Source organism: Pseudophryne corroboree, chromosome 2 (assembly GCF_028390025.1).
Source record: "Pseudophryne corroboree isolate aPseCor3 chromosome 2, aPseCor3.hap2, whole genome shotgun sequence".
NCBI classification, from domain to species: Eukaryota; Metazoa; Chordata; class Amphibia; order Anura; family Myobatrachidae; genus Pseudophryne; species Pseudophryne corroboree.
The window spans coordinates 304,180,777-304,252,865 of record NC_086445.1 but is presented as its reverse complement, the minus strand read 5'-3'; positions in this window follow the sequence as shown (position 1 = coordinate 304,252,865).

Sequence of the window (72,089 nt, the reverse complement as noted above, 5' to 3'; positions counted from 1 at the left end):
TGACCCTCTTATTAAGCCACATTGGTTTGAATTTCCTACTCCTTTTTTTGTTGACTTTGGGAATATACAAATGAGTGTACTTATTGAGCATAGTTGTAAAAACATCCCACATTTCAGCAGTATTCTTACCATGCAATAGAATTTGCCAATTGCTTGTTTCAGCAATATGAAATTAGCTTTCTTAAAGTTAAACATTTTAATTAGACCCTTATATTGTTGTTTTTGGAAGCTGATATCGAATGTGATCATGTTGTGATTGTTATTTCCTATGGTCTCCCCTACTTTAGTATTTGATATTATTTCCTCATTATTAGTTAGTACTAGGTTCAGTATAGCCCTATGCCGAGTTGGTTCCCCGATTACCTGGGACAAGTAGTGATCTTTTAGCATGTTTTAGAACCTATTACCCCTAGTTATATTTACTGTTTTGGTGTTCCAGTTTATGTCTGGGTAAGTAAAGTCCCCAACAATAAGGACTTCCATCATACCTGCAGCTTTTTCAATTTGCTGCCAGAGTAGTAATTCATCAGACACACTAATATCTGCTGGTTTATAGCATGTCCTTATTAGATTTTTTTTTGTATCTTTACCCCCACTCAAAATCTCAACCCACAATGACTCCACGTTATCTCCGGTCCTCTCGTAAATAACTTCCTTTAAATATGGTTTAAGAAAGGTTTAACATATAGACAAACACCCCCTCCTTTTTTATTAGTCCTATCTCTCCTGAAGAGAGTGTACCTCTCCATGTTTGCAGCACAGTCGTGTGAATCGTCCAACCATGTCTCTGTAATCCCTATTATATCATATTAATCATTAAGTACAATTGTTTCTATTTCCCCCATTTTACTTGTTAGGCTTCTTGCATTTGTAATCATACACTTTAGTTTGATAATTCCCTGATCCAAAAGTTTTGTTGTGGATAATGTTTCCTTAGGAATCTGAGTTTCCCTTAAATTACCATTGCTGACTATTTTTCTCCTTCCCCCCTCTCCAACCTCATTATACTTTATACATTTCATTTTTCTTTGCTCTCTAGTTGTCCCATTAATTCTTTCTAATCCCTCCCCCCAGGCACCTAGTTTAAAATCTCCTCCAACCCTCTAACCATCCTTCCCCCCAGAACTGCTGCACCCCATCTCATTCAGGTGCAATCCATTGCGACAAAACTGATTGTGCCTGACTGAGAAGTCTGCCCAGTGTTCTAAGAACACAAACCCCTCTTTACTGCACCAGTCCCTGAGCCACACATTTACCTCCCTAATCTCCCTCTGCCTCCCTGGACTAGTGCGTGGCACAGGTAATATTTTAGAGAATATTACCTTAGATGTCCTTGCCTTTAATTTTTGGCCTAGGTCCCTATAATCTTTCTTAAGGACATCCCACCTACCAATAACTTTGTCGTTGGTGCCAAGGTGCACCAAGACTGCATACACACTGTGAGATTTTTATTATCTTTGATTTTGACTTTGCAATTTCCCCTGAACTCCCCCAGAGCCAAGAAGCTCCAATTTTGACTATATGTACCTTCAGTTTTTACTATATACGATTTTGACTAAGTGCAAATTTTGACTATATTTTGTACTAGATAGTACACTACATAATCAAGATTGACTTGCCTACACAGTCTATCTTTCCTCGCTATACAGACTCCTCTGGAGTGCGCATCAGTATCGCAAGCTGCCTAACAGTGCGACTTGCACTCACTTTCTTTGCAATTTTGACTATATAGTCAAAATTGCAAGGATAAATCTCACCATGTGTACACACCTTTAGGTTAACTAAATGCAATGTTTTTTAAAAGGCCTCAACATATCTCTTAGGTAGCTTGCTGATATTTTGCAGAAGCAATTTTCTGTGGCTAAAGTTCCATACTGGTAGCCTATGGTTTAGATACAGCTCCAGCTACTGGTATTTTCAGTGACACATACTGTCTCTGCATATCAACGTCCAGCTTTTCTGTAACTTGCGCTGTTTTTTTGAAATGACATCTCTTGACAATTTTTTTGTAGAGATGTGCACCGGACACTTTTTCGGGTTTTGTGTTTTGGTTTTGGATCTGGATCTCCGTTAATGTTTTGGATCTGGATTGGTTTTGCCAAAACTATCCTTTCTGGTTTTGGTTTTATAAATGGAATTTAAAAAACAAACAAACACAAAAACAGCTAAAATCACAGAATTAGTTTTTTTGGTATTCCTACAGTATTATTAACCTCAATAATATTGAGTTACAATCATTTCAAGTCTATTCTAAACACCTCACAATATTCTTTGTAGGACAAAAGGTTGCACCGCGGTAGCTGGATGACTAAGCTAAGCGACACAAGTGGACGGCACAAACACCTGGCCCATCTAGGAGTGACACTGCAGTGGCAGACAGGATGGCAGTTTTAAAAACTAGGCCCCAAAGAACAAAATAAATGCAAATAAAAAAATATGTGCAAGATGGAATTGTCCTTGGGCCCTCCCACCAGTGGTGTATCTATAATGGGTGCAGTGTGTGCAGTGCACACATGCCCCTGGGTCCAGAGGGGTCCCACACCTCATACACTGCACCCATTTCTACTATATATTTACCTTTCTGGTGTCTGGGTGTGGGTCCCCTCTTCTCCTGAGTGCCATAGCTGGCAGCCACAGCAGGGCTGTTAGCAATCTGTCTGAGCACTAGAGACTCTGGTGCAGTGCCAGAGTCTACAGCGCATGCACAGGTCTCAGAAAAAATGGCAGCAGCACCATTTGTTCGGAGACCTGTGCATGTGCTCTAGACTCTGGCATTGTGACAGAAACTCTAGTGCTCAGACAGAGTGCTAACAGCCCTGCTGCTGGCTATAGGATGGGAGAGGAGGGGGACCACACCCTGAGACTGCACACAGGTCCCCTCCTCTGTAGATACACCATTGCCTCCCACCCACCCTTATGTTGTTTAAACAAGACATGCACAGTTTAAAAAAAACATAATTTCAGTGACAGGTAGTCCCCCTGGAAAAAGCTCACCAAGTTCTTCGAATCATAGCTAGCTACAAACATAACACCTCTATATTTGATGACGTTTCACATTATGAGAAGAGGCAAGAGGAAGAAGACAGTGTCAAGAAGGTGATTAAAAATTAGAGAGGCACACACAATCAGGAACAACACACAGGCTTTCACCTCCACTCCTACCTTTAACCAAGAAAATATATAATTACCACATTACTGGACAAACTGAAAAACTAGGGGCCAAAGCCTCTGACTGTGTAACCCCCTTCTCCATTTTCAGGGATTAAGATAATCTTGGATTTAATGCTGGGATACAAATAAACTGGTGTATGCCACAGGATCAAGATTGGATATTTTCCCCTCCACGGAGTCTGGAGACTTATTTTGTGAAAACCATGTATGTTTCTTTTTTTTCCATTTTTAATTGCATTTTTATTTACATATTTTGTGGCCGATGCCTTATTTTCATTTTTCACAGCTCCCAGTTACATGCATGTGAGCATACCTGTGTTTCCCAGTTACACGCATGTGAGCATGCATGTGTCTTGTTTATTTTATTATTTTATTTTTAAATAAAGCAGCCCCTTAGATGTTTTAGCAGCCCCTCATGTGCCCCCACAGCAGCCCTGGATCGGGGGAACTTGAGTTCCGGTGGGTTCGGTACAGTAGTAAGCAGGACTGTACAGTGCATTTTTTTGTTACTGAGACCCTGCCCTAGTGGAGCTACCACTCTAGTCCAAACTCATTTCATATTACAAGTAGGACTGTGGGAGGAAGTAATGCTGACCTCTGTGCAACCAGCATGCCTTAGCTTGGCAAGCCAGACAGCTACCTGACTGTAAGCCACCATGAGACTCCATACTAAGTCCTCATTCAGTAACTGTTTGTGCCTCACAGAAGCTCTTTGCCCATCTAGTGCTGCAGTGCAATAGAAAGCTGATGCAATGCAAGATCACTAAAACTCTGATCTTTGAACACCGTAAGGTCTTGCAATAACCATATGCAGCCCTAGAGTGTACAATTATGAAGAAGAAAACATTTACAAAATAAAGGAAAATAACCCTGTACAACAAATGCGCTTCTTGTAAATAATCCCGAAATGTGGAACATTAATAAATCAAAATTAAGGTTGACTTATTGGAGCAATTCATTTGAGTCCCTAACATGAAAAAATTGAGAAGAACCTCCCTCTAATGCAGGGTACACAGTGCACATTAGAAGATATATCTACTAGAGATGAGCGGCTTTAGACAGGGCACTCTTGGAATAATACGGCAACACCTCTAGACTTACTGTATACAGCAGCTAGGCAGCATCTCTGGACTTATACAGCAGAATGGAAACACCTCTGGACATATAGAGCAAAGGCAGCACCCTTGGAGAATTACACAGCACAGCAGACAGGCAGCAGCACCCCTGGACTTAAACGGCAGTAGGGCAGCACGCCTGGACTGATAGGGCAGTGGGGCAACACCCCATGTAGAGCAGTACCATTGGAATGATGTGGCAAAGAAAAGACGTGCAAGATGGATTTGTCCTTGGGCCCTCCAACCCACCATGTTTTATAAAGAGGACATGTACACTTTAACAAACCTATAATTTCATCGACAGGTTCTGCCACACGACTGTGACTGAAATGATTGGTTTGTTTGGGCCCCCACAAAAAAGAAGCAATTAATCTCTCCTTGCACAAATTGGCTCTATAGAGGCAAGATGTCGTCCTCATCCACATCCTATGATTCTTCTCGCCCTTCAGAGTTTACATCCTTATCCTCATCCTCACAGAGAAATAATTCCACACCGAAGAGGTAGATATTTTGGTATTTTGTCCAAGCACAACAATGGGCTTTTTCATACTGCGGCCTACAACTGTCTCCACTGGTGCCTTATTCAAACAAATTACATCACCTTTAAAATCCTCATCATCAACTTCCTCTTCAGCACCAGCTACACAAATATCCTCCTCATCCTGGTGTACTTCTACAGTGACATCTTCAATTTCAATATCAGCAAATGGACTGGCGGTGCTCCTCACAGCACTTGCAGGGGGCATGCCAATGGTGGTAGGAGCCTCCACTTCCCATACAGTCTTGGGAGGGTCAGGCCTACACAACGCAACTGCAGACACACTAGGACTCTCCTTGGGGATTTGTGATATCCCTAAATGCATAGTTGTTTTTTCCTGTGCTTTAACAAGTATTTTTTTTTTTTTTGAGAGGGTGGAGGGTTCATGAGAAGATGAACCACCAGTCATGAACATAGGCTTTCCTTGACACATTGTGTCATGGATGGCATATTGCCAATTTTCAATTCTCAGATAATTTCTTTTTTGTTGGTTAATAATTTTTGCTTCTTGGATTTTACATGCTCTCTTGAATTTGAGCATTAGCCTTAGCAGACGACGTTGATGGAATTGCATTGTCAATGCCATGACTAGCAGCAGCAGCAGCAGCTTCAGCACTAGTACTAGGAACTGGAAGTGGTTGCTAATCTTTCACTATTTTTTCCTCCAAATTTTTGTTCTCTATTTCACAGGACAGCACCCCTAAATTATTACAGCACACAGAACAGTGACCTTTTATTTTCACAGCACCCACTATAATTTTTCTGCATACAACACAGGGCCAGTGTACCATTTTTAACAACAGCTCCCTTGTATTTTTACAGCATACAATACATGGCCAGTGTACATTTATTTTCAAAGCAACCCTGTATTTTTACAGCATACAAGAAAGGGCCATTGTATCTTTATTTTATCAACAGCTCCCCTGTATTTTTACAACATACAAGACAGGGCCAGTGTACATTTATTTTCACAGCACCCCTGTATTTTTACAGCATACAAGACAGTGCCCCTTTATATTTACAGCACCCCTGTATTTTTACAGCAAATAGAACAGGGCCAAAGTGCTCCTTTATTTTTACAGTGCCTGACAGAGCCACAGTGTTCCTTTATTTTTACAGCTCCCCTGTCTTTTTACAACACCCCTGTATTTTTACAGCATAAAGGACAAGGCCACAGCACCCCTGTATTTCTACAGCACCTGCCAGGGCCACAGCATTTCTTTATTTTTACAGTAACCCTGGATTTTCTATAGAGATAAGCAGGTTTGGTTTTACTTGGTTTTACTCAGATTTACTCGGTTCTCAAAACGGCATCTTATTGGCTCACAGATGTCATGTGTTTTGAATAGCCAATATAAAAAATCTGGATAAAACTGAACTGGCATTAATGCTGGTGTTAAATCTGAACCCGCTCATCACTAATTTTTTAAGCCAACCTGTTTTTTTTTACAGCATACAGGATAGGGCCACATCACCCCTGTATTTTTACAGCACCCCTGTATTTTTACAACACCCCTGTATTATTACAGCATACAGGAAAGGGCCAGAGCACCCCTGTATTTTTTTTCTATATTAATTTTTATTGTTTTTTTATGGGTGAACAAAAGCAAACGGGAATGGGGTACAGAAAGGAAAAAGGAAGGGGAAATGTTGGGGGAGGTACACAGACTGTTCAACAAAAACATAAACATAATTGCACAGAGATTATTAAGGAAGTCATCATACATGAAAGCCACGTGAGGCCAAATCCATCCAAGAGTTATTACATTTCAGATTGTCAAACTATAATTCTAGGTATCATGAGGGTGTACGGCATCTGATGGGTGGTCGAGCCAATAATTAGACCACGAATGACAGCGGAGGAGAGGGCAGGATGGAGTAGAGGCATAGGCCACTCCTGCTGTTTCAAATTCGCAATGTGACTGTACAGCCAGAGCTATCGCTGTTACATGGGGAACCACTGGGGAGCGCCATTGACGGGCAAAAAGCAGTTTGGCGGAGATAAGAATATGGCCCAGGATGTAACGATCGCCCTGCGACAAGTCACCATAATATAGGTGAAGGAGAGCCAATCATGGGTGAGGAGGTATATGACGGCCTAGCACCAGTCATATAAGGTGGAAGACAGAGTTCCACAGTGGGGTGAGCACTGGGCATTCCCAGAAGATATGTAATAGGGTTCCGACCTTACCACAGTTGCGCCAGCAGAGATTGGATGTGGAGGGTTGCATCGCATGTAAGCGGGATGGGGTGAAATACAAAGATGGAGGAGCTTATAAAATAATTCTATATGTGACAAACATTTTGAGACTTTATAGCAGGTTCGGAAAATCGTCTCCCAGTTCTCCTCCGAGATGGAGCACCTAAAGTCCGCCTCCCATTTCACTTGAAAGGGGGCTGCCTGCAATGGTTGGGGGTTGACAATAAAGTTATACCGTTTAGTGATGCCTCCCCTGCCCTCCCCAGTATCCAGGTAATTCCGAACAAGCTTAGGTAACGGGGATAGGGTGTGGGGTGAAGCGGAGGCCCTGTGGAGCCAATGTCTGAGTTGGAGATATTTATAAAATTCCCCGTGCAGCAACGGGAATCTTTCCTGTATTTGGGCAAAAGAAAGTAGTGTATTGTTTACCATTATGTCCTGTAGAGACTGTATTCCCCTCAATATCCAGGAATTGAGTCTCAGGTCAGGGATTAAGGAGGCTATGCCAGTCAGAGAGAGGGCAGGGGTGGGGAGAATTATATTGCTTTGTCTATGCACCACCTCCAACCAAGCCCTCCTAGTGGATTGGACAGTGAGAGATCGAGTGGTCAATAATTTACCCTCAGTCTTCGGGAGTGACAGAACATCAGTGAGGGGAAGCGGGGCAACCAGCCCTTGTTCAAGGCGTACCCACGATTTATGTGCGGGATGTGAATACCAGGCTCCTATTTGCGCAAGTCGGCATGCTATTTGATAGGAATGTAAATCTGGATATGCTAGGCTTCCTTCTCGTTTGGGCCGAATCATCGTTTTTCTGGCTAACCTCGGCTTCCTACCTTTCCATACATAAGAGTTGAATAAAGCATTGAATTTAGATAAAAGATAGTTAGGCAGGAGAACAGGGATGGTTCAAAATAGATACATGAGCCTGGGAAGGACTGCCATTTTCAGTGCAGCTATCCGCCCCAACCATGAGACATGATGCATCATCCAGTCAGAGAGCAGAGCCGTAAATTTACGCAATAGCAGGGGATAGTTAGCGGAGATCAAATCCTCCAGCTTTTGAGTGATATGAATCCCCAGATATATGAGGCTTCTATCCTGCCAGGTATATGAGTAAGTAGCTTTCACCGCGGATAAGAGTAAGTAGCTTTCACCGCGGATAAAAGTTAATAGGGAGTGCCTCCATCTTAGTGTTAATAAGTTTGTAATAGGATACTGCGGAATATTCCGTCAAGAGTGTGTGTAAAGCTCGCAGGGAAGTAGTAGGAGCGGTGAGTGTTAAGAGGACATCGTCCGAGAATAGACATATCTTATGTGATTGCCCCAGATATTCTACTCCTTAAATCAGGGACGAAGATCTAATTTTTTCAGCCAAAGGCTCTATTGCCAGAGCAAATACTAGTGGGGATAGGGGACATCCTTGGCGTGCGTGTGATCCAGAAAGAAGAGGAGAGGAGTCCATTCACACACACTCGTGCTGAGGGGTTAGAGTATAAAGCCAAATTGGAGGAGAGAACTCTGCCAGTAAGGCCAAACTTACATAGGACCACCCGCAAGTACCCCCAGTGAAGGCGATCGAACGCCTTCTCCGCATCCAATGAAAGCAATAATAAAGGGGAATCTGACGCAGAGTAGGCGTCCAGCACATTTATTACTCATGTAGTGTTGTCGGGGGACTGTCTGCCAGGGACAAATCCCACCTGATCACAATGGACGAGCGAGGGGAGTAATGGATTGAGTCTATTGGCCACGAGTTTCGCATAGATTTTTAAGTCAGTATTTAGTAGAGCTATGGGACGATAGTTAGGCAACATAGCAGGGTTCTTCCCTGGTTTAGGAAAGGCAACTACACGTGCCTCCAACATTTCTACCGGGAAATTCCCAACTGAGGAAGCATGATTATAGACTCCATCCAGTACAGGGGTAAGGGTATCTCTGAAGCATTTCTAAAATTTATCTATGGGCCTGGAGCTTTGTCCAACGGAAGTGAGTCAATAACTTGATTAATTTCTGTACGGGACCAGGGTTGATTTAAAGCCCGTAGAGTAGTGGGATCAAGGGACGGGAGATGAATAGCCTTCAAAAAGGCCGCTATATTAGTTGGCGTGGGTTGTGGGATAGATGTCTCATCTTTCAAGTTGTAGAGGGTGGAGTAGTATGTGGCAAAGGCGTCAGCAATATCAGACGGGTCTGTTATTTTGATATTATTTAAGTCGATAATGGATTTTACCTTCTCTTTAGCGTTCTTCCCCCTCAGCTTGCGGGCAAGCATTCTACCTGACCTGTCCCCCTGCGAATAAAACTTCTGTCGTAAACGGAAAAGATTTTTGTGAACCTCAGTGAGAGCCAATTTGTTTATCTCATCTCTGACCCGAGTCAGGTCCTGATATATTTTCTTATTAGATGGATTCATCTTAAATTGGGATTCTAATGTTTTAAGGCGGGCTTCGAGTACCAACAGGTGTTCCCGGGATGTCCTATGTATATAGGCAGCAGCCTGAATTGCCGCTCCTCTAACCACTGCTTTAAGGGCACACCAGTGCGTAAATACCGACGTGTAGGCTGGATTATTGGTTTCGATGTACATGGAAAGGGCCTGTGTAATGGATCGTTTAGCATCCGTGTTGGAGAGGAGATAGTCTCCAAGGCGCCATAGGGTAGGAGAAGTTTTCATGCGACGGAGGTTCCAATGGATAGACAGTGCAGAGTGATCGGACCATGACACTGGCAGGATAGAAGCCTTCGATACCTGTTGAAGGGTCCACTTATCAGATATTGCTAGATCGATCCTAGAGAAAGAGCCATGAACCGGGGAGAAGAACGAGTAATCCCTACAGGCTGGATGTTTAGCCCGCCAGACATCGTAGAGGTCATACTCATACAATATTTTTTTCAGAAGGCGTGGGAACTGTCCCGCAGTGAGCTCACACTGGAGGCAGAACGGGTCGAGGATCTATCTACCGTGGGGTCAGGGACCATGTTAAAGTCCCCCAGCAATAATAGGGCACCCGATAAGTGCTTCTGAAGTGTGTTAAAGAAGTTCCTATAGAAGGGTATTTGTTTAGTGTTAGGAGCATACAACGTGGCTATAGTGACTGGCTTGTCCTCCAGTTTACCTGTTAGTATAAGATTTCTACCCTCCTGGTCTGCAATTTGATGGTCTAAAGAGAAATCACATGCATAAGAAAATAAAATAGCAACCCCAGCTTTTTTCTTTGGGCCGTTGTAAATATAACAGGTGGGGAATTTGATATACTTAAGGGAGGGTGGTGACATAGACATGAAATGGGTCTCTTGTAAGGCCACTATTTGCTCCTTACATTTTGCAAAATGGCGTAGGGCTAGCCGCCGTTTATTGGGTGAATTCAGCCCTTTCACGTTTAAGGAGAGAACATTAACCATTAGGCATTACAGTGGACAATGAAAAAATCAATTGACACATATAAACTGTGCAATGAGACAAACAGGAGTACTTGTGTACCAAAACTTGGAGAGAGAGGAAAGACAGGAAGGGGGGAGAAAAAGTAAGAGAAGAAAACAGAATGAGCACCACAAGGATGCCAAACAGGGTTGCCAAAATAGTCAACACATGGGGTCGTGGCGTGGTGTGAGGAGACAACCCCCCTCACTCCTATAACAATCAGCATAGAACAGCAACATCAAGCAGACATAGAACAAATGCAATTTCCCGGACAATGCTTGGGGTCAGCTCAAATAAAGTTAAGAGAAGCAAGGAATTCAAATGGAGAGCAAGGTAGACACAGGGTTGAAAGGTCACGATAACGATAACACAATGTGAACATCCAAAACTAAACTTACACCTCACATGAATATGAGACCTCGCTTTGTGACTATCCGAAGCACTGACCGGGGGGACAAAGCAACGGCTTACATTAATGTAAAGATGAACAAGAAAATCAAGTCCAGCAATGACATACAACCTGGTTGAAGTAAATATTCTTAAAAGTTAGTTGCCGGCAGTTGACCACTCTTGAGCCAATTTGAGGGTTTTAGGGGTCTTTTCAGAGAAGTCCTCCAGTTTCCAGGAATCCAATAGTTTCAGTCCAGCCTCTGGCATGATAATCACATGCGTAACGCCGTTTCGTCTAACAGGTAATTTGGTCAGAAACCCCCAACGGTAAAGAATATCAGCTATCCGTAGCGCAGTAGTCACCGGATAGAAAGAGCGTCGCATAGCCAGAGTAATCGCTGAGAGGTCTCCGTAGACTTGTAGATCTCCCAAGACCGTGGCCGGCAGATCCGGTCGCATAGCAGCCCACAGGATTTATTCCTTGACGTGAAAGTAGAGCATCCTCATCAATGTGTCTCTCGGATCATCCTTCGGGGCGGTCCTAGCCTTCGGAAGATGATGGATACGATCAATGAGGAAATCATCAATGGAGTTGGTAGGAAGGAGATTCATGAAGAGGTCTGTCGCAAATTGTTTGAGTTCTGAATTGGAGACCGTTTCTGGGATGCCGCGGAGTTTTACGTTATTATGGTGTGATCTGTCCTCAAGGTCACAAGTTTTCCATCTTAGGTCCGCGACCTCTGCTTGCAGCTCCTCGAGCTGAGTAATCACCTCATTGTGGGACCTCACTACCTCCTCACACTTATTCTCGAGGTGATCAGTACGTTGGCCAATGGCATCGACCGTCTGCTGACAGCACTGGAGCGCCATCTTAACTTCCATCGTAATATCATCTCTGAAGGAAGTCAGGAGTCGCCGCATATAGCCGAGTGTGAGGGGTGCATCTTCATCCAATTGAGAGAGATATGTTTGGCTTACACAGGGAGTCAGAGACACGTCGTCACTTCCTGTGGAGTGTTTGGGAAGGGGATCTTGTATATTAGGGCTTTTCAGGCCCTGAGATGTTGAGGGCTGTTTGAAGAAAGCGATTGGATGTACCGGGGTCGGATCTTTCTGGCGCTTAGGCGGCATGACACCGGGATGAATGCCACACCGCAGTAGTCATTGACAAGAGAAACCGGATTAGGAGGATAATTAAACCTATGTCGGCTTGATATAAGCTAAGGGCAGAATCACAGCATCAGGAGTGAGGGGGAATTCCAGACATCACTTGGCCAGGTACATCACTACGGGTTGGAGAGAGGAGGATCTCCCTGAGGTCCCCCAGCAATTGAGTGCAGTGCAGTAAAAGGGGGACAATCAGGCAAAAATTAATGGATGAATAAGGAAGGCAAGCACCTTGGGTTTCAAATAGTGATGTCTGATGTCCTTTCTTGAAGGCAGTAGAGCAGTTACCCAGGGGTGGAGGGGTAAAGGGGATGCCTCATATGAAGAGAATAAACACCTGCAATGGAGGAGCTGGGCAGGGATGGGTGAACTGGGCTGTGGAGCAGGGCCAGATGACTCAGATAGGCAGCTGCACCTTATACTGGCCGTTTGCCAGAAACCAAGATGGCTTTCCCATTACCGCGGACCTATCAGGGGGGGCTGCAGCCAGCGACAGGGATGCTGCACCTGGCAGGCCGGCACCCAGCAGGCGAGGGGGCCACAGGGGGGATAAAAGCAAATAAGTTACTGCCGTCCAGGGAAGGTCCCGCCACATCACTTACGGTCCGGGCGGTGTTCAAACTCGAGTCCCCGGCTTCTTCCAGGCAGGTAGGCCGCAACCCACATGGGCACAGGGGGCAACCGCCGGCTCTGCAACCCACCTAGCCCAGTGCAGTGGGTTCCCTATGACCAGATGACTGTTGGCAAGAGCAGGATAAGAGGCAGGGAAAGCTATAAAGTCAGTCAGATAGAGGAGCCCAGCACATCTGCCTATTTCCACAGCTAGGCCACGCCCACAGCACCCCTGTATTTTTAAAGCATAAAGGACAGGGCCACAGTGTTCCTTTATTTTTACAGGACCACTGTATTTTTACAGCATACAAGACAGGGCCAGTGTACCTTTATTTTAACAACAGCACTCCCAGATTTTTACAGCATATAGGACAGGGCCACAGCACCCCTGTATTTTTACAGCATACAGGACAGGGCCACAGCTCCTCTGTATTTTTACAGCATACAGTACAGGGCCACAGCTAACTCTGTATTTTTACAGCACCCCTGTATTTTTACAGCATACAGTTCAGGGCAACAGCACCCCTGTAGTTTTATAGCATACAGGACAGGGCCACATCACCTCTGTATTTTTACAGCATTCAAGACAGGGCCACAGCTCCCCTGTATTTTTACAGCATTTTTAAAAGCATACAGAGCAGGGCATAAGCATCCCTGTATTTTTTACAGCATATAGGACAGGGCTGCCGCAGCTCTGTATTTTTATAGCACCGGACAGGGCCACAGTGCCCCTTTCTTTTTACAGCACACAGATCAGTGTCTCTGTACAGCACCCCAAACAGCACAGGGCACCCCAGTACAGCAACCCTGTACAGTACAGGACAGAAGCACCCCTAACAGTACATTACACCTACACAAGACACCACTTCAGTACAGCAGAGGACAGCAGCACCCCTAACAGCACAGTACACCAGCATAGGACACCACCACAGAACAGCACAGTAAACACCAGCACAGGACACCACCCCAGAACAGCATAGGACAGCAGCACTCCATGTACGCCACCACTCAAAGATAGACAGAGATCTGTCTCACTCACTCTCCAAGTCCGGAGGGAAAATGGCGGCAACACGCTCCTTATATAGAATCCAAAACCTGTGTGATCCGATGGTGGGAAGATTATATTTTGATTTGATCTGGGATCTGAGTCTGGTGGGAAGTCCCAAGCTGGACTCAGATCCTTAAGTATAGAGGGGTTCGAATCTTAGAGATCTGAACTTGCCTAGCCCTAGTTTTTTGGTTCTTGATTTCCATAATTTGTAGCATTGGTTTTCATGGCAATAGCCAAGCATTTTGCACTTTACTGATTTTTAATCCAGTTTGCATTTTCTTTCTTTTAGTACAGTATGTGTAGGTTGACTGGGGCTTCCAAAAAGTTCTGAGATGTTTTTGTTACACACACCAGTGCTAACAGGAGTATACCGGTGTATGAACAGAGAGGGAAGCGAAGCAAACGAACTCACAGACAGTATAACATAACATACACAGGAGGTGATGGAATAACTAATAAACACAAAGTGAACGGAGAAGCCCAAAGGCTCAGGAATTGGGTGTCTCCCTAGTGTCAGGAATGCTCAGATGGAATAGAGCGGACAATGAAGCGAGGTGTAGTGATTTAACATGTGGAGCACCTGAAATGATGTTGCTAAGGGCAACAGAAAAAACCCCAAAGGGTTACCAACGGGTGTGGGAATAAACTCCTTGGTCAGAGATAGAAATATAGACACAAGGAGAGTATCCACAATCCTAACCCCCACTTGCAGGGCACAGGTTCAGCTTACTGCCACTAAACTGACACCTGGACGCCCTGCACAGTGAGGGAGGATTAAGCAAGCAGGTCTGAGAGTACAGCCGCAAACCTGCTGGGTTCACAGAATAGCAAAAGAACCCCAGCAGGTCAAACAACTGACTCCAGTCTTACTGCTAGGTCCGGATTGGCAGAATGAAGTACCGAATCCCAAGGCCTATTCGCAGTAAGCAACAAGTAAATACAAAGTCACACAGTACTAGCTTACTCTCTGGAACTGACTAACAAAAAAAGATTCAGCAGCATTTGCCTAGCCTGAGAGGATGGTTTATATAGCAGGTGCTGTCCACGCCCCACTCAGACCTCATAGACTGTGAGCACAAAACCAGCGCCGGATTCCCTGCCGTGCACAGAGCCTGTAAGCACTACACAGTAAAAACCCGGACCGGAGTATCAGCTGCGCTCAGGTTACTTCGCTAACACTTGCCTCCCGGTTGCCATGGCGACGTGGCAGCACAGAGCAGGAGATCCTAACAGTTTTAAACTTGGTTTTCTCCTTGACCATGCATCAACTAGTGAAACACTTGGTTTTCTCCTTGACCATGCATCAACAAGTGAAACTATTGGAGAATGTTTTTTGAGATAAACTAGGCCAGTATTGTTTAGCATACAGTATATCTTTCTTTCTCCACCAATGTATTGTTTGCTCGTTCATTAACAGTGTTTTGCTCAAAAGTAAAGGCAATCATCAATTTATGCTGTATTACATATTTTCTATAAAAATAATTCCACCTTGCTGTTTAGATATTCTCTTCTATTTTTAGATCTCATAGTCTTGATTTTCTATAAGTCTTTTGTGTTCTGAAATATTCTTTGCTACTTCAGATTTCTCTCTAATGAAGTACAAATGTTTAAGTCTTGTGATGTCATCTGTGAATGACAAGAAGTACTGTATCTGTTTCCACTAACTGACTTTACTTGCATTGGACAACAGACATCTGTATGTACTGTCTCAAGTGGTGCCGAAACTCTGCTTGATGACTTAGAAACTGACTGACAACTTTTTCCACTATTATACAACTCTCACATATGGATTTTTCTGTGTTAAGGGGGGTACACATGGAGAGATCTGTGCTTAAATTCTAAGCAATCTGACTAGATTGTTAGAAGTCAAGCATGGATCTCTCTGTGTGTATGCCCTAGAGCGATAGCAATGCATGACGTTATATGTCACTATCGCTAGTGCTAGATTGGCCTGCATGCAGGCACAATCTAGCACATAACTCATTTCACCACTGGGTGCCCCACCCCCTTCCACCCCTCGCTCAGCACACATCATGCTGTGTGCTGAGGGGTGGAGAGATGTGTGCTGAGCGTCTTTGCTAGATCGCTCAGCACACATCTCTCCCTGTGTGTACGGGGCTTTAGTCACTGACATTCCTGTGACCATCCTGTTCTGTCGCTTTTGAACACTGTCGTATTCAAGGTAACCAAATATTTGCCAGAGTTCAAGAGACTTGATTTTCAATCCCTTTGATTGTGATAGGCTCATATTTGTTTTATGTGGTGAACAGCTCCTTATTGCAGCAGAATTGCATTGTTTGCGACTGAATCAATATAGAATACCAACAACCTTTTCTGCAGTTGTCTGTAAACCTGAGCTGATCAATCCTTCCCATTTCATTTTTTGCTTTGCAAAGGTTTAACTTTTTTTTTAACTTGCTCTCAAATACTTTATGACCTATCATGTGACACTTGAGGTACTTGAATTTTCTGAATTTTGCACTCTTTGGGGGGAACTCAAATGTTTGAAAAGTCAGTTGGGTGTCTGTTTTTTTCCAGTCTATTATATAGGAAAAAACAGATACCCAACTGATTTTTCAAACATTTGAATATCCCCTTTTGTATTTAATGCAGTACTTCAGCACTTGACTCTCATGGTACACATTATTGGAATGCAATAGAGAAATAGGAAAGTGTCTCAAGTGGCGCAATGCAGCTATGGTACCCGATGGTTCAAAATAAATGTCACCACATTTACAAACAAGAATAAATACAGAAAATGGTAAACCGTCTTAGTACACACAGCGCAAAAATGAAAAGAAGGAAAAGATTACGTTCCTGATTGATTGTGTCGACTCAGATGTCTCTGTCTGGCTTTCCGAGTGTGTAGAATCCAACTCGTGAGTATAAAACAGAAAAAAATAAGAGGACAACCAATGTGTAGTATTTCACAATAAAAGAAAATGTCTCTTAAATATATAGAATTTAGATATCCAGATCCAGCGTACCCCACTCACTCAGTGATAAGTGGATACAAGCATATAATGGTATCTTTATGCCAGCAAATGTTGTGTCAATTCACCCTTGGAGTGCGTTGAGAAGACCGATAGGGAAGGTAGAAAGTATCAATTCTATAGAGCGTACCCAGGAACTCACAGGGCAAAGAAGGATATGACACATATAAAGGTTTCTTTCAAAAATGCGTTATTTCAGTAACACACCGCGTACCCCAACTCACTCTTGAGGATGTAAGGCAATTCCCATAAAGGTATCTTTTATCTTGAAGGGTTTTTCTTCATATGTTAAACCATATATCCTCAAAGTTTCACCATAAAAAGATATAAAACAAGAGGAGGAAAACCCAATGTGTAGTATGTAGTGATTGATAACACAATCTAATGAAAAATCTCCTTTTTTTGGATGTTAATATAGGAGACACAATTCGTGCTAGACTTACACTATATAAGGCAGCAAATTAACAAATGTGTACAATCTGGTAGTGAAGTAGTGTGAAACAGGGTAGCGTACCCCAACACTCACGAAAACAACACTGGTAGCAAACACATCAAGGTATCTTTTTTTCAAAGGTATAGAAGATTTTCATAGATAGCGTACCGGCACTCACACGTAAAGATCATGCGTCGCTCCTATCAAGGTATCTTTATGTAGTTTGTCAGACAATTTCATTCCAAGTCGTGTTTTTTTTCCCAAAAAAGTAAAAATTTATTGGATCCCCAAACTCCACAGAGGAGTGTGCAAAATATGCAATAAATAAAACACAGAAAGGAAGTCCCAGAAAAATAAAAAAAAATAAAAATTTTTTAAAAATTAAACTGAAATGCAGAAAAAAACTGAAGTATAAAAAATCAAGTCCACATGGATTCAATTAAAAAATGGCTACTCACACTCCTTGTAGTATAATCAACGCGTTTCGGTCTAATAGACCTTTATCAAGATAAACTGGAGTGTCTAGGAGTGAGATATTTATGCTACAGGTAACCAATAGGAATCTACCGGAAGTGACATCATCATGTATACAATTATGTGAATCCGCACTTATTATAACAGCATTTCACCACTGGATAATTACATATATATTTAGCAAATAAACAAAACGTCTTGACAACGATTTTTTATAAAGTCCACAGATTTATACATGTAGAAAAAACGCCAAAATCCTGATTAAAACGGAAGTTCCGGTGCTCCGGGAGAGATGGGAAATGTAGTTTTTTCCTGTGAGTCGCGTCTATATTGTTTATTTCCGGCCGCCGAAACCGGAAGTGCGGTGACGTCAGCGTAGCTCGCGGTTCTCTGGGAAATGTAGTTTGGAGACGTGTGTGTAGTTCATCTCCTGCTCCCGAAGCCGGAAGTGCGGCTTAAACGACAAAGTGGATGTCGTGCTGAAGCATCGTGGGAAATGTAGTTTTGAAAGGGATTTTAATGGACAGAGCCATGATCCGTAATAACATACTGAGAATTATAAAAGATGTGATCAGTATTCATTACAAATAGATTCAGCCGTAAATAACAGTATATACTTAAAATGTTATAGTCTCCACTTTGACATTAAACAACCGCAATAATGACATATCGTTAAAAGGGATAAAGATATTATTAAATCATGGTGTTATTATTACAAAAACCATTTGAGTTCAAAGTCACAATTAAGACCATTTGGACTCAAGGTATTGTAACTATAAATACAGTTCATTTCAGATCTTGCCAAGGTACATACTGTGTCCTTATTTCTTAAAGACCCTTTTATGTGCTTTATACCAAAAAAACCTGTGATATCCGAAACCAAACAATTATGTGTATTTTTGAAGTGTAAAGATAATGAATGGGTGTCTAATCCCTTCTTTATATTCCTTATGTGCTCCCCTATTCGTACTTTGAAAGGACGGGATGTACGTCCAATATAGAATAAGTTACACTTGCATCTGACTGCGTAAACAATGTTTTTTGTGTCACATGTTATAAAATCAGTGATATCGATATCCATATTATTAATGGAGATTTTTGTGATTTTATTTTGACCTTCACTTTTAATACTTCTGCAGCCAATGCAACTGCCACATCTAAAAAAACCTTTTGATATAACTCTAGATCCAGATGGTACAGAAGGGAGGGCACTGGAAACCAATTTGTTTTTTAGGTTGGGTGCCCTGCGGTATATGTGTACTGGTTTTGCCGGTACCAGGGACCCAATGACTGGATCTCTTTTTATAAGGCCCCAATGTTTTTTAAAAATGTATTCAATAGACTTGTATTGGGTATTAAACTCAGTGATGAACGCCCATTCATATTTATCACTCTTTTTATTTTTATTATTACTTAGAAGTAGATCCTTCCGTTCTATTTCGTTAGTTTTTAATTTGGCTTCCTCAATTTTTTCTTTGTTGTAACCACATATTTCAAATTTCTGTATTAAACTTGATGCTTGGTTTTGAAAAGTGTTTTCCTCACTACAATTTCTTTTTAACCTTTTTAATTGGCTCACAGGGATTGAATTGAGCCAATTATTGTGGTGGCAGCTGGTAGCTGCAATGTAGGTACCACAATCGGTAGGTTTGGAGAAGGTCCTAGTGTTGATTTTCTTTTCCTTGATGTAAACTGTAATATCCAAGAAATTAATGGTTTGTTGGTTAATCTCAAAAGTGAGTTTGATATTTTTATCGTTTGAATTAAGGGAAGTGCAGAAATTTTTCAGGGAAGCCTCATCACCCCTCCACACAAAAAAAATATCATCTATATATCTTGCATAGGACACCAGGTTCACCCCGAGCTCTGGGCTGGACCAGATGGAATTGGTCTCCCACAACCCCATAAAGAGGTTGGCGTAACTGGGGGCAAACCTGGTGCCCATAGCAGTGCCAGTTTTCTGGATATAAAACTGATCTTTAAAAAGGAAAAAATTATTATGGAGGATAAACTGTATCCCCTCTAAAACGAGATTTTTCATATCCCCTGTTAGATTAGTTTGATCTAGAAAAAAGGAAACCGCCTCTATTCCATGTTTATGATTAATAATAGTGTAGAGCGAACACACGTCGGCGGTGACCAGCCAATCGCCATCTCTCCATTCGACAGTTTCTAATAGTGTCAGAAAATCTCTAGTGTCTTTTAAATGTGACTTATTGGTAAGCACCATGGGCTGCAATAAAAAATCAATGAACTGAGATAGGTTTGCTGTTATCGATCCAACTCCTGAAATTATGGGCCTCCCTGGGGGATCCACAAGGCTCTTGTGGACCTTTGGAAGGACATAAATCACAGGGGTTGTGGGATTTTCTGGCAGAATAAATTTGGCCTCTTTTTCACTAATGGTGCCATTGCATTCATATTTATCAATTAAATCTTTCAATTTGGATAAGGTTATTTCTGATGGATCTTTCCTCACCTTCCTGTACGTGGAGGGGTCGTTCAGGTGGCGCATAACTTCATCCTCATATTTACTGAGGTCCATCACAACTACTCCCCCCCCCCTTATCTGCCGGCTTAATGACAATATTGTTATTCTTTTTTAAATCTCCTAAGGCTTTTCTTTCTTTAAAGGTCATATTAAATTTTTTCTTAGGTTTAGACTGTAGCACTTTTAGGTCATCCAAGACTAGGGCAATGAATGATTCAATAAAAGGGCCCTGTACATACTTAGGAAAAAAAATTGATTTGGGTTTAAAAGGTGTGACTGGATTTTGTATAGACTGGTCGGTATCTGGCTTATTGGCAAAAAACTTCTTGATGGTCAATTTTCTAGTGAATCTTTGTAAATCTAAATATAATTGAAAAGGATTAACATAACTGGTGGGAGCGTATTTAAGACCCTTTTGAAGTACTGAGATTTCATTAGGGGATAGGTCATATGAGCTTAAATTAAAAATCTTGACCTTTCCCTCTAAATTTTGACCCACTATATCCTGGTTACTTGGACCATTAACCATTTCCTCTCCATTTTGATTCAATGAAGGATCATTAATCGGTCCCTCTATAATTTGATTTGATGCGGGGTCCCTAGTGTTTATGTTCTTTTTCTTTCTCCTTGACTTCGCTGATTGTTTAAATTTTCTAATTCTTTTTTTGGGTACTCCACCTCTTTTCCCTCTCTTTGTTTTATGATAGATTATCTGCGGTTCACTTGATGGGGGCGTTCGTATAAAAAACGTGGAGATCTATCTGCATTCTGTAAAGGGGAATAGCGATTTGATGTCTCTGGATAATTTCGCTCCTTATATGATTTGATTGGTCTATAATCCCTTACTGGTGCATTTCTCCATTCTGGCATATTTCCTCTACGATTATCCTTTGAGTAATAGTGCCTTTCTGGGGTTCTATTCCTATATTTAGGGGCAAAAGGTGTAACTGATCTCCGTGAAGTGCCAGCGTGACTATTATTTACATACATTGGTCTCTGTTGTCTAGATATATTAGTCTGGGAATATTCTTGAGGCTTCTTTTTATTAAACCTCGATTTGTTGCCATTCCTCATTCTTGGATTTTCTCTATCCTCCATTTCTGGTGCATTATTTTGATCTAGTTTATCTCTATTGAATTTTTTTAATTTTTTTTCCATTAGTTGTCTTTGTGTTCGTTTTACTCTGACTTCAATATCTCGCTCTAAATCTTTATATTCCTCTGAATTGGCATATGGAGTTACTAATGATTTATATACAGCAATCTCCTCTTCTAATTTTGTTAACTCTCTTTTCCTTTCCTTCACGATTAATCTCATCAATGAAAAAGAACAGCCATTTACTATATCTTCCCATTCTTTTTTGAAATCCTCCCTTGAGGCCTCAAAAGTAGAAGTTTTTAAAATTTTAAGACCTCGGGGGATCATCTCATTAGTCAAATAGCGTTCTAATGTGGTGGTCTCCCACCATAATCTACTTTCTTTGGTAATGGAGGCCTCTAATTTTTCCATAATTCCATGTAGGTCTCCATCAAGTAGATCAACCTGATCATTATCCCCTCCAAAATTTCGTTCAAACATTGACTGTCTTTGTTCCTTATAGGTGAACATGTTGATATTTGCTGCCGTATTGATTCACTTTCCAAAATGGTGATTAAGATATATGGAATGCAATAGAGAAATAGGAAAGTGTCTCAAGTGGCGCAATGCAGCTATGGTACCCGATGGTTCAAAATAAATGTCACCACATTTACAAACAAGAATAAATACAGAAAATGGTAAACCGTCTTAGTACACACAGCGCAAAAATGAAAAGAAGGAAAAGATTACGTTCCTGATTGATTGTGTCGACTCAGATGTCTCTGTCTGGCTTTCCGAGTGTGTAGAATCCAACTCGTGAGTATAAAACAGAAAAAAATAAGAGGACAACCAATGTGTAGTATTTCACAATAAAAGAAAATGTCCACTCACTCAGTGATAAGTGGATACAAGCATATAATGGTATCTTTATGCCAGCAAATGTTGTGTCAATTCACCCTTGGAGTGCGTTGAGAAGACCGATAGGGAAGGTAGAAAGTATCAATTCTATAGAGCGTACCCAGGAACTCACAGGGCAAAGAAGGATATGACACATATAAAGGTTTCTTTCAAAAATGCGTTATTTCAGTAACACACTGCGTACCCCAACTCACTCTTGAGGATGTAAGGCAATTCCCATAAAGGTATCTTTTATCTTGAAGGGTTTTTCTTCATATGTTAAACCATATATCCTCAAAGTTTCACCATAAAAAGATATAAAACAAGAGGAGGAAAACCCAATGTGTAGTATGTAGTGATTGATAACACAATCTAATGAAAAATCTCCTTTTTTTGGATGTTAATATAGGAGACACAATTCGTGCTAGACTTACACTATATAAGGCAGCAAATTAACAAATGTGTACAATCTGGTAGTGAAGTAGTGTGAAACAGGGTAGCGTACCCCAACACTCACGAAAACAACACTGGTAGCAAACACATCAAGGTATCTTTTTTTCAAAGGTATAGAAGATTTTCATAGATAGCGTACCGGCACTCACACGTAAAGATCATGCGTCGCTCCTATCAAGGTATCTTTATGTAGTTTGTCAGACAATTTCATTCCAAGTCGTGTTTTTTTTCCCAAAAAAGTAAAAATTTATTGGATCCCCAAACTCCACAGAGGAGTGTGCAAAATATGCAATAAATAAAACACAGAAAGGAAGTCCCAGAAAAATAAAAAAAAATAAAAATTTTTTAAAAATTAAACTGAAATGCAGAAAAAAACTGAAGTATAAAAAATCAAGTCCACATGGATTCAATTAAAAAATGGCTACTCACACTCCTTGTAGTATAATCAACGCGTTTCAGTCTAATAGACCTTTATCAAGATAAACTGGAGTGTCTAGGAGTGAGATATTTATGCTACAGGTAACCAATAGGAATCTACCGGAAGTGACATCATCATGTATACAATTATGTGAATCCGCACTTATTATAACAACATTTCACCACTGGATAATTACATATATATTTAGCAAATAAACAAAACGTCTTGACAACGATTTTTTATAAAGTCCACAGATTTATACATGTAGAAAAAACGCCAAAATCCTGATTAAAACGGAAGTTCCGGTGCTCCGGGAGAGATGGGAAATGTAGTTTTTTCCTGTGAGTCGCGTCTATATTGTTTATTTCCGGCCGCCGAAACCGGAAGTGCGGTGACGTCAGCGTAGCTCGCGGTTCTCTGGGAAATGTAGTTTGGAGACGTGTGTGTAGTTCATCTCCTGCTCCCGAACCCGGAAGTGCGGCTTAAACGACAAAGTGGATGTCGTGCTGAAGCATCGTGGGAAATGTAGTTTTGAAAGGGATTTTAATGGACAGAGCCATGATCCGTAATAACATACTGAGAATTATAAAAGATGTGATCAGTATTCATTACAAATAGATTCAGCCGTAAATAACAGTATATACTTAAAATGTTATAGTCTCCACTTTGACATTAAACAACCGCAATAATGACATATCGTTAAAAGGGATAAAGATATTATTAAATCATGGTGTTATTATTACAAAAACCATTTGAGTTCAAAGTCACAATTAAGACCATTTGGACTCAAGGTATTGTAACTACAAATACAGTTCATTTCAGATCTTGCCAAGGTACATACTGTGTCCTTATTTCTTAAAGACCCTTTTATGTGCTTTATACCAAAAAAAACCTGTGATATCCGAAACCAAACAATTATGTGTATTTTTGAAGTGTAAAGATAATGAATGGGTGTCTAATCCCTTCTTTATATTCCTTATGTGCTCCCCTATTCGTACTTTGAAAGGACGGGATGTACGTCCAATATAGAATAAGTTACACTTGCATCTGACTGCGTAAACAATGTTTTTTGTGTCACATGTTATAAAATCAGTGATATCGATATCCATATTATTAATGGAGATTTTTGTGATTTTATTTTGACCTTCACTTTTAATACTTCTGCAGCCAATGCAACTGCCACATCTAAAAAAACCTTTTGATATAACTCTAGGTCCAGATGGTACAGAAGGGAGGGCACTGGAAACCAATTTGTTTTTTAGGTTGGGTGCCCTGCGGTATATGTGTACTGGTTTTGCCGGTACCAGGGACCCAATGACTGGATCTCTTTTTATAAGGCCCCAATGTTTTTTAAAAATGTATTCAATAGACTTGTATTGGGTATTAAACTCAGTGATGAACGCCCATTCATATTTATCACTCTTTTTATTTTTATTATTACTTAGAAGTAGATCCTTCCGTTCTATTTCGTTAGTTTTTAATTTGGCTTCCTCAATTTTTTCTTTGTTGTAACCACATATTTCAAATTTCTGTATTAAACTTGATGCTTGGTTTTGAAAAGTGTTTTCCTCACTACAATTTCTTTTTAACCTTTTTAATTGGCTCACAGGGATTGAATTGAGCCAATTATTGTGGTGGCAGCTGGTAGCTGCAATGTAGGTACCACAATCGGTAGGTTTGGAGAAGGTCCTAGTGTTGATTTTCTTTTCCTTGATGTAAACTGTAATATCCAAGAAATTAATGGTTTGTTGGTTAATCTCAAAAGTGAGTTTGATATTTTTATCGTTTGAATTAAGGGAAGTGCAGAAATTTTTCAGGGAAGCCTCATCACCCCTCCACACAAAAAAAATATCATCTATATATCTTGCATAGGACACCAGGTTCACCCCGAGCTCTGGGCTGGACCAGATGGAATTGGTCTCCCACAACCCCATAAAGAGGTTGGCGTAACTGGGGGCAAACCTGGTGCCCATAGCAGTGCCAGTTTTCTGGATATAAAACTGATCTTTAAAAAGGAAAAAATTATTATGGAGGATAAACTGTATCCCCTCTAAAACGAGATTTTTCATATCCCCTGTTAGATTAGTTTGATCTAGAAAAAAGGAAACCGCCTCTATTCCATGTTTATGATTAATAATAGTGTAGAGCGAACACACGTCGGCGGTGACCAGCCAATCGCCATCTCTCCATTCGACAGTTTCTAATAGTGTCAGAAAATCTCTAGTGTCTTTTAAATGTGACTTATTGGTAAGCACCATGGGCTGCAATAAAAAATCAATGAACTGAGATAGGTTTGCTGTTATCGATCCAACTCCTGAAATTATGGGCCTCCCTGGGGGATCCACAAGGCTCTTGTGGACCTTTGGAAGGACATAAATCACAGGGGTTGTGGGATTTTCTGGCAGAATAAATTTGGCCTCTTTTTAACTAATGGTGCCATTGCATTCATATTTATCAATTAAATCTTTCAATTTGGATAAGGTTATTTCTGATGGATCTTTCCTCACCTTCCTGTACGTGGAGGGGTCGTTCAGATGGCGCATAACTTCATCCTCATATTTACTGAGGTCCATCACAACTACTCCCCCCCCCTTATCTGCCGGCTTAATGACAATATTGTTATTCTTTTTTAAATCTCCTAAGGCTTTTCTTTCTTTAAAGGTCATATTAAATTTTTTCTTAGGTTTAGACTGTAGCACTTTTAGGTCATCCAAGACTAGGGCAATGAATGATTCAATAAAAGGGCCCTGTACATACTTAGGAAAAAAAATTGATTTGGGTTTAAAAGGTGTGACTGGATTTTGTATAGACTGGTCGGTATCCGGCTTATTGGCAAAAAACTTCTTGATGGTCAATTTTCTAGTGAATCTTTGTAAATCTAAATATAATTGAAAAGGATTAACATAATTGGTGGGAGCGTATTTAAGACCCTTTTGAAGTACTGAGATTTCATTAGGGGATAGGTCATATGAGCTTAAATTAAAAATCTTGACCTTTCCCTCTAAATTTTGACCCACTATATCCTGGTTACTTGGACCATTAACCATTTCCTCTCCATTTTGATTCAATGAAGGATCATTATTGGAACTGTAGTAACTTTTCTCTGACTGTGTCATTGGTTACCTCTCATGTACTTGTCTCTAACATCACAACTAGGAAGTCAAACTACAGCATCACATTCTGTAGCATTGCTGTAGGGATCTCTTCATCATATACCTGCACACCAGCAGATGTAAGTTGCTGAGAAAAATACATCATTTTTCAATGTAATCATTCATACTGCTGCACTCAGATAGTGCAGTTAGATATAGTCAATTTGCAGTCTTTGAAATGGAAAATAACTTTTGGGGGATTGCTCCAAGGGTTGACTTGACCTTCTGTCCTGGATTGGACATTTCCTGTAGGCCTACCTATCTAGTAGGCTTGTACAAACTTGGTTGTGGTAGGATAACATCCTGGAATTATCCATCTTTTATTAACGGAATTTTCCATTTGATCCTCTCCCAGGTGTGTGAGTCCATGGCTGACTTAACACATAAGTGGATATAAGCTTCTGGGTAAGTATAACTACTCTTCTAATTTTCATAAGCCAGTGTCTTCTTCTTGTCTGGCTCTTCTTCTTTGCAATGCTGCTTTTCTTTCAGGACTTGCTTGTTCCTGAAATTTCTTCCAATCCTGTAGACCAGGCATTTGAGGATTTGCCTTTTTCTGTTTCTTCTGTCTGTGTGGTGTAGACTGCTACCTTCCCTGGTTGTTTGGTTGCTTTCTCTTTCCACAGGCTACTTTCTCACTCTCTCCTGCTTGGTTCTGAAGTTCAATCAGCATAGCATAATCAGGCATCTGGTCTGGCACTGGAATGGTTACTGGATTGCTGGGGGCATCTTGCTACCCTCTTGGCTTCTGCATCTTGCCAGATTGTGGCCTCTTGTTTCAGGAGTGTCATTTCTTGCATGTGCCTGGATCTTCATTACTGCAACTTTTCCTGTGGCCCTTGCAGAGCTCTGATCTGGTGTCTGATCAGTGAATCATGTTGTATGTCTTTGCCACATGCCTTCTTGAAGCCTCTGCTTTTCCATATATGGTCCACACTCTTGTACTGGGATGGTAAGGATCCTGAATCCACAACTTCATGTGTAGTGGTTACTACATATCATGTATAAGGAATTCCATCCTCATGGTACCTTGATCCATCCACATATAGCTCATGCTGAGCATAAGGTAGTTCTTGTTCCAGTAAAGCCACACAATTATGGGTAAAAGAAAAATGTTGCCCTTAGTAGAATTATCATCTTGCTCTGGATTTTGCTTAGTAGAAGTATCATCTTGCTCTGGACCATCCATCTGCATCCATGATGATCTGTCTGTATCATCCTTCACTGGACCACTTTCCTGGTCCTCATCATTATCTTCCTTCTTGCTGATCCATCAGTAGATAATGAGGATAATCTGTTTCTCCCTCCTTTTGAATCTTGAGATTCAACACTTTCATTTATTAATGCTGGAAAAAAGGGTTGCTGGGTTGAGGGTAGTACATCTTCTGATGGTTACGTTGTTGGGCTTAGCAGTGCTACTTCATACATGGTCAGCCTTGCAGCTGACAGGTGTTTGGTTCTTGCTTGCTGAAGCTTTTCTGTACCTCCATGTGGTACCTGGATGATAAGTTCATGATTCAGCACTATGCCTGTGCTCTTGTCCTCTTCTAGGACTACATATTCAGGACTGTGTCTGTGCTCTTGTCCTCATCTAGGACTGTTGCTGCTGCTACTACTCTGATACCGGTAGGTGCTCCCTGAGTACTGCTGTCAAGCTTGCTTGAGTGGTAGACCACTGGTCTTCACCTCAGTCCATAATTTTGCGTAAGGACTTCTATGTATGGCCTCCTTCTTCAATAGTCAGGTAGTTCTAGGGCTTGAGATGAGGCAACTGCTGGTTTCAATTGTTTAATTGCTTCATCCATCTGTTGCTGTGTGTAGGATGCGGACCCTCTGCCCTTTAAGTGTTGTCATACAATGCTTGTATGTAGACTGATGCTAGAGGTATCCGTGTACTGTAGTGTCCTACTAGGCCCAGGAATGATCATCTGACTTGCATGACACTAGTTTGCATCTTAGCTTGCAGTAATTTTTTTCCCTCACTTTTGTTATATGTCGGGTACCTTGAGTGTCCTAGGAAGATTACCTCTTGCTTGGCTAGCTGCAATTTCTCCTTCTAAGGCTCTGCAGTCTTGTCCTTCCAGAAACTTCAATAAGGACACTGTCTCTTCTTGGTACTTCTTTTAGTGGTGGTGCAGTCCATTCACATCCTGTATTTAGCTGTGTGTCTTCTGGATAAATCACTTGGTGATGTAGCCCCTCTCTGGGGTACACTGGTCTTATAGTATTGCTTACTTTCTTCCATAACTGGTACTGTGGAAATGAGCCAATACTGAACTTCTGTTCTAACTTGCTTCTCAATGGTTCTGTTCTTTACTTTGATAAGTTGCTGGAAAGTTCAACTTCTGCTGGCTTGTACTGTATTCTCACTTGGATAAGCTTCAGTACATTGTGCTCCAGCAAAGTCCCTTGACATGTACTCCGAGGTCAAGAACTGGACTGGTATTAGTGGCTGTATTTCTTGCATATCCTGTCCCTTTAAGAATTTCTGATGTCATCAGTTCTTGTGATACCTTCCTCTGCTGTCTTCTGCGTCTGCTGGCTCCAGTATGCATTAGACACAACACAATTATGTACATCCTTCTCCAGTGGACAAGGTAACTGTAACTATACCTTCCATTGTTTCTTCTGGAGACATTATGTTCACTGGGGAGTACCTGAAGAAACTTGTACTTCATATTGGCAGAGGAAGCATCATTCATTTGCCTTCATACTTTATCCTTTCTTCACTTGCATATTTATTTCTTCTGCTGCTGGCATGTCATCTTCTTAGTCCAGGTCCACTCATGCTGGTGTTCAAAATATTGATGTCCATGTTGGGAGTTGTTGTTCCTCTTTGTCTTACTTTTCCTGTGAGTAGTAGACTTGTATAGCAGATTGTATTTCAGGTTACATCCTTGCTGGAATGTTGTAGTTACATCTTACTTTCTTGCAGGGGTAGGGCTTAACCTCCCAATCCAGTTGTTGTGATCGCCTGATCTTTAAGTAAACATGGAGGAATATGGTTGTACATAAAAAACAGTTTTAAAACCTGCTCTAAATTTACTTAACAGGGTCTATATATATATATATATATATATATATATCTATCTATCATACATCTTACACATATTTACTCAAAGAATGCAGCAGGATTCTATTCCCTCATACCTGGTAACTTGTTTACAATTCCCAACACATTTGACTGACACCATGTTATGTAATATATAATGTTCTCAATCAATATGTTTGGAGGTGCAATGTCCAACTCATTTTCCCCTGCATCAAAACTGCATCACAAAACTTTAGTATTTTAAATAATAATAATAAAGCACTGTAATAATGAGCACTATGCTGCTATTTTTCAGCTACCTGATAGCTGAGAATTTTTATCTAACCCAAAACTAAAATACACATAGCATATATGAAAAATGACTTTATGGAAGTATATAAATCTGCATAATTATGCGTAGTCACCCATTAATATACTTTGGAGTAGTATGTTCTATAAAACTTACTGCTTTCTAATTATCTTTGAAACATTCTAAGGCATTCAGGAATAAAATGACAATTATTTTTCTAATGCAATTCTTACTGTTATATTATATATATTATATTATATTATCCATATTCCGTAGTCATAAACATTTGTACATCCACATGTCATTAGTCACATAGAAAAGGCGCATTGTTACCTTATTTCCCTTACCCAACCTGCATATTTGCAGAGTACATAGAATAACAGATTATACTTGATAATGTTACTATTATAATAAACCTTGATATATCTGTTATCTATTATTCAGATTTTGTAATATTTTTGATTTACACACTAGTACTTCGGCCATATGGAATCAGCTTCTTTGGTTTCCCTGAGGGATTTACAACATAGACTGGCTGTAGCTGTATGATTACTTTGCCTGTGGGTTCCTTCCTCTTTGCTTATCACATTTACATTTCCAGGTACCTTGATTATAGGGAGTAACCCTTAGCTTTTTCTTATTACCGCTTCTAGCAGTACTTGCTGTAGGCAGTACCCCAGACTTATCAGTTCTGCATTTTTCAGTACTAGGAACATTACAATTTAGGCAATAATTATTTGTACATTTCCATCCTGATACTTTTGTATAAACTAGGGAACAATTTGGATCCACTGTTCTTGTGGATGACGTAATAAAACTATTCTGGAGGTTGGGTACAACCAAACCATTAAGTATTTTAACAATCAAGTATATTAAACTTAGGTAACATTTAACACTTAGGTACTTTTCCAAGTATCAATATCCAGGATTCAAAGTATCAAAGGATATGCAGCTACTGTATGTGCTCAATTTCCTGAACTAGCAAGGAAACTCAGCCACTCTCTACCAATGTCACTTGGTTTTGGAATAAAATGACACCCCATCAATATATAAACACTTTCTACTGAGTCCGTAGTGTTTCTCCACACTCCTGGTTCGCACAAAATGAAATAGCTCTCAATATAAAAGGGCCCTGCCCTTTCTTTTCTATAAATGTCACACACAAACACTCTGAGTATACATCTTCTGTCAACATGTGTATACGCTTTTAACTACTTAATCATACAGGTGATGTATAAAACAATATGCCTCTGAAACAGTTTGCAAATTCTTAACATTGTCAGTAAAACCTTGTTTATCAATCCAGTGTTTGTTGTTTGCTTCAAATATCGCTCATTAGTCAACACTTCCCTTCCTCTGTGAAGTTTTGCCCCTTACACAAATTGCACCAATAAGTGCCTTTTTTCCCTTTCCTAGTACTGACAATTTACTGTGCTGTCCATTCACGTGATTAATCAATTCACTTTGTGAAATCCTTCAGGGCTTCAACTTTATTTGTACTGCGCAGTATCAAAAACAAAAGTCAGTATATACCTCAGCTTAAAAGATTTACTCTTTAAAGCATCACACTTAAAGTAATGTGTTTTCTAGTGAACTCTCAGTCTAAAAGACTTAGGGGGTAATTCCAAGTTGATCGCAGCAGGAAATTTTTTTAGCAGTTGGGCAAAACCATGTGTACTGCAGGAGGGGCAGATATAACATTTGCAGAGAGAGTTAGATTTGGGTGGGTTATTTTGTTTCTGTGCAGGGTAAATACTGGCTGCTTTATTTTTACACTGCAATTTAGATTGCAGATTGAACTCACCACACCCAAATCTCTCTCTCTCTGCACATGTTATATCTGCCCCCCCCTGCAGTGCACATGGTTTTGCCCAATTGCTTACAAACTTGCTGCTACGATCATCTCAGAATTACCCCCTTAGTCTTGTAAACATCACAGTAGTATTAAGTGTTTTCTTAGGGAAATACCTCAGTTTAAAAGATATATCTTCTTAAACGTCACACTTATATTATTTAAGTGTATTCTGTAATCCTGAACAATGGGGGACCAAATGAAGGAAACCACTTGGATCTTAATCCTCTGACACAACAAACCAAAATTATGTCATTATTGACTTTACTTTATCTAATTTACAAAGACTTCTTAAATCACTAAGTCATAGTTTTTTTTTATATATGAATAAGTTACCTTTGTCATTAACGGCTTTAATGTCTACTTCTAATAATGTTAAACCAGGAATACATTTTAAGTGACAAAAAGACTTAGTATGCTTTATTATGAAAAAACTGAGACCGCTATTACCAAACCTTGTATGCTAAATCTTGGCTGCAGATTCTGGATTTAAAAAGGCTGAGTATGTGAGTGTTCTGTACCTTAACCATACTGGTTAAATGTTTACAATCAGTAGAATTTCCTTCACTAACTATAACTGTTAACAGGTAATTTATCAAGACAATACGGAAATTTATCACCAATAAATTTTCTATCACCACCTTATCAACATGCCATCCCACAAATGTTGAAAAACCTATTTTAGGTTCCCTATAAAACTGAAATCACTATATTGCAATATACCTTTAAATTCACAATAGTCAGGCTCAATAGCAGGAATATACCACAAAAATTCTGACACATCATTTAAAATAAAAACAAATTTTTTTCTTGAAAAAGTGAAACTGAAACTTATAACTTTAAAATAAAACCACATTTTTCCCATGCAATAGTGAAGCTAAAACTTATAACATTATCAGCATACACAGAAAAATAATAAATGCTTTTCACACAGACAATTGGGTCCAAATAATTGATTATTGCTTACCTAAGCATATGATCAGACCAGAGGAGTGTATACAAGTACTGACAGAGTAATCAGGTTTATATATAAGTATCAATCTTCAGATTACTTACCCAGGTATGTCAGTAGTTACACACATCCAGCAGTCATGTTGTAATCTGATATTGATAAGCTCATCGATTTCGGAACAAGAGCCCCCATGTAATGGTTGGAGATAAGCCTCCTCTAGCAAGTCCCTTCAATCATCTGTATGATACCGGTTGATTACCAATGCATTGGGAATCCCAGGAAGCAGACAACACATGCAGTTATGTCCACCAATGAGACTGCCTCCACTTTATTGAACATGACATTATATAGAGAAAAAAGGTACTTGCATGAACACTTAATACACATCACATTTCAAAACAATAATGCATCTCTTCCCATAACTCCGTTCAGGCTGACACCCTCCTATGTATCCTTCACAAGAAGTCTAAACACAAGAGACTGTCTAATAACATATTATTAAGACAATAGCTATGACCCTGCATCGCACAGAACGTACAAACTGTGAAATGTCAGCATTATTATGATTTATCCAGCAAAGCATACTTCTACTTCACTACATCATGGCTGCTACTTAACAAAATGGCTGATACTGCTTAAGCTAAATACATTTATTTTCCTCAGCACCTTGTCTTCAGTCTCACCAGTTTCAAATAGGAGACAAATAAAAGTGGTGCCCAACAGACAGACCTGTGCTATGCAGTACAGATCTGTACATTCCTGCTCTGTAAAGGACATCCCCAGTGCAAGCACACTCAGCTTAAAGAAAACTGCAGGTCCTCTGGTTTGCCCAATCAGATCCTGATTTTTATCCATCCTTTGTAATGCCAGATCTATAAGAAACAAGACTGCTACAAGTGCTGACTTTATCGAATCTTCAGCTCTAGCCTTAATTACAGATACTTTGCTGGATGAAAATGCAGAACCTATCTTGAAAACTGCAATTCCAAGAAACTACTCTGTCATTCACAACCCCAGACTGGACCGCAGCTGAGGCGGGGTAGCTATCTGCTTTAAAAAAGCACTTAAAGGCTGCTTAATGAAAATTACTCTCTCATTTGAGTACATCGCTGCCTCGAGTTCTACAGAATTAGGTTTCACAGTACTTCTCATTTACTGCCCCCCTGGAGATGGAAAGGTATTTCTTCAAAAGTTTGCAGATATTGTTGCTGGACTAGTTCTGTAGCACCAAAGATAGCTCATTCTCTTGGATTTCAATGCATGGGTTGATGATGAGCTCTCATGCCTTGGCCAAGATCTCATGTGCACAATAACTGTTCTGAGTCTCACACAAGTCATTCCCTCTGCTACAAATAAAAGTGGTCACACTTCTGATCTTGTCTCCAAATTAGATTAAAAGTCTCTGACCTAAAAGTAAACCCAGTCACATGGTCAGTCCACCACTCGATATGGTACTTATTCGCAACCCCTCAAAATAGATCTTTCCCCATGTAATTGACCAGGTATTGTCCAAGGAGGGGTATGACTCATGAGGCTCTTACAGCTAACTTGGATCTCTCTGCTGTAATGGGGGCCTGTGAAGATCCTTGTTCCCTAGTCCCATTTTATAACAGGGATGTGACAGCTGCAATGGATACTATCGCCCCTGTGCATATACGACCCTGCAAACCACACCGTCAATCACCTCTGTTTGACAACAGTATTCGTGACCTTTAAAGGAGTCATAGACTTGAAATATAATGGAGGAAGACAAACCTGTTAGAGGATAAATTAAATTTAATCAAACACATTGGAAAATATCAATCAAAAGCACCCATAAGAAAACAGATTTCCTTTCAAATGAGATCATGGCAGCAAAAAATAGGCAAGCTCAGCTTTTTCATATAGTGGGGATGCTTTGAAAACCAGCATGCCTGCAACCTCTCCCAGTCAAGATGCAATGAGTTTGCAATATTCTTTGCAGGTATAGAATCCACCATTCAGGCTGGAATCACCATAGTGACACCAAAGGAGTTCCAATCTAGCAAACCTGCCAATGTAAGCCAGCTGTCTTTATGGAACTACAAAACACTGAACACATGCAGAATCTTCCACAGGGGAGAAGGAACCCCTACAATAAAGGGGTCCCTCCCATAAGGGCACCCATGGGCCAGGGATGAAGCTCGGGGCTATGGCCACCACCCCTATGAAATCACTACCCACAGCCCAGGGGTGGCAGCCATAGCCTTGGGCATTATCCCTGGCCCATGGGTGTCCGGAGGGTGGGAACCCTATATAGTAGTGGGTCCCCTCTCCCCCGGGGAACCCTGGCCAGGTGTGACTAGTTGGGGTTTTTTGATGCTTTGTCCGCAGTGACCTATTTAAAAGTATCGCATTGTCCGCAGTGACCTATATAAAAGTGTCCCCCCGGCTGTGGCATCACATCACTGGATAGTAACATAGAAACATAGAAACATAGAATTTGACGGCAGATAAGAACCACTTGGCCCTTCTAGTCTGCACCTTTTTTATCCTTTAGGTAATCTCAACCCTTTTTGAACCTTAATTCTTTGTAAGGATATTCATATGCCTACCCCAAGCATGTTTAAATTGCTCTACAGTCTTAGCCTCTACCACCTCTGATGGGAGGCTATTCCACTTATCAACTACCCTTTCTGTGAAGTAAGTTTTCCTTACATTTCCCCTGAACCTGCCTCCCTCCAGTTTCAGTGTATGTCCTCGAGTTCTAATACTCCTCTTCCTTTGAAGAATGTTTCCCTCCTAAACTTTGTTAAAACCCTTGGTATATTTGAAAGTTTCTATCATGTCCCCCCTTTCCCTTCTCCCCTCCAAACTATACATGTTAAGATCTTTTAGCCTTTCCAGGTAAGTTTTGTGATGTAGGCCATGCACCATTTTAGTTGCCCTTCTTTGTACACTCTCTAATGTATTTATATCCTTCTGGAGATATGGTCTCCAGAACTGGACACAGTATTCAAGATGCGGCCGTACCAATGACCTATACAGTGGCATTATCACTTCTTTTTTCCTGCTACTGATTCCTCTCCCTATGCAACCAAGCATCTGACTTGCCTTTCTCATTGCTTTGATGCATTGCTTTCCTGCCTTTAAGTCACTTGAAATAGTGACTCCTAAATCCCTTTCCTCCTCAGTAGTTTCTATTATAGTACCCTTGATACTATATTTAGCCTTTGGGTTTTTGAGACCCAAGTGCATGATTTTGCATTTTTTAGCATTAAACTGTAGTTGCCACGTTCTTCACCATTTCTCAAGCCTAGCTAGGTCATCAATCATTTGTTTTACCCCTCCCGGTGTGTCTACCCTGTTGCAAATCTTCGTATCAGCTGCAAAAAGGCATACTTTCCCTTTAATACAATTTGCAATGTCACCAACAAAGATATTAAAGAGAACTGGTCTGAGTACAGATCCCTGGGGTACTCCACTGGTAACATTTCCTTCCAAAGATTGCACTCCATTTACTACAACTGTCTGTTTCCTATACTGCAACCAGGTTCTTATCCATTTAACTGTTTTGTAATCCACCCCCACGCTTTCAAGTTTATTTAGCAGTCTGCGATGTGGGACAGTGTCAAATGCCTTGCTAAAGTCTAGATATGCTACATCTACAACTCCCCCTTGATCTATTATTTTCATCACAGAGTCAAAAAAGTCAATAAGATTTGTTTGGCATGATCTCCCACCAGTAAATCCATGCTGTTTTGGATCCTGTAAGTTGTTTGATTTAAGATATTCCACTGCTCTTTCTTTTAATAGTTTTTCCATTACTTTCCCTACTACTGATGTAAGGCTTACTGGTCTGTAGTTACTTGCTTGTTCCTTGCTTCCACTTTTGTACAGTGGAACTACATTTGCTCTTTTCCAGTCCTCTGGAATGGCACCTGTATTTAGTGACTGGTTAGATATTTATGTTAATGGTGCCACCAGCACATCTTTTAGCTCTTTTAGTATCCTTGGGTGTATCCCATCCGTCCCCATTGATTTTTCCACTTTTAGTTTTGAAAGTTCTGTTAAGACCTTCTCTTCTGTAAATGTAGTTTCATCTACCTTATTTTTATGAATGTCCTTGCAGCTTAACTGTGGCCCCTTCCCTTCTCCTGCAATAAATACGGAGCAAAAATAATGATTAAGGTGATCTGCTATTGCCTTGTCTCCCTCCACCAAATTCTCACTTTCTGTCTTAAGTCTTATTTTTCCTCCATTTGATTTACAGTATTCCTTTCATTTATATTCTTAAAAAAGTTTTGCCCCCTTTATCTACTGACTGGGCCATTTTCTCCTCAGCTTCTGCCTTTGCATGTCTGATCACTTTCTTAGCATCCTGCCATCTGTCAAGATACACCTCTTTGTCATTATTATTTTGAGTCTGTTTGTATTTCCTAAAAGCCAGCTTTTTTGCTTTCACACTAGTTGATACTTCTTTTGTGAACCACACTGGCTTCCTTTTCCTGGTGCTTTTCCTAACCCTTTTGACACAAAGGTCTGTTGCCCTTAGTACTGCCCTTTTCAGGTTTTCCCACCTCTCCTGCACTCGTTCCAAGTCCCTCCAGCCCACCAATGAATCAGTTAAACAGCTCCCCATTTTTGCAGAGTCAGCATTCCTAAAATCAAACACCTTTGTTTTTGTGTGACAGGAGTTGGATCCTGTCTTTATACTAAACCATACTGCTTGATGATCACTGGATCCCAGGTGCTCACCCACATATGTGTCTGATATCCTGTCACCATTTGTGAGAATTAAATCTAATATAGAGTCTTTGCGAGTGGGCTCCCTCACCAATTGCTTGAGAGATGCTCCCTGTAAGGAATTTAGAAATTTGCCACTTATAGCTGAACTAGCAAAAGACCCCTCCCAAGTTACATCAGGTAAATTAAAGTCTCCCATGATTATAACTTCTCCCTTTAAAGCCATTTTAGTGATGTCCAACAATAGGTTCCTGTCCAAATCCTGTCCCTGGCCTGGTGGTCTATAGATCACCCCAATGCAAATAATATCCTTCTCCCTGGTTTCTATGGTGACCCAAAGGGCCTTTGTTTTGTCTTCAATATTTTGTATTAGAGTAGCATTTATGTTTTTTTTCACATACATTGCTACCCCTCCTCCGATTCTTCCCATTCTATCCTTCCTAAATAAATTGTATACTGGTATAGCAATGTCACAATCATGATTCTCATTGCACCATGACTCTGTAATTGCCACAATATCCAGTTTATCCCTTGTTATTATTGCAATTAGCTCTGGAATTTTGTCTCCTAAGCTCCTAGCATTTGCACACATAGCTTTAAAAATTTGGCCTGTGCATCTGTTACTAGTAGCCATGTCAAGAAAGTACAAAATAAATAACAAGTTTAAAGTTGAAATTACTGTTTGGTGATGTTGCTCAGTGTTTGTTATTTGTTTTCCTTTACTAATCAATAATCATACTCTGTGCTTTACACCACGACTACAAATCACTAAATATAAAGATATAGCACACCTGACCACAATGGACAAATATTCAAGGTGATAAACACCAGTCAGCATGCAATAATCAGCTGTAGATCCTGTTGCTGGTTTCAAAAATATGGGGGACCACTACTCCTTTTGTTCCCCATATTTTTGGAACTAGGACTGGGCCAAGAGCCCGCTGCTGGTTGTTTGAATTCAGGGAACCCCTTGTCAATCCCCCCCCCCCCGTCTTTTTGCAACCAGGACCGGCACAAATAGCCCAGGGCTAGTTATGCTTTTAGGGGGGACCTGCATGTCAATTTTTTTTACTTGTAACTATTAAAACACCTTTAACGGCAGAAGCATGCACAGAGATCACTGATCTGTGCATGCTTAACCAAAAATTGCCAGTGTAAACCTGGTCTATTACTCTGGTGATTTTTGGTAAGGTTTTCTGTCTAGGTGTCAAAATTGCATCTTATTACATTTGCGATTTTCAGTGTTTTCAATGGGAAAACACCTGGATGCAATTTTGATACTTGCGATTTTTGGTATAAGTAAAAAGATGTGAGTTTGTGCAAAACCTCATCCTAATACATTTGTGATTTTCGGAAAATGTGCTAATTTGCGGTTAAAACTCCACATTTTTACAAATCGCACCTTATTACACTTAGCTTCAGGTGTCAGCAACAATCAAACCCTCATTCTTTCATCTGAGGACCATAACCAGAATCAAGCACTTAGTTCCCTTAGAAGACCAGCCTAATGTCATACATTCATTTGTTCCATCACGACTAGACTACTACAATGCCCTCTACCTTGGTCTTCCAGCAAAAGAATTGCACCACTTGCAGATGGTGCAAAATGCAGCTGCCAGACTATTAACCAACCAGCCCCGTTCCAGCCTCATAACACCCATTCTCAACTCCCTTCACTGGCTACTGTACCTATAAATTGGCGAATAATTTTCAAGATTGATTTACTCACTTTCAAAGCCCTACATGACCAGGGCCCTAGGTACTTGAAACAGCTTCTGAATCCGTACTGTCCCACTCGATTACTAAGATCTGTAGATGAAAGACTACTAACAGTACCTAGAATCTCCAAGGATTCAACTGGGGGTTGAGCTTTCATGTTTGTGGCTCTGACTCTATGGAACTCGCTTCCCCGCAGTGTGAGAAGTTGCCACTCTAGAATCCTTCAAAAATAGACTAAAGATTTACCTATTTACTCAAGCATTTCACTAATATCAACTGTTAAGTTTGTTTTATATGTTGAACTGTAAAGACAATTATAAAGCACTTTGAGTCCTATTAGGAGAAAAGTGCTATATACGTAAATATAATTATTATCATTATTAAAGAACCTGCACAAAAATGTACCCAGCAGAATAGGACTTATAGGATAGACAATTGCATTTCTAGATGCACTGTAAGCAATATAATAAAAAAGCTTAACATACAGTATACAAAAGTGACTTCTGTTATACAGAGGTGCAGAGGGAGGCATGTACATTGGGGGTAATTCCAAGTTGATCGCAGCAGGAAATTTTTTAGCAGTTGGGCAAAACCATGTGCACTGCAGGGGAGGCAGATATAACATGTGCAGAGAGAGATAGATTTGGGTGGGTTATTTTGTTTCTGTGCAGGGTAAATACTGGCTGCTTTATTTTTACACTGCAATTTAGATTGCAGATTGAACACACCACACCCAAATCTAACTCTCTCTGCACATGTTATATCTGCCTCCCCTGCAGTGCACATGGTTTTGCCCAACTGCTATCCAAATTCCTGCTGCGATCAATTTGGAATTACCCCCATTGTTATGCTATGGGCTAAAAAATAAGTACATCACTTTAATTTCAATGTGTTTTTTTAAGGTGTGCCTTGGCTGTGCTTCATAAATTAGGTACTTGACATTCTGTTTTGTGTCTGCTGATGATTTTAAAACTTTCCTTCATTCATTTATAGAATTAAATAACACACTAGACTTTATAATATGTTGTCTGATTGATTTTATATATACTGTACATTATAATGCAAAAAAAGAAGGGATGAAAAGGATTGGTTGGAAATGTAGGAGATTAAGGGGGACATTTACTAAGCAGTGATAAGAGCATAAAAGTGAGCCAGTGGAGAAATGCCTATAGCAACCAATCAGCACTGAAGTAACATCTATAATTTGCATACTATAACATTATACAGAGCTGCTCATTAATTGATGGGGCAGCTACTCCACTGGCTCACTTCTACACTCTTTTCACTGCTTAGTAAATGTCCCCCTAAGAATATTGGCCCTCATTCCGAGTTGATCGCTCACTGGCTACTTTTAGCAGCCATGCAAACGCATTGTCACCATCCACTTGGGAGTGTATTTTCGGTTTGCAGAAGTGCGAACACTTGTGCAGCCTGACGGCTTTTGACATCACACACCCTCCCAGCGAACGCCCAGCCACGCCTTCTTTTTTTCTGCCACGCCTGTGTTTTTATAAGTACCCACTGAAAACGGTTAGTTGACACCCAGAAACGCCCACTTCATGTCAATCTTCCTGCGTTCGGCAATACAACTGGAATGTTCATTAGACTCTGTGCAATCCCATAATGCTCATTGTACCCGTACGGTGCGCCTGCGCATTGCGGTGCATACACATGCGCAGAAATGTAGATTTTTAGCCTGATCGCTGTGCTGATAACAACCGCAGCTAGTGATCAACTCGGAATGACCCCCTTTGAGAGGATAGTGTCATAGAGGCCAATGGAATGGGTGGTTTGAAATAGAAGGGTTGGTAACCAATGGTCGCCAGGAATTACAGTATGTATTATGTAGTTTAAGTATCAGCATTAAAATGAGTAGTAGTAAAACAAAGTTCACTGATGCCTTAGTACTGTATCTACCACTTGCATTTATGTTTTGATACCATATGTGAAAAATGTATTAACTTTACTCTTTACTAAATCCTCTTATTGAAGTACAGAAGACAGATAAAAATCGCCTTGATTTTGTACTACCAAACTAAGATCTATGTTAGAAAATTAATAAGTAAATACCGTCATTTTATCATTGTGGCATTTGGGAGTTTTAAACACTGTAGTCCATTAGTCAGTTTTGTTAATGACTGTGCTTACCACTTTAATCATGTACAGCACATTGACTGAACAGCATTCACTTCAAAGTGCCTTTCAGAGACCTGAACAGAATGAAATTGGAATAAAGATTAACCTGTAGTGTAATTTTCCAAAATATGCTTCAAAGTTTTATATGCTGTGAATATCAGAAATTTGTATTACCCAGCATTACATGTTTCTTGAATATGCAAATAATACAAGGAAGAAAGTAATACTGGCATTATTAAATCCTGCAAGACTTATTATTGGAAGGCTTAGATAGGTTGCGTGGGCGAGTAATGACTTCATCCTAAACTCTTTTCTGTCCTGCTGCAGCAGAATTCTCATCAATTTCAGTTTCAATTATGCTTTTAGATTCCAAGACATTTTTAGCCCAGTGATACACTTACAGAAGCTCACCTAGCCTTCCATTTAGCACCTATTTTTTCTTTCAGAAATTCAATTAGCACATATTGCAGCACATGTAATCACATATTAAAAAGTATAATCTCAAATATTTCAGTTTTTTATTTAAATTCAAGATCAGTTATTTTTACTATACAGGTTGAGTATCCCATATCCAAATATTCCGAAATACGGACTTTTTTTTAGTGAGAGTGAGATAGTGAAACCTTTGTTTTTTGATGGCTCAATGTACACAAACTTTGTTTAATACACAAATTTATTAAAAATATTGTATTAAATGACCTTCAGGCTGTGTGTATAAGGTGTATATGAAACATAAATGAATTGTGTGAATGTATACACACTTTGTTTAATGCACAAAGTTATAAAAAATATTGGCTAAAATGACCTTCAGGCTGTGTGTATAAGGTGTATATGGAACATACATGCATTCAGTGCTTAGATTTAGGTCCCAATACTATGATCTCATTATGGTATGCAATTATTCCAAAATACGGAAAAATCCGATATCCAAAATATCTCTGGTCCCAAGCATTTTGGATAAGGGATACTCAACCTGTATATAATATTTTTGAACTTTAATTTACTGCAATGTTTCAATATATTTTATTAACTCTAAGTATAATATGCTATTTATAAGAATGTTTCTCATGTTAGGGTCTGAAAAGAAAACAGTGAGTACATCAACTTGAATTAATTCTAGAACAGTTATCAGTGAAGACAAACGTTTATATGTACAGGCAAATGAGCAGGGGCAGAGACAATGGAAATGCCAAACTCTGGGCTTCAAGCCCTGAAGGGGCACCTGCATGTACAGCAGCACCTGTGTGGTTTTACAGCAGGATCCAAGTGTGACCGCTGCTCTTCCAACACACCTCTGCAGCGCACCCACTGTTGCAGAGTAAATCATCTGTTTCCCAGGAGCCCTGCTAACACATGCAATAGGGGACAGGACAGCTCGCATCTGCTACTGCTTACCCTGCAAGTAATGGTGCAGCCATCACTGCCGCTGGATAGTGCATGCTGCAGACTGCTGAATTTCAAAAGTATGACCCTGACCCACTAGTCGTTATTGTGTGTGTGTGTGTGTGTGTGTGAGTGTGTGTGTGTGTGTATATATATATAATTATTAGTGATGAGCGGGTTCGGATCCTCGGAATCCGACCCGCCCGAACTTCACCTTTTTTTTACACGGGTCCGAGCGACTCGGATCCTCCCGCCTTGCTCGGTTAACCCGAGCGCGCCCGAACATCATCATCCCGCTGTCGGATTCTCGCAAGACTCGGATTCTATATAAGGAGCCGCGCGTCGCCGCCATTTTCACACGTGCATTGAGATTGATAGGGAGAGGACGTGGCTGGCGTCCTCTCCGAGTCCATTATATTATATTAGAACTTAGTTAGTTATAATTGTGGGGAGGATTGGGGACCGGGAGCAGCTGTTAGGGAGTACAGTGCAGGGTTTTGAGTTTAATCCATTGTTTCTCTGCCTGAAAAAAAATGCTCCACCATATCTGTGCTCACTCAGTGTGCTGCACTGCTGCATGATATTTCTGAGCTGAGTGCACTGCTCACACTGCCTAATTGTGGGGACTGGGGAGCAGTTATAGCAGGAGTACAGTGCACAGTTTTGCTGACAGTGACCACCAGTCCAGTATACGTTTGTCTGCCTGAAAAACACTGTGGTGTTTTTTTTTTCTTTCTTCATGCTAGTTTGTTTAGCAGTCTGCTGACACTGCAGTGTCCACCAGGTCCGTTATACAGTATATTATATATATAATTAAGCACTAAGCAGCAGTACGGTAGGCCACGGCTGTACCTACCTCTGTGTCGACTCGTCACTCATCGTCCATAAGTATAAGTAATACTATCCATCCATCTACATTGTATACCTGTGGTGTTTTTTTTTTCTTTCTTCATACTAATTTAGCAGTCTGCTGCTGACACTGTCCACCAGGTCCGTTATACAGTATATTATATTTATATATAAGCACTAAGCAGCAGTACGGTAGGCCACGGCTGTACCTACCTCTGTGTCGTCACTCGTCGTCCATAAGTATAAGTAATACTATACTATCCATCCATCTACATTGTATACCTGTGGTGGCTTTTAGTTGTGCGCAAAATATGGAGAACAAAAATGTGGAGGTTAAAAAAATAGGGAAAGATCAAGATCCACTTCCACCTCGTGCTGAAGCTGCTGCCACTAGTCATGGCCGAGACGATGAAATGCCATCAACGTCGTCTGCCAAGGCTGATGCCCAATATCATAGTACAGAGCATGTAAAATCCAAAACACAAAAGATCAGTAAAAAAATGACCCAAAAATCAAAATTAAAAGCGTCTGAGGAGAAGCGTAAACTTGCCAATATGCCATTTACGACACGGAGTGGCAAGGAACGGCTGAGGCCCTGGCCTATGTTCATGGCTAGTGGTTCAGCTTCACATGAGGATGGAAGCACTCATCCTCTTGCTAGAAAAAAGAAAAGACTTGCAGAAAAAGCACAGCAAAGAACTGTGCGTTCATCGAAATCCCAAATCCCAAAGGAGAGTCCAATTGTGTCGGTTGCGATGCCTGACCTTCCCAACACTGGACGGGAAGAGCTTGCGCCTTCTACCATTTGCACGCCCCCTGCAAGTGTTGAAAGGAGCACCCGCAGTCCAGTTCCTGATAGTGAAATTGAAGATGTCAGTGTTGAAGTACACCAGGATGAGGATATGGGTGTTTCTGGCGCTGGGGTGGAAATTGACAAGGAGGATTCTGATGGTGAGGTGGTTTGTTTAAGTCAGGCACCCGGGGAGACACCTGTTGTCCGTGGGAGGAATATGGCCATTGACATGCCTGGTGAAAATACCAAAAAAATCAGCTCTTCAGTGTGGAAGTATTTTAACAGAAATGCGGACAACAGGTGTCAAGCCGTGTGTTGCCTTTGTCAAGCTGTAATAAGTAGGGGTAAGGACGTTAACCACCTCGGAACATCCTCCCTTATACGTCACCTGCAGCGCATTCATAATAAGTCAGTGACAAGTTCAAAAACTTTGGGCGACAGCGGAAGCAGTTCACTGACCAGTAAATCCCTTCCTCTTGTAAACAAGCTCGCGCAAACCACACCACCAACTCCCTCAGTGTCAATTTCCTCCTTACCCAGGAAAGCCAATAGTCCTGCAGGCCATGTCACTGGCAAGTCTGACGAGTCCTCTCCTGCCTGGGATTCCTCCGATGCATCCTTGAGTGTAACACCTACTGCTGCTGGCGCTGCTGTTGTTGCTGCTGGGAGTCGATCGTCATCCCAGAGGGGAAGTCGGAAGACCACTTGTACTACTTCCAGTAAGCAATTGACTGTCCAACAGTCCTTTGCGAGGAAGATGAAATATCACAGCAGTCATCCTGCTGCAAAGCAGGTAACTGAGGCCTTGACAACTATGTTGGTGTTAGACGTGCGTCCGGTATCCGCCGTTAGTTCACAGGGAACTAGACAATTTATTGAGGCAGTGTGTCCCCGTTACCAAATACCATCTAGGTTCCACTTCTCTAGGCAGGCGATACCGAGAATGTACACGGACGTCAGAAAAAGACTCAATAGTGTCCTAAAAAATGCAGTTGTACCCAATGTCCAATTAACCACGGACATGTGGACAAGTGGAGCAGGGCAGACTCAGGACTACATGACTGTGACAGCCCACTGGGTAGATGTATTGCCTCCCGCTGCAAGAACAGCAGCGGCGGCACCAGTAGCAGCATCTCGCAAACGCCATCTCGTTCCTAGGCAGGCTACGCTTTGTATCACCGCTTTCCAGAATACGCACACAGCTGAAAACCTCTTACGGCAACTGAGGAAGATCATCGCAGAATGGCTTACCCCAATTGGACTCTCCTGGGGATTTGTGGCATCGGACAATGCCAGCAATATTGTGCGTGCATTAAATCTGGGCAAATTCCAGCACGTCCCATGTTTTGCACATACCTTGAATTTGGTGGTGCAGAATTATTTAAAAAACGAAAGGGGCGTGCAATAGATGCTGTCGGTGGCCCGAAGAATTGCGGGACACTTTCGGCGTGCAGGCACCGCGTACAGAAGACTGGAGCACCACCAAAAAAACCTGAACCTGCCCTGCCATCATCTGAAGCAAGAGGTGGTAACGAGGTGGAATTCAACCCTCTATATGCTTCAGAGGATGGAGGAGCAGCAAAAGGCCATTCAAGCCTATACATCTGCCCACGATATAGGCAAAGGAGGGGGAATGCACCTGACTCAAGCGCAGTGGAGAATGATTTCAACGTTGTGCAAGGTTCTGCTGCCCTTTGAACTTGCCACACGTGAAGTCAGTTCAGACACTGCCAGCCTGAGTCAGGTCATTCCCTTCATCAGGCTTTTGCAGAAGAAGCTGGAGGCATTGAAGGAGGAGCTAAAACAGAGCGATTACGCTAGGCATGTGGGACTTGTGGATGGAGCCCTTCATTCGCTTAACCAGGATTCACGTGTGGTCAATCTGTTGAAATCAGAGCACTACATTTTGGCCACCGTGCTCGATCCTAGATTTAAAACCTATGTTGGATCTCTCTTTCCGGCAGACACAAGTCTGCAGGGGTTCAAAGAACTGCTGGTGAGAAAATTGTCAAGTCAAGCGGAACACGACCTGTCAACATCTCCTCCTTCACATTCTCCCGCAACTGGGGGTGCGAGGAAAAGGCTACGAATTCCGAGCCCACCCGCTGGCGGTGATGCAGGGCAGTCTGGAGCGACTGCTGATGCTGACATCTGGTCCGGACTGAAAGACCTGCCAACGATTACTGACATGTCGTCTACTGTCACTGCATATGATTCTCTCACCATTGAAAGAATGGTGGAGGATTATATGAGTGACCGCATCCAAGTAGGCACGTCAGACAGTCCGTACGTATACTGGCAGGGAAAAGAGGCAATTTGGAGGCCCTTGCACAAACTGGCTTTATTCTACCTAAGTTGCCCTCCCTCCAGTGTGTACTCCGAAAGAGTGTTTAGTGCCGCCGCTCACCTTGTCAGCAATCGGCGTACGAGGTTACTTCCAGAAAATGTGGAGAAGATGATGTTCATTAAAATGAATTATAATCAATTACTCCATGGAGACATTCACCAGCAGCAATTGCCTCCAGAAAGTACACGGGGACCTGAGATGGTGGATTCCAGTGGGGACGAATTAATAATCTGTGAGGAGGGGGATGTACACAGTGAAAGGGGTGATGAATCGGACGATGATGATGAGGTGGACATCTTGCCTCTGTAGAGCCAGTTTGTGCAAGGAGAGATTGCTTCTTTTTTGGTGGGGGCCCAAACCAACCAGTCATTTCAGTCACAGTTGTGTGGCAGACCCTGTCGCTGAAATGATGGGTTGGTTAAAGTGTGCATGTCCTGTTTATACAACATAAGGGTGGGTGGGAGGGCCCAAGGACAATTCCATCTTGCACCTCTTTTTTCTTTTTTTCTTCTTTGCGTCATGTGCTGTTTGGGGAGTATTTTTTGGAAGAGCCATCCTGCCTGACACTGCAGTGCCACTCCTAGATGGGCCAGGTGTTTGTGTCGGCCACTAGGGTCGCTTAGCTTACTCACACAGCTACCTCATTGCGCCTCTTTTTTCCTTTGCGTCATGTGCTGTTTGGGTAGTATTTTTTGGAAGGGCCATCCTGCCTGACACTGCAGTGCCACTCCTAGATGGGCCAGGTGTTTGTGTCGGCCACTAGGGTCGCTTAGCTTACTCACACAGCTACCTCATTGCGCCTCTTTTTTTCTTTGTGTCATGTGCTGTTTGGGGAGTATTTTTTGGAAGGGCCATCCTGCCTGACACTGCAGTGCCACTCCTAGATGGGCCAGGTGTTTGTGTCGGCCACTAGGGTCGCTTAGCTTACTCACACAGCTACCTCATTGCGCCTCTTTTTTTCTTTGCGACATGTGCTGTTTGGGGAGTATTTTTTGGAAGGGCCATCCTGCCTGACACTGCAGTGCCACTCCTAGATGGGCCAGGTGTTTGTGTCGGCCACTAGGGTCGCTTAGCTTACTCACACAGCTACCTCATTGCGCCTCTTTTTTTCTTTGCGTCATGTGCTGTTTGGGGAGTATTTTTTGGAAGGGCCATCCTGCCTGACACTGCAGTGCCACTCCTAGATGGGCCAGGTGTTTGTGTCGGCCACTTGGGTCGCTTAGCTTAGCCATACAGCGACCTCGATGCAAATTTTAGGACTAAAAATAATATTGTGAGGTGTGAGGTGTTCAGAATAGACTGAAAATGAGTGGAAATTATGGTTATTGAGGTTAATAATACTATGGGATCAAAATGACCCCCAAATTCTATGATTTAAGGTGTTTTTTAGGGTTTTTTGAAAAAAACACCCGAATCCAAAACACACCCGAATCCGACAAAAAAAATTCGGTGAGGTTTTGCCAAAACGCGTTCGAACCCAAAACACGGCCACGGAACCGAACCCAAAACCAAAACACAAAACCCGAAAAATTTCAAGTGCACATCCCTAATAATTATAAATATATATATATATATATATATATACTTGGACTCCAGGCTGCACAGAGGTGACTGAGTACTATTGGTGCAGTTTTATGCTCATAGGGCTATTTTGAGATTCAAAAACTACTAGAAATCACTGTTCTCAGGGTCCTGGTGATATGAAATCAGGTTACTTAGATTCATTCAATCTGAAGAATTTATTTCATAATCTTTTAGCACAGTTATTTACATTTGCCATATGTGCAGCCAATTAATTTCTTATCGTCTGATCATGAGAATCATTCCTATCATCAGATCATGAAAATGTTTGAAAATCAACACCCCTAAATAAGTCGCTACAGACTAAATGCATTGGGTGAAAGTTTTGTTGCATAAACAAATGTTAACTGGCAAAAAAGCCATTTCTGGTTGTATGTCGACACCCATTGGTGTATTTTAATGTCTGTGAAAAATAATTATATTCTTAATCCTAGTGAAGTGTTTTAATCAAGTTTTATTACATTTTTACAATATATGTCAAAGTTTATTGGGTATACTTATGTAAATAGGCAAAAAGATATTATTAGTTCATCCTTATCACTCAAGATATATTTGCTATTAAATGTGACTAGTGGGAACACTTTTATATAATATAATCAGAGCACTCCCCAAAAATAACCTTTTTATTATATATATATATATATATATATATAGACAAATCCACAAAAGCAGCCGCTTCTCACTTATCATTAGAAAACGCTGGTGCACGGTTGGTGTAATCATATAGAAAAAATCCAAGAATAACCACACAGGTGATTGTACCCAGAAATACAAGCACACAGCTTAGATGCAAAAGAAGAAGTTTTACTTGTCCAGAAAAATCATTTAAAAAGGCAACAAGCATATAGCACACATGATGGTAGCAGCATGAATAGATCAATGAGTACTTATCATTCCGACAGCTGTTTCGACTATCTTCATCATGGGAATAGATAAAGTGACATGGTGCTGTACACTGCCATCCGCAGTGTCTGGTTCCAAAGTGACGTGTGCCTGAAAAGCTTAGCCCATGAGTGCATTAAATAGTGTGTGCAATACTTACCTGTAAGCTGTCTCACCTGTTCCCCGTCACACGTGGACATCAGCTGCGTTACATCCAAGCAGCACGGCATGCCGTGAACCGGAAGTGGTCACTGACGATGTGCAGCGGGCAATACCCTCCCCTGCACGTCACTTCCGGTTCACGGCATGCCGTGCTGCTTGGATGTAACGCAGCTGATGTCCACGTGTGACGGGGAACAGGTGAGACAGCTTACAGGTAAGTATTGCACACACTATTTAATGCACTCATGGGCTAAGCTTTTCAGGCACACGTCACTTTGGAACCAGACACTGCGGATGGCAGTGTACAGCACCATGTCACTTTATCTATTCCCATGATGAAGATAGTCGAAACAGCTGTCGGAATGATAAGTACTCATTGATCTATTCATGCTGCTACCATCATGTGTGCTATATGCTTGTTGCCTTTTTAAATGATTTTTCTGGACAAGTAAAACTTCTTCTTTTGCATCTAAGCTGTGTGCTGGTATTTCTGGGTACAATCACCTGTGTGGTTATTCTTGGATTTTTTCTATATATATATATATATATATATATAAAATAGCCATCCACCAAGCGTCCCTGCCGCATACAGAGACTCGCATGCCTTTCTCCTCCGTTCCCTTGTGCTTTGTGTCAGTGGATGACAGAAACCTCCCGTGGAGCAGTAGGGCAAAAGCTCGCTTGATCTTGATTCTTAGTATGAATACAGACAGTGAAAGCGGGGCCTCACGATCCTTCTGACTTTTTGGGTTTTAAGCAGTCAGAAAAGTAACAAAGCACAAGGCGAGGGAGGAGGAAGGCAGGTGAGTCTCTGTATGTAACGGGGATGCTTGGTGGATTGCCCGGTGAAGCCCATACCAGGCAGTCTCTGCCCCAAGCAGGATCCACCTCAAGCACTAACAAGTTCCTGGGGCCATGTTTGTAAGATGACAGGCACTGGGGAGATGGCAGTAACAAGGTAAGGACCAGTCCTGTGCTCCCCACCACCCTTGACCCACCCAGAGCTCACAGTATCCTTAACCCCGGGGAAACACACCAACTACCAATAGAGCTGATATAAAGGTACACAATACCATATTACAGAGGAGCGGGATGCCGCACTCTGTATTAAACTTTACATGTAACATCACATCGGCTGATTTACAGCTCAAATCACAATATTGTACTACACAGCTGGATCACAGCAAAGAGGAGGTCTCTCTCCCAGCTGGTTCACAGCAGACTTCATTGTAACTATTTGTTTTCCCTGATTAGGGATATCTTGACAGACTTTCATTTTATTCTAACTCATTAATATGGTATTGAAGCATTTCAGATTTCTATATTTTTCATATTTTTTTCATGTGTTTTTCTTGTTTGTCTTTTTTTCTGACCTCATATAAAGGGATTCTTTGTGCATATGCAGTTGGGTATACCCTTATGAATTGGTTATCTAATTACCATTCAGACTGTGCAAGATTTTTATGTATTATTATTATATTATTATTATTATTATTATTATTATTATTATCCTTTATTTATATGGTGACACAAGGGTTCCGCAGCGCCCAATACAGAGTACATAAACAAATAATCAAAAGAGGAAAACAGCAACTTACAGTTGACGACAATATAGGACAAGTACAGGGTAAATAAAGATAGTTACATCAGCAGATGACACTGGAATAAGTATCAGGTGGCAGAAGACTGTTGGATTTGGTGCAGTTGAAGATTATTAAAGTAAGAAAAAGGATAAGCACATGAGGGAAGAGGACCCTGCTCGTGAGAGCTTACATTCTAAAGGGGAGGGGTAGACAGACAGTGGTGACACAGATGTACATATTGATCCCATTCTTTCAGTAAAAATTTTGCAATTAGCCACATTTTACCGTATGTTATTGTAACACCTATGTGGTTAGAAACACTATCTGAAACCCACTAGAGTGCACAATCAATTGAGAGGTAGAGAGCAGCATCATCTCAATCTAATCTGTACTATGGAGGCTAGTCAACTAATTTGCAGCAACTCGCCCAAACACGTAACACTCGGTGCGCAGGTATCAAATATTTAGGGACTAATGGATTATCAAGAGCCTGAATTATCAAATTATCACTAAGACATATAGTTAGTTTGTCTTTAAACACAGACAAAGGGGGTGCAGATGCACTAAACGATCATTACAGTGTAATAAAATATATTATGTCATAAGAGGTTGTTGGCACATCTAAGGTCTGAGAATGCCTCAAATCTAGATTGGCACCCCTCCCCCACCACCCTCTATGTTTTTAAGCAGGGAAACCAGCATGGACTGCACTGTGACACAGGCATAATTCTAACTAAGTCCTATCTATTTATATAGTGTCAGAAAATTTGGGGTTGGCATTTGGACATGGGGTCCCCCATGCCTGTTCTGGCTGGGCTGTCTCAGGGCATCACCATTTAAATACATGGTCACTTTTTATATCATGTTTGTCTATTATTTATGTACGCACATTTTTTTCACATACTCTCTACCTTTAAACTCATAGTAGGGACCTTCACATACCTACACTTTATATCACTTTACTATCACTACTTTTTAGTGTGATGCCCTGGGGGGTCCTTTTCTAGATCATGTTTAGGGGTTCCCTGCATTCCAGATGTTGGCCCCATAGTGTTAGGGACCTGCTCGACAAGAGGTGACCTGGACGATTGGTGGGCAGGCCGATATCATTGGCCAGCGATATACCAACAACCTCTTATGACATATTATATTTTATTACACTGTAATGATCGTTTAGTACATCTGCACCCCCTTTGTCTGTGTATACTACTTTATTCTCAGCAGCATAGCACCTTTCATTACTGAAGGGTGTGCAATTTAGAACCATTTCCCCTACTATGTATATGTAGAAATACACACATGAGGTCTGAGAATGCCTCAAATCTAGATTGGCACCCCTCCCCCACCACCCTCTATGTTTTTAAGCAGGGAAACCAGCATGGACTGCACAGTGACACAGGCATAATTCTAATTAAGTCCTATCTATTTATATATATATATATATATATATATATATATCTATATATATATAGTGTCAGAAAATTTGGGGGTGGCCTTTGGACGTGGGGTCCCCCATGCCTGTTCTGGCTGGACTGTCTCAGGGCATCACCATTTAAATACACAGTCACTTTTTATATCATGTTTGTCTATTATTTACAGTATGTATGCACATTTTTTTCACATACTCTCTACCTTTAAACTCATAGTAGGGACCTTCACATACCTACACTTTATATCACTTTACTATCACTATTTTCTAGTGTGATGCCCTGGGGGAGGGTCCTTTTCTAGATCATGTTTGGGGGTTCCCTGCATTCCAGATGTTGGCCCCATAGTGTTAGGGACCTGCTCGACAAGAGGTGACCTGGACAATTGGTGGGCAGGCAAATATCTTTGGTCAACGATATACCAACAACCTCTTATGACATATTATATTTTATTATATTGTAATGATCATTTAGTGCATCTTCACCCCCTTTGTCTGTGTATACTACTTTATTCTCAGCAGCATAGCACCTTTCATTACAGGAGGGTGTGCAATTTAGAACCATTTCCCCTACTTTTTTCTTTAAACACCTCAGTGGGATCCTTATCAAGAGCACTATATACATCAATATTACCAAATTGACCCATAAATTCTTGTTTATAAGAACTCAAATCTTTAATTACTATCACCCCACCCTTATCTGCAGGAGCTTATAGTAATATAATTGTAGAGAGCCACATTGTGAAATGTTTGTAATTCATCAAAAGGTAAATTATTATGTACAGAATGTTTAACAGCTTTATTAATTCAATGGTCAAGCATATGAGGAAAAGGTTCTGATAGACACATTATTCTTGAATGGTTCAAATGTAGATACAGTATGTGTTGCAGTTTACTCAATTGATCAGTAACAGTCTCAATATTTTCTTGAGAGGGAATACTCTTAGTACATTTAAAATTTTTCATGTAATTTCAGTTGTCGATTAAATCAATATTTTTTTCAACCTCCCATTAAAACCATCAAACTGGCAGTTTGGGACATGGATAAGCCACAACAATACACATGATTCAGCATCAGTTAAGGTACAAGATGACAAATTAATTATGACCTCTTCAGTAGTGACAGTCGACTGGCCCTTCCTCTACCACCAGCTCTTGCCACCTCTGTGAGTGTATCGCCTCTTTGTTCTCTTAGATGTTGGTGAGTCCGAACTCCTAAAGGGACACCTGAGAAACCAACACAATAATTGTCATCATTATGATTAGAATTGCTTGTTGTTAACCCTCAGGTTGAGAATCGAAATTAAATCAATTCCTACATGATGTCCTGCAAAATGTGCCCGGGCCCCACAGCCACCAACTATACATTGATACACCCTGTTCTGCTCATAATCGGCAATAACCCTGCTCAATTTATGCTTTCTGAATTGATGCAGCTCACGTTTATATACCGCAATTTGTTATTCAATTTTTCAGTCCAATTTATAGTGGTGTCACTTTGCAAAGCAACTTTGTGGATAGACTCAAAAGTCATGATCTTCTCACGGGTGAGTTTAAGCTCCATACTTTAATACGAAGTCCCGGTTCCCTCCGGAGGTACTCATAGCGTAGAGCCCATATACAGATCACAGGTACATGATAAATACAGTGATGGTATGGACTGATTGTGATGATGTCATAAGTGGGCAACATCATTCCATGTCCGGGCACCACCACCATCACCGTATTGTACATGTGTCAGAATCTGTTTGGATTTCCCTCTGTAGGAACATATTCACAGGGACTGAGGTTCTCGGCACAATAGCAGGTTTATTTATACAGGGTAAAGCAGTGTACAACTGTAAACAATAAGTATAAACCAGGAATGATTGAAGAACACAAAATGAAAGGGAGAACTGGAATTGCACTTGCAATGCTGGGAGTCTGGGAAGTACTTGGCAGTACTGGATACTTGGGAACACACTTGTGATACTGGGATTGGAAACTCACTTGTGATGCTGGGAACTGAGGGAACATGGGATGCCAGGAGACTGTGAGTACACGGGATGCCAGGAGAATGTGAGTACACGGACACACTGAAGACTGTGATTACTTGAAAACGGTGTAGACTGTGAAAACACTTGAGACACTGTGGACTGTGAAGGCACTTGTAATAGGATTGTTCTGTAGCAGATTTAGCACCATAGCAGGATGCACTTGAGCAGAGAATGCAGAGTTGCAGGATTGCACTGTAGAAGGCTAGCACCGTAGCAGGATGCACTTGAGCAGAGAATGCAGGGTTGTAGGATTGCACTGTGGAAGGTTAGCACTGTAGCAGGATGCACTTGAGCAGAGAATGTAGGGTTGCAGGATTGCACTGTAGCAGGATCACAGAATCACAGGATAGCACTGTGGTAGAGTATGCAACATACCAGGATAACAGGATTGCACTGTAGCAGGATCACAGGATAGTACTGTGGTAGAGTATGCAACGTAGCAGAATAACGGGATTGCACTGTAGCAGAGTAGCGACACAGGATAGTTGTTGGAACCTGGCAGTTCTATGGATGATTTAGCAGTAGACACCAGCATAACCAGGACCAGGAACTGAGACAACCTTGACACGATGAACTGGCAACTGGGAGCCTGTGTGGCTGGCCTAAGTAGTGCGTTCAGGTGCTGCTCACAGCTGTGGTAACAGCTAATTATCAAGCTGCAGATACAGAGCAGAGTGCTAAGCACCAGAGCAGAGAGCGCCACCCCAGGCATGGAGGATAAACTGCATGGATCGTGACAGCCTGACGATGATGTAATTAAACATAAAAGTGTTGTGGATACCTGCCTATTGTGAATTTATTACCAAAGTGCAGCTGTACCTGTGATTTGTATATGGGCTCCATACTGTAGTACCGCTGGAGGGCACTTGGACTTTGTATTAAAGTTAACAGCTGTGCTGCCCACTTCCAGATTTTATATATTTATATATATAAAATCTTGTATCTCGGTACTCACTACCTCTCTTAATAATGCCCGGGTGCCCTTCTTTACCTCACGGTATATGTAGCAATAGAGTAGTCGGCGGCACTCACTCGGGACTTGTCAGTAATAATCAGTACAGAGACAAACTGTTGTTAACGTTTCAGTTATATTAATAACTTTCGTTAGAACAATACAACATCCGAGCCCGGATCCGAGTCAGGCTCGGGTTTCCCGCCTGACTCGGAAATCAGAACGAGGCAAAACGTCATCATCCCGCTGTCGGATTCTAGCGGGGTTTGGATTCCATATAAGTCGCAGCGCATCGCCGCCATTATCACTCCAGCATTGGAGAGTGTAGAGAGAGGACGTGTCTTCGTCTTCAGTGTCCTGCATCAGTTCAGTGTTAGTATCTTGTGCTGCATCAGTACAGTCACAGTGGTTGTGTCCTATGCTGCCATTTGTCCAGCGCTGCTGTATAAATACAGTCCAGTGCTGCTGTGTTGTGCTGCATCAGTCCAGTGGTGGTGTTTTGTGCTGCATCAGTCCAGTCACAGTGGTGGTGTCCTCTGCTGCCATATGTTCAGTGCTGCTGTATAAGTCCAGTCCAGTGGGCTTGTGTTGTGCTGCATCAGTTCAGTAGTATGTATTGTGCTGCATCAGTCCAGTCACAGTGGTGGTGCCCTCTGCTGCCATATGTCTATTGCTGCTGTATAAGTCCAGTCCATTGCAGTGGTGCTGTGTTGTACTGCATTAGTCCAGTGGTGGTGTCCTTATGCTGCTGTATATGTCCAGTGGTACTGCCATATATGTCCAGCAGTACTGCCATATAAATCCTGTGATCCTGCTGTATAATTCCAGTAATCCTGCCATATAATTCCAGCGGTACTGGCGTATAAATTGAGTCCAGCAATACTGCCGTATATGTCCAGAAGTACTGCCGTATAAATCCATTGGTATTGCCATATAATTCCAGTAATACTGCTGTATAATTCCAGTGGTACTGGCATATAACTCCAGTGATCCTGCCGTATAATTCCAGTTATCCTGCTGTATAATTCCTGTGATCCTGCCGTATAATTCCAGTGATCCTGTTGTATAATTCCAGTGATCCTGCCATATAATTCCAGTGGTACTGGCGTATAAATCCAGTCCAGTGATACTGCCGTATATGTCCAGTTGTACTGCCGTATAAATCCACTGGTACTGCTGTATAATTCCAGTGATCCTGTCGTATAATTCCAGTGGTACTGGCGTATAAATCCAGTCCAGTGATACTGCCGTAAAAGTCCAGTGGTACTTCCTTACAAGTCAAGTGGTACTGCTGTAAAATTCCAGTGATCCTGCTGCATAATTTCAGAGGTACTGGTGAATCAGTCCAGTGATCCTGCAGTATAATTCCAGTGGTACTGGGGTATAATTCCAGTGATCCTGCCTTATAATTCCTGTGGTACTGGCATATAAATCCAGTGAACCTGAGTATAATTCCAGTGGTACTGGTGTATAATTCCAGTCCAGCGATACTGCCGTATATGTCCAGAAGTACTGCCATATAAATCCAGTGGTATTGATATATAATTCCAGTGATCCTGCCGCATAATTCCAGTGGTACTGGCGTATAAATCCAGTGATCCTGCTGTATAATTCTAGTGTTCCTGCTGTATATTTTCAATGATCCTGCCGTATAATTCCAGTGATCCTGCCATATAATTCCAGTGGTACTGTCATATAAATCCAGTCCAGTGATACTGCCATATATGTCCAGTGGTGCTGCTGTATAAATCCAGTGGTACTGCTGTATAATTCCAGTGATCCTACCACATTATTCCAGTGGTACTGGTGTATAATTCCAGTGATCCTGCTTTATAATTCCTGTGGTACTGGCATATAAATCCAATGAACCTGCCGTATAATTTCCGTGGTACTGGCGAATAAATCCAGTGATTCTGCCTTATAATTAAGTCCAGTCCAGTGATACTGCCATATAATCCAGTGGTACTGGTGTATAATTCCAGTGATCCTACCATATAATGCCAGTGGTACTGGTGTAAAAGTCCAGTCCAGTGATACTGCCGTATATGTCCAGTGGTACTGCTGTATTATTCTAGTGATCCTGCTGTATAATTCCAGTGGTACTGGCATATAATTCCAGTAATCCTGCAGTATAATTCCAGTGGTACTGGCATATAACTCCAGTGATCCTGCCATAAAAATCCAGTGGTACTGGCATATAAATTCAGTCATCCTGCCCTATAATTCCAGTGGTACTGACGTATACAAAATCCAGTGATCCTGCCGTATAATTCCTGTGGTACTGGCGTATATAAATCCAGTGATCCTGCAGAATAATTCCAGTGATCCTGCTGAAAAATTCCAGTGATCCTGCCGTATAATTCCAGTGGTGCTGTCATATAATTCCAGTCCAGTGATACTGCCATATATGTCCAGTGGAACAGTCACATAAATCCAGCAGTACTGCTGTATAATTCCAGTGATCCTGCCATATAATTTCAGTGGTACTGACGTATAAATCCAGTGATCCTGCCGTATAATTTCAGTAGTAATGGCTTATAACTTTAGTGATTCCAGTGATCCTGCTGTATAATTAAATCCAGTCCAGTGATACTGCCATATAAATCCAGTAATACTGCCGTATAATGCCAGTGATCCTGCCGTATAATTCCAGTGGTACTGACATATAAATCCAGTCCAGTGATACTGCCATATATGTCCAGTGGTACTGACATATAAATCCAGTGGTACTACCGTATAATTCCAGTGATCCTGCCATATAATTCCAGTGGTACTGACATATAAATCCATTGATCCTGCTGTATAATTCCAGTGATCCTGCCATATAATTCCAGTGGTACTGGCGTATAAATCCATTGATCCTGTCGTATAATTCCAGTGATCCTGCCATATAATTCCAGTGATCTTGCCATATAATTACAGAGGTACTGCCGTATATGTCCAGTGTTACTGCCGTATAAGTCCAGTCCAGTGGTGCTGCCATATAAATTCAGTGGTGCTGTCCTGTGCTTTATATTATTTACTACAATTAAAGGGGTTATTAATATTTAATCCAAATAATTTTCACAGGGATTGTCCTTTGTGGTGTAGCAGTACGAAGAGGAGGGGGAATGCACCTGACTCAAGTGCAGTAGAGAATGATTTCTGTCTTGTGCAAGGTTATCCAACACTTTGAACTTTCCACACGTGAAGTCAGTTCAGACACTGCCATCTTGAGTAAGGTCATTCCCCTTATCAGGCTTTTGCAGAAGCAGCTAGAGAAATTGAAGTAGGAGCTAAGATAGAGTGATGCCACAAAGTATGTGAGACTTGTGGATGGAGCCCTTCATTCGCTTGGCCAGGATTCAAGGGTGGTCAATCTGTTGAGATCAGAGCACTACATTTTGGCCACCATGCTCGATCCTAGGTTTATAGACTACGTTGTATCTCTCTTTCCAGCAGACACAAGTCTGCACAAGTCTGCAGAGGTTGAAAGACCTGCTGGTGAGAAAATTGTTAACTCAAGCAGAACGTGTCCCGTCAACAGCTCCTCCTTCATATTCTCCCACCACTGGGGCTGTGATGAAAAGGATAAGATTTCCTAGCCCACCCATTTGCAGTGACGCAGGGCAGTCAGGATCAAGTGCTGACACCTGGTCTGGACTGAAGGACCTGCCAACGATTACTGACATGTCTACTGTCACTGCATATGATTCTGTCACCATTGAGAGAATGGTGGAGGATTATATGAGTTACAGCATGCAAGTAGGCATGTCAGACAGTCCATATGTATACTGGCAGGAAAAAAAGGCAATTTGGATGCCCTTCTCAAACTGGCTTTATTTTACCTAAGTTGCCCCCCCTCCAGTGTGTACTCAGAAAGAGTGTTTATTGCAGCCAGTAACCTTGTCAACAATTGGCGTAGGTAGTTACTACCACAAAATGTGGAGAAGATGATATTCATCAAAATGAATTATAAATTCCTCCGTGAAGACCTTTACCAGCAATTGCCTCCAAAAAGTACACAGGGACCTGTGATGGTGGATTCTAGTGGGGACAAATTAATACTCTGTGAGAAGGAGGATGTACACACTGAAAAGGGTGAGGAATCAGAGGATGATGATGAGATCGACATCTTACCTCTGTAGAGCCAGTTTGTGCAAGGAGAGATTGATTGCTTCTTTTTTGGTGGGTTCCCAAACAAACCAGTCATTTCAGCCACAGTTATGTGGCAGAACCTGTCACTGAAATGATTAATTTGTTAACGTGTGCATGTCCTGTTTATAAAACATAAGGGTGGGTGGGAGGGCCCAAAGACAATTCCATCTTGCACCTCTTTATCTTCTTTGCATCATGTGCTGTTTGTTGACTAGTTTTTTAAAGTGCCATCCTGTCTGACACTGCTGTACAACTCCAGGGGTACTGCTGTATAAGTCCAGGGGTACTGCCATATAAGTCCAGTCCAGTAGTGCTGTCTTGTGCTGCATCAGTCCAGTAGTAGTGTCTTGTGCTGCCATAAGTCCAGTGGTGGTGTCCTGTGCTGTATATTATTTACTCCAAATAAAAGGGTTATATACATTACTTATATTATTATCCAAATAATTTTTACAGGGTTTGCCCTGTGTGGTGTAGGGGTACGCTCGCCTGTGCTGCATATTATTTTAATAGCTCCAAATAAAAGGGTTATTACCATCCAAATTAATTGTACAGGCTTTGCCGTGTGTGTGTGTGTGTGTGTGTGTGTGTGTGTGTGTGTGGTTTAGTGGTACACTCTCCTGTGCCACCAATATTGTGCGTGTATTACATCTGGGCAAATTCCAGCACATCCCATGTTGTTTGTGCTGCACACTTGTGTTGCTTAGCTTAGTCATACAGCTACCTCATTGCACCTCTTTTTCTTTCTTCTTTGCATGATGTGCTGTTTGGGACCTAGTTTTTTTAAGTGCCATCCTGTCTGCAACTACAGTGCCACTCCTAGATGGGCCAGGTGTTTGTGCTGCAAACTTGTGTCGCTTAGCTTAGTCATACAGCTACCTCGTTGCACCTCTTTTACTTCTTTGCATGATGTGCTGTTTGAGGTCTATTTTTTAAATCTGCCATCCTGTATGACACTGCAGTGCCACTCCTAGATGGGCCAGGTGTATGTGCCACACACTTGTGTCACTTAGCTTAGTCATACAGCCACCTCGGTGCAACGTTTTCGCTTAATAAAGATATTGTGAGGTGTGAGGTGTTCAGAATAGACTGGATATGAGTGGAAATTAATGTTATTGAGGTTAATAATACTGTAGGATCAAAAATATCCCCAAATTCTGTGATTTTAGGTGTTTTTATGTTTTTTAAAAAGATCATCCAGATCCAAAACCAGAACACGAAAGGGTGGTTTTGGCAAAACCAATACAGATCAAAAACATGAGGATGGAGCCAGTACCAAAACAAAAACACAAAACACGACAAGTGCCCGCCGCACATCTCATATATATATATATATATATATATATATAATTATTTGTTTTCCATTTTTTTTAAGGGAGATGCACTAAACTCCATCTTGCCTCCAGGCAACTGAGATTTACTTACGCTCCTTCAAGTGAGCATTTATGGCATTTCCTCAGAGTCCGGATCTGATTTTCCCACTCAGATCCCAAAGAGAGGCAAAATGTCATCTTCCCACTGTCAGATTCTTGCAGTTTTTGGATTTTATATAGGTCCCCGTGATCTGCGCCATCTTCACTCTGGCTTTGGAAAGTGTACTGCACAGAGTTGTTCATCAGTACTGAGTATATTTGATATGTGGTGTATTAGTCCATGGGAAGCTCTGTCAGATCTGCTGTATCAGTTCAGGGATGCTCTTTCAGTTCTGCTGTATCAGTCCAGGGTTGCTCTGTTCCATTTGCTGTATCAGTCCAGGGGTGCGCTGTCTGCTCTGCTGTATTAGTCCAGGGGTGCTCTGTCAGCTCTACTGTATAAGCCCAGGGTTGCTGTTTCAGCTCAGCTGTATCAGTCCAGGGGGTGCTTTGCTGTCAATCCAGGGGCTCTGCCCCAGTGTAAAATTAAAATAATAAATGGTAAAAACAAATAGCAGAAAAATTAAAATATAAAAATATATTTTTTGTTTATTCTGTGCCTCAGTGTACTATACACTTTTTATTTAAGTAGCTTTAAGTACTGTGACACTGCCAGTCAGACCCCAGTATATTATTATGTTGTACTCATACACATATTGTGTGATGCTGTTGGTAAAATTAAACTACAGTGTTCAATTTATTATTTCTGACTCATACACATATTGTGTGACACTATGGGTGAAGGTGGTACCACAGTAATATATTTTATTTCATACTCATACATGTATTGTGAAAAACTGTTGGCGAAATTAAACCACAGTGTTCGATTATGATTTCTGACTCATACACATGTTGTTTGACACTGTGGGTAAAGGTGGTACTGCAGGAATATATTTTATTTCATATTCATACACATATTGTGTGACACAATATGAAATTAAACCACAGAATTTAATTATTATTCCTAGTGGGTGGGAGTGCACAAGGACAATTCCATCTTGCACCTCTTTTCTTTGCATTATGCACTATTTGGAGAATTGCTGGTTTTTTTGCATAGTTTATTAAACTGCCACCCTGTCTGCCACTGCAGAGCCACTCCTAGATGTGCCATGTTGGAATTTAAAGCACCACATGTTTGTGCCGACCACTGCTGTCACTTAACATAGTCATCCAGGTACCTCGCTGCAACCTTTAGGCCTAAAGTGGATTAAAACAATATTGTGAGTTGTGCGGTAATCAAAATTGACTGGAAATGAGTGGATATTAATGTTATTGAGGTAGCACATCTATAAAATGGGATGGTATCTGGATTCCAGCATTTGGGTCAGAATCCCAACAGCTGCTAGGTGAGTATTCTAATCCTCCCCCTCTATCCAGTAAACCTAACCCTCCCTACCTGCATACTAACATTAACCACCCCCTGCAGCCTAATCCTAACTTTCCCCACTTAGTGCCCAACCCTCCCTCCCCACAGTCTAACCCTAAACCTCCCTCCCACAGCCTAACCCTAACACTCCCCACTCAGCCTAACCCTAACTCTTTCTGCATAGTGCCTAACACTCCCTACCCACAGCCTAATCCATTCCCCCTCGGATGGTGGCATGGACCACCACCCAAGTGGCAATTCCGGGCCATGGTCGGGATTTCAACCATATGCATTTCAACAGATGTCAGGATTCTGGCATCGTTATTTCTATCGCCAGGATCCTGATAGTCAGGAAATTGACTGCACCCCCACTAAGCTTTTGTTTTGTAAGGCATGTCCCACATAAACATACACTGACTTGTGTGTGTCTGTGCCACTTTGCCACTGCTGAACACTAGTAACAGGTGTCTAATTATAATGCAGAATTTGTGAAAACATTAATAAACCTTAAATTCATGGATTATACATTCATTTCTCATAATGTGGTCAGTGATGATTCATACTTTGTGCTGAAACTTCTAATTACGGAGAAGGTTGATATTGATTTTTCTGGAGCAAGGTTATAAATTGTTATGTGTGACCATAATCACTTTAAACAAAACAAGATTTATTGTCTCTTTAAATATCCTTCCTACTTGTCTCAGCCAGTTAAACAGGCTATGAGTTCTTCACATTTTTAATGCCACAGCCACATAGACTTACCACAGAGAGCATTATGGGGCTGATTATATGATATCTAAGAAGAAATTATTAATTACAGCTTGGTATGCAAAAAAATAAATCACTGTAGATTTTAATTTCAATATGTAAAACTCTTTATTTTGTATTGAAAAACAAAAGACCGCACTAGCTAAATATATCTATTATATGTTGCAATCCAAAAGGATTCTATTGAGGTAAGACTGGAATATTATGACTGGGCTTTGGGCAGCACTGCCTTACCGTCTGTCAAGAACCCAGGTCCAAGGTACTCCAATCTCTTACTGCTGTCCATTACTTTGTCAAGATTGGCACTTATTTGAGCCTGTTTGACATGGGTCTGACACAAATTTAAGATAAAAAAAGCAACCAACTGGTCTGTCTACAGAAATGATTACACGCCACAGTATTTCTCCCACTTACTATTCATTTGCCACCAATAAATGCCATCACAGAAATTGGTTCAGGAGCAGCACACTTGCCAAAGTAGGAAGTTTCTAATTTCCCTACACAAATGTTATGGACAAATCTAAATCTAATAAGACCATGTACAGTATGTTGATGGTTATAGTTTACACACATACTATACACAAATACAAAGGAACTAATATTATTTAATCACCAACTGAAAAGTTAAAACAAAGATAATGTGAATCTTATGACCCAATGTTCAATACAATTTGATGATGTCAATGTAGAGTGCACATGGTTTTGCCCAACTGCTAACAAATTTGCTGCTGCGATCAACTCTGAATTACACCCCAGTGAACAAAAGCCCAACATGATGCTTACCCATTGCTAAATAATTATTAGATATTATGACCTTTAAAAAAGTTGTACTTGTTATTTTAAATAACTATAAACATATATGATATTAATAATAAAACATAACCAAAATGAATAGCATAATAGCTAAAACAAATGAGTGTGCATTTAATGCATTTGCAAGCAAAAAAGTTCAATTTTGCTGCTTGGCAATTGCAATTCAAATAGACAAAGCATTTGAGAAGGCTTTCTAATTAATTGCTAATAACCTGCTGGGAACATAACAAATACAGGTTCAAAATTGTGAAACTGGTTATCATGATTGTTGAAGCGAAATTGATTTAATTATTTTAATCAGTGCAATAGCTTAACAGCAGGACATTAAAATATATATTGTATGAGGTATAGCCTTTCCATGAAATCAATCCACAAATGCATTTCTTTTAGTCCGTTATGACTGTTACGGTTGATCAAAAATAGAGCCCTGAGTGATTTAATTTAATTTATTTTATTAAATGGTGTGCACATAGAATAGCTGAATGAATCTAAATACCAATTATTAAAGCACATCTACAGTTACCAACACTGTAACATATGTTTCTTCACATACAGATATTAAATATCATGTGGAATTAATGTACAGTAGATAATTGTTCAGTGCTTGTATGAAATGAAGTGAATGAATTAACAATACTTAAGGATATTATTGTCAGCAAAAAATAAATTAATTGCTCTTGCAGTACAAGAACATCCAAACATACTACACCTAACTTGAATGGTTAAAAAACATACAGTACACATGTCACTATGACAATGCTTGCAGAAACACCCATATTGTGGTCTACAATATATTTAACCACATAACAGACATATACTGTAAGCATGCTTCTTATATATAAAGTAAAATAAATATATACAGTATATACATATGCAAAGGTGGGTGTGTCTGCATACAAAATTATACATTACATTGTTTTCCTAGAAATTTAGCATGCATTTCATATGCAGATACAAGCACATATCATTTTAATCAGTATAGTTTGCTTGTGCATCCTATCCATATAGCAGCAAAAAAAGACAACCAATGCTAAGAGAGTTTCACGGGACCTGTCACTCACACCACGCATCTCCCTCTACGTGGCATATTGAGGCAAGATGTCAGAGGACACATCTGCAAGCTGTATTTAAAACCTGTGTATTAAATTGAGCCTAATAATGCAGAGCAATGCTCAGATTTTTTGAGAGTCATTGTAGGCTCTAACCATATGTACAGATTACAGATTTTCTCTGCTACTTAAACAATACACAAGATGCACATTCCATATTAGAATACATTTAAGAAAATTAACCTTTAGTAACAAATGCCAAACTAAAGAGAGAATTCAATTTAATACACAAGATGCACATTCCATGGTGGTCATTCTGAGTTGATCGCTAGCTGCATTTGTTCGCTGTGCAGCGATGAGGCTAAAAAATGGCACTTCTGTGCATGCATATGAGGTGCAATGTGCATGCACAACGTACTATTACAACTATGTCGTTTCACACAGAGTCTAGAGATGCTTTTCAGTTGCACTGGCTGCCGCAGAGTGATTGACATGTAGTGGGCGTTTCTGGGTGTCACCTGACCGTTTTCAGGGAGTGTTCTGTAAAACGCAGGCATGCCAGGAAAAATGCAGGCGTGGCTGGGCGAATGCAAGGCATATTTGTGATGTCAAATCAGGAATTGAATGGTCTGAAGTGATCGCAAGCGGTGAGAAGGTTTTGAGCTACTCTAAAACTGCACAAAAATACTTTGTAGCCACTCTGCAATCCTTTCGTTCACACTTCTGCTAAGCTAAAATACACTTCCAGTGGGCGGCGGCTTAGCGTTTGCATGGCTGCTACAAACTGCTAGCGAGCGTTCAACTCGGAATGACCACCCATATTAGAATGAATTTAAGAAAATTAACCTTTTTCAACATATGCCAAACTAAAGAGAGAATTCAATTTGCCACAATTTTCTATTGGAACGCCACAGATTGTGGGCTTTCACAAGTTAGCACTGAAAACTATTCAATTAGTGCCATCAACATCAATGACCACAACCTAAAACAGTGCTTTTGCAGTGTGCATAAAGATCTGTCCTCATACATCATTGATTTAGTCATGTCAAATAGTCCCTCTTGGAGCACCAAGTTCTGTGAGACTGTGCTAGCGCCTGTAGTCTTTTTTCTTTACCAAAAATGCATCTTAGTGATAATATGATGCAACTAGGATGCACCAGGAGACTGTAATTGATTTGATACAGCATATGGTAGTTCTATATATGTGTGCGACTGAGTCTCTAAATCTGTATATGCAGTGCTACAATGTAGCAGCCACAGATTTTTACCAATACAAGATCTGTTGTGCCCCATATACAGACCCAGTCACACACAATATACAAGTGTCACAAGTCAAATGAATCAACAGTCTTCTTGTGCATCCTAGTGACACTGCATTGAAATGTATTTTCAGCAAAAAAAGACACCCAATGCTAAAAGAGTTGCACATGTAATGGTGGCTCATTCATGCAAGGATCTTACGCTGCATGTAATATTGTAGCTATATGCAGACACATTTGTACAGTGAGTTCTGCTCATGATATTAGAAAGTTCAAGTAGACATTATTAACAGCAGATCTACATTTTTTGCCAGTTAGAATGCAGCCTTCTCCCCCATTTATTGATCCATCCTTGTCAGGAGAGTTTATTATATATTTTTTTATTTTATTTTATTTATTGTGGCACCTTTCACGAGTACTGGAAATTTATACATTTAGTGTAACTAATTTTGTGTTATAAATAAATTTCTTTCAACCACACATCATTCTTTATATCATTACATAATTTCAGACGCAATTGTAAAATCCCTCAACTTGCACATTTATGTTTCTGAGGTTTTGTGTTTAGCCTCAATTGCAATCTGCTGCCAGAAAACATGTATCCAGACAAGTGAGAACAAGGTACAATTGTCATACACAGAATAAAGCCCAGTTTGGAGCTTTGCAAGCTAATTGAATTCACCTGGTGATGCTATTTACTTACAGTATTTGCAATCTCTCAAATGTGTGAATGCTAATTTTTAGAAAAATCATTTTGTGAGGACTTACATAACAGTCTACTGATACTCCATGGTATACTGTGTTTGTACCAATCTCATTATAAGTAAAGATGGCACTTAAATCCATACATAAAGCCTACACCTTGAAAACTTTCTTCAACTCTACATTTATTCTTCCCAGGATGATTGGATTGAACGCCTGCCTTGGGTAGAATTTGCCCACAATAATTCTTATCACTCCTCCTCCAGATCTACTTTATTTCTGACCATCTATGGTCTTCACACTTGAGTTCCAGAATTCCAGCATTTCATGTACCAGCAACACTTCTTTGTTTCACACAGATTTGTAAGTATGTGCAATCCTCATTGTTGACATCTTCCATGGATTTGAAAAGACATGCAGTTCCAAACCTTAAAGTTGTAGACGTGGTGTCCACACATAACCTGCAACTTCGCATACCATCTATGAAGTTTGACCCTCACTTCATCGGACCATTATTTATTTATTTATTTATTTATTACCAGTTATTTATATAGCGCACACATATTCCGCAACGCTTTACAGAGAATATTTGCTCATTCACATCAGTCCCTGCCCCAGGAGAGCTTACAATCTATACTCACTATTACATGTACACACATTCACGCTAGGGTTAATTTTGTTGGGAGCCAATTAACCTACCTGTATATTTTTGGATTGTCGGAGGAAACCGGAGTACCCGGAGGAAACCCACGCAAGTACGGGGAGAATATACAAACTCCACACAGTTAGGGTCATGGTGGGAATTGAACCCATGACCTCAGTGCTGTGAGGCAGTAATGCTAACCATTACACCATCCGTACTGCCCTGGACCATTGGAAAGGGTGATTAATTCTGTGGCTTACAAACGCAAGCTGCCAATTTTTCTTAAAACTCCAAATTCCTTTCATACATCTTTGCTGAAACCGTTGATTTTTTAATAAATTCCATGCAACACTACTTTGAGCACCCAAGGTGCAAACTCAACATAGAGTGGAATTTGAGATTGAGAGAATTCTGGAATCTTGCTGCTGCTATGTATGCCTTCGGCACCTCATTAATTAGAAAGTTTACAGTGTTGAAGAGAGAGCTTGGATTAACCCCGCTACTGTTCCAAGTATCGTCTTAAAGTAAACAAGTGTCCTGAGGCTATTTGTAAATGTAGGAGTACTGTCATAATGCAGGTCTGAGCTGCAGGCACCGAGCCCTGTCACCTGCCTATCTGGATGCTGTTGTGGCTGTGTGTAGGGTCTCCTGGAGATTTTCTGACTTGTGTCCACATGTGCGCTGTCTGGATTGTCTCCTCGCTGCTGCTGCTGTTTGTGTCCTACATAGGACGGCAGGGGAGGCTGGCATTCCACATGTCCCAGGTCCCTCTGGCTACAGCTGCAGGGTGCAACCATCTTGGTCACAGTCAGGTGATCAATGTGCTCCAATGAGAGCACAGATCCTGGAGCATCAAAGCCTCCAGCCAATCAGCAACCGGCACTACCTTTAAAAGCATTGGCCATACAGCTGACATATTGCCAGTGCAATGTTGTCAACAGAGTGAGTAGTGTTCATAGACCCTGAGCTCCCAAATGTGTTCTTGAAGTAACTGATGCTGCCAGATCTACTGAACTCCATGTATGCTACTAGCTGGTTCCAGTTGGTTCCTGCTACAGACCGGTTCCAGCCCAGACCTGCTACAAGCTGGTTCCAATGCAGTCCAGTTACTAGCCAGTCCCAGTCCAACCCAGTTACAAGCTGGTTCTAGCTCAGTATTGTTCATACAGTTCATGACTGCCCCGGTAACTACTGATCCTAGCCCTAATCTGAATCCAGTTTATCCCACGATATTGAGTGTACATGAGGAGTTTTATTAGACCGCACAATTTTGTACCTTCAGCCCTTAGACCATCTCCAACTCCATAACCTAGTCTGGGTTCACAAACTGTAACCCCCATGACACATGAATTACAATTTAAAGAAATGGTACTGATTAAATGCATTGATCAATACATGAACTTAAGCTTCACTGGTTATTGTTATGCAAAAAGCAGCATATTGCAAATTGTATTACTATTATTATTATTCAGTAATGTTTGTATAGTGCACCATCACTTGATCTCTTTCCGTGTGTAGCACTACAGGTCTCAGCTGGAAGCACCTTCATTACTGGCAGTTAGGGTGTGCAGTCTAGGGCCCTCTTTCCCTCAATATAAAGAAAGTGCGGGACAAATATTAGTAATAAAGACTATAAATAGGAATAGGAGAAATAGCATTAAAACCATAGAACAGTAAACATCACAAATTGTCTGTGATTCTCCTCTAGTCTCCAAACCTTCAAGTTCCCTGAAAACTAATTTCTTCAGACAAGCTTATCAAATTCTGGACCCACCCACCTTCAATGTCTCCATATCTAATGGCATCCGCTCTGTACAGACCACATATTTACTCACTAAGTTTGTTTTTCTTCACTTTCAGAGACTTCTGACCATTGGCCAACATTGCTGGGTTACCATATCAAACTGCCCATTAACCACTTAACTGACAATTTTTTTACCCAAAAACAGCTTCAAAATTGTTTTTTTTTTATCAGTGAATTAGGTGAAGGACATGAATTTAACCCTATCCAAAATGATTTTCATTAAGAAAAGAAAAAAAAATATAAAAAAATAATAAATAATAATATATATATATTTTTCAAACATCAAAACATCGTTAGAAAACATTGTGACAATCAGAACATTGAAAACATCGCGACCATCATGGCTTTCATGTTGAAAGCTGGGACAGCTTCCAGGTACACAGGGGGGGGGGGGCTTGGGGGGTTCATTTACACTCCCCAGCTGCTGCTATTGTCTGCAGCCGCTGGAGGGGGGTCCTGCCATGGTTACCAATCAGCAGCATGGCAATCAGTAGGGGAGAGTGCAGGGATACAGAGGGACCTTCATGTCCCTCTGACAGCAGCAGCGAAGGGAAGTTTTCATTCCCTGCCGCTGCTAACACTGTTTATCTGACTGGTCGCATCCTGTGCAGCCAGGTCAGATAAAGCACTTGAAGGCATGTTCGCATCTGATGCGAAAATGCCAGTCAAGTGGTTAAGAACCTTTGCAATCTGGCAGGACCATTATGCAATAGATGGCACTTATCCATGTATATCAATGCCTATTTCCCTATAGATTGTAACCTTGTGATCACGGCCTTCCTACATCTATTCTGTATGTTAAACACAGTTTTGCTTTATCACTGTTGTTTCCACTTGCAAAGCACAACAGAATATGCTACACTATATAAGAAACTGTTACTAAATAATAATTAAAAAAAATTCTTATGGTTTCAAGTATTAGTTGGATTTGATATGATGAGAATAACACAAGGATATCTGAATTGGGGATTTTTTCAAAATTTTGCTAAATTAATTGATAATATAACTAGTATTAATGATGAAACTCTTTGGTATGTTGCAAAATTATACCACACTTTTAATCAGAGCAGAAACAGCACAGGTTAGTGATGCATTATTTAATAGCACAGGAAGGAGGTTATTAAAAAAAAAAAAGAATTAAAAATGGGACTACAGGTTGAGTATCCCATATCCAAATATTCCGAAATACAGAATATTCCGAAATACGGCATTTTTTGAGTGAGAGTGAAATAGTGAAACCTATGTTTTCTGATGGCTCAATGTACACAAACTTTGTTTAAAAATATTGTATTAAATGACCTTCAGGCTGTGTGTTTAAGGTGTATATGAAAGATAAATGAACTCTGTGAATGTACACACACTTTGTTTAATGCACAAAGTAATTAATTTATTGGCTAAAATTACATTCAGACTGTGTGTATAAGGTGTATATGAAACATTAATCTATTCTGTGCTTAGACTTAGGTCCCATCGCCATGATATCTCATTATGGTATGCAATTATTCCAAAATACGGAAAAATCCGATATCCAAAATACTTGTGGTCCCAAGCATTTTGGATAAGGGATACTCAACCTGTACAATGCTGCACATACTGTATATCACTTACATACAGTATTTCGAGGGTCATTCCAACCCGATCGCTCACTGCAGTTTCTCGCAGCACAGCAATCGGGTCGGTACTGCGCAGAGAAAATGATGTCCATAGCATAAGCAAAGATACTAACATCGGGGTTATGGGTTAGAAAGTTTTAATAGGTTAAATAGAGATAGTAGTAAGGAAGGCTGTATTAAGTATTATGGGGTAGAAAGGGAGGTAGGAGAATAACAGTTGGTAAAGGTACGTCTAGAAAGGCACTTGGAAATATAGATAAGATACCATTAAAACAAATGTGCAAGGGAGATGCTAAGCTAAAATGTATGCTTGCGAACGCAAGAAGCCTATCAGGAAAAATGGGTGAATTGGAATGGCTTGTATCAAAATCTCAGTATGATATCATAGGTATTATGGAAACATGGTTGGATGATTCTCAGCACTGGGTTTCAAATTTGAAGGGATATTCTCTTTTCAAGAGGGATAGGGCTACCAAAAGGGGAGAAGGGGTATGTCTCTTTGTTAAACCATCTCTAAAACCAAACTTAATAGATGGTATTTATGAGGGGACTGGAGATAACGTGGAGTCACTACGGGTTGAGATCACATGTGGAGGCACAGAAGCAAAGAAACTAGTCATTGGCACATGCTACAAGCAACTGGTTATTAGCATACATGACGATCAACTCTTACTGCAAATTGAAAAAGCTGCGGAAATGTGGGACATCCTAGTGTTAGGGGATTTGAACCATCCGGATATAAATTGGAGTAACGATTCATGTGTAAAAACTAGGAGCAGCAGGTTCTTAAATGCATTAAAGGATCAATACTTGACTCAATTAGTCGAGGACCCAACTAGAGGTAAAACTATTCTGGACCTAGTTATTACCAATAATGTGGACATTATATCAAACACTAAAGTTGGGGAGACCTTGGGAAACAGTGATCACTATATGATCACATTCGACATCAGTTTCAATAAACATTGCTATAAGGGAACAACTAAAACATTTATCTTTAGAAAAGCTAAAATCAATATGCTGAGACAGGCACTAAACAGCATTGACTGGGAAGTTTTGTTTCATGGTAAAGACACAATGGAAATGTGGGTAGCTGTAAAAGGGTTGCTTGATAGCAATATTCACAAATTCATTCCCATGAGCAATAAATGCAGAAGTAATAAATTCCCATGAGCAATAAATGCACAAGCCAATGTGGCTTAATAAAAGAGGCGTGCTTTCAAAACATTTAAATCTAATGAAGGGGAGGAGTCATTCCAGCATTATAAGGAACTAGGTGCTTCATCGCGCCCTACGGGCGCTCTTCACACCGTCGCAAGGGGCTACGCCCCCTTAACCCTTGCATGCCTTTCTGGGGTTCAATATTTGTATTATATAAAGTATTAACTGCATTCCTTTGTTAGTGGTCAAATATTGCACAATGAAAGGGCGTGCGATGGTGAAGGAGGCGCAGCCCCTTGCGACGGCGTGAACAGCACCTGCAGGGCACGATGTACAGAATGTAGCGGGTGCGGGGGGGACTGCGGATGGTGTCTGTAGATGCTGCAGGTGGAGGGGGGGCAGAAGTGGGGGTTGGGCCCGGATGGGGAAGAGTCGGGAGGTGCTGCGGGTGGGGGAGGGGCAGAGGAGTGGGGGATGCAGATTGGGGAGGTGTCCGGAGGCACTGCAGGTGGGGGAGGAGCAGGGGTGCCATGGGTGGGAGAGGGGCAGGTGTGGGGATGTTGTGGATGGGTGAAGGGTTCCGGAGGTGCTGTTGGATGGGAAGGGGCGGG